Source organism: Trichomycterus rosablanca, chromosome 22 (genome assembly GCF_030014385.1).
Source record: "Trichomycterus rosablanca isolate fTriRos1 chromosome 22, fTriRos1.hap1, whole genome shotgun sequence".
Classification (NCBI taxonomy): Eukaryota; Metazoa; Chordata; class Actinopteri; order Siluriformes; family Trichomycteridae; genus Trichomycterus; species Trichomycterus rosablanca.
The window spans coordinates 3,386,741-3,458,829 of record NC_086009.1 but is presented as its reverse complement, the minus strand read 5'-3'; the positions used below and the strand labels follow the sequence as shown (position 1 = coordinate 3,458,829).

General features: G+C 40.6%; 4 protein-coding genes across 5 annotated transcripts in view; 2 read left to right on the top strand and 2 right to left on the bottom strand.

Moving 5' to 3' along the window:
• gpatch8 (G patch domain containing 8) overlaps positions 1-5,391 on the top strand; it is a 34,785-nt gene extending 29,394 nt beyond the window's left edge. For both annotated transcript variants that reach the window (XM_063018574.1, XM_063018575.1), the window contains one exon: positions 338-5,391. In XM_063018574.1, the coding sequence (XP_062874644.1) occupies positions 338-4,223 (3,886 nt within the window). In that variant the 3' untranslated portion in view covers positions 4,224-5,391. The remainder of the gene's footprint in view (positions 1-337) is intronic.
• A 2,821-nt stretch (positions 5,392-8,212) lies between these two features.
• Positions 8,213-18,931, bottom strand: gosr2 (golgi SNAP receptor complex member 2). Its single transcript, XM_063019033.1, has 6 exons — positions 18,822-18,931; positions 15,835-15,899; positions 13,802-13,910; positions 12,152-12,284; positions 11,375-11,515; positions 8,213-10,908 (listed from the first exon to the last, which is right to left on the bottom strand). The coding sequence occupies exons 1-6, from the start codon at positions 18,848-18,850 to the stop codon at positions 10,747-10,749; spliced, it is 639 nt and encodes a 212-aa protein (XP_062875103.1). The 5' UTR covers positions 18,851-18,931; the 3' UTR covers positions 8,213-10,746.
• A 15,011-nt stretch (positions 18,932-33,942) lies between these two features.
• wnt9b (wingless-type MMTV integration site family, member 9B) lies at positions 33,943-42,813 on the bottom strand. Its single transcript, XM_063019076.1, has 4 exons — positions 42,731-42,813; positions 40,993-41,246; positions 38,825-39,090; positions 33,943-35,059 (listed from the first exon to the last, which is right to left on the bottom strand). The coding sequence occupies exons 1-4, from the start codon at positions 42,811-42,813 to the stop codon at positions 34,589-34,591; spliced, it is 1,074 nt and encodes a 357-aa protein (XP_062875146.1). The 3' UTR covers positions 33,943-34,588.
• Positions 42,814-46,177: 3,364 nt separating this feature from the next.
• On the top strand, positions 46,178-54,644 carry arf2a (ADP-ribosylation factor 2a). The gene is made up of 5 exons (XM_062985103.1): positions 46,178-46,239; positions 51,858-52,015; positions 52,525-52,635; positions 52,733-52,857; positions 53,941-54,644. Exons 2-5 carry the CDS (start codon positions 51,868-51,870, stop codon positions 54,100-54,102), a joined length of 546 nt encoding a protein of 181 aa, XP_062841173.1. The 5' UTR covers positions 46,178-46,239; positions 51,858-51,867; the 3' UTR covers positions 54,103-54,644.
• Positions 54,645-72,089: the final 17,445 nt, after the last annotated feature.

Below are 72,089 nucleotides of genomic sequence, written 5' to 3'. Positions count from 1 at the left end.
TCTTTAACAAGTATCTCCACTGGCTGTCCATCAAAACCGCTTATCTCCTCCTCCTTCCCCTCCGGTACTGTTGGAGAAATGTGTAATGTTTGATCTATACAGTTTATTCAGGTTATTCAATTGCATGGTTGTAAACATGATTTATATTTGTACACGTAAGTCCATTTACATATGAAACCGACGGACTGACTACCTGATAAAGAAATACTTTTATTTCTGTACTGAATTGTATCTAAATGTCACCATCTGTGGTTTGTTTGTGGTTTGAAAAGTTGAGTTCTTGGAGATACGTGTTTTTCAAGGTTTTCTGATTTTTCTTTTTATCCGACCTATCCAGCGTTCCTGGTAGTGGCCCAATGTTCAAGCAGACCACAGTAGCAGTTGATGGAGAAGAAGGCGGTTTCTCAAGCATTGATGGTGTTCCTATGAGCATGGACAGTATGAATGAGGAATCGTCCGGGGAAGAGAAAAGTAGCTGTGCTAGTGTTGGTCAAAGCTCCCCAAAACCCGGACCTACCATCAGCTTCTCCCTTCGCAAAAACACGGCCTCTCCGACACCTAGTGCTGGATCCCAGACTCCCAAAGTAAGTGTTTCCTTTTCCTTTGCCAAGAAAGCACCTGCTAAACTGGAGACGGCTGCTGCCGTATTCGCTGACCCCGGTGAGGAAGTGGTCGATGAGGAGGAAGGGGAGGAAGAGACAATGGAAGAGAAAGCTGCTGGAGAAGGAGGTACAACGTCCAGCACAGAAAGCCCACGGAGTGTCACAGGGGGCGCATCTGGAGGGGAAGAGCAACCGCAGGCTGATGACGGGGGAACTTTGGCCAACACCCTTAACAAATTAAAGATGATGATGAAGGAGGAAGGTTACTCTGGGCAGGAACCACAATATTATCACTACATGCCTCCGGCACACTGCAGGGTCAAGCCTCATTTCCAGTTTCTTCTGTTCATGAAGGCCTCTGACCAGTGTGGCAGCCAGGAGGAGGATGAGAACGGGGAGGAAGAACAGAAGGCCGAGGAGAAAGATGAAGGCCAAAAAGAGTCCAAAGACGATACCTGCAAATCAGATAAGGACACAGTCAACGAGTCTGTGAAGGAACAGGGTACAAATTCAGCCTCCTCACCTGAGGTAAAGACAGACGACGTATTAGAAAGCACATCAGCGGTAGTGGAGAATGCTGTAGCAGATTCCTTAGGTACCACTTCTCAACCCAGTGAAGCTAAGCAAGCAGAATCTGAACCTCTGGACACTGGGCCACACCTGCCGACAGGGCCTTTCTTCCCTGTTCTGAGTAAAGATGAAAGCACTACGTTACAGTGGCCCTCCGAGCTTCTCGATTTCACCAAGGCTCGACCTTCTCTGTCCTACAGTTGCAATCCTCTTTACTTCGACTTTAAGTCGTCCCGGAATAAAAGCAACCGTGGAGGAAAAGCCAACAAACCCGCCAAGCCAGCCGACGCAGAGGGTTCCAAGACGAAAGACACGAGTGGAGAGGCTAGTACATCACTACCACCTGTTGTTAACACTGACAAAAAAGAAGACTTGTCCCTAAAAGAAAAAAAAGCAGAAGATGAGAAGGATAAGAAGATAGAAAATGCTGAAGATGGAGCAACAGGATCCAAGAAAAAGAAAAAGAAGAAAAAACACAAGAAGTCGAGCAAGAGGTCCAAAAAGAAAGAAAAAGAGAAAGCAGCCGTGGAGGGGGAGGCCGAGGCCGAGGCAGAGATGCCGGGGGAGAAGACCAAAAAGAAAAAGAAACACAAGAGAAAGAAAAACAAAAATAAAGTTCATACTGAGGAAGATAAAAAGGCAGGAGAGAATAAAGAACAGAAGGACAAGGATGACAAAAGTGGAGCCAGTGCCCCTGCAGAAGGGACGTTGGCTTCAGAGGGAGGAAGGCGCAAACGTGTTTATAATGAAGTTTCACAAAAGACCGACGAGGGGAGCGCCGGCAAGTCCAAAACTTTGGAAGAGCACAATGGTACGAAACGTGTCAAATCTGACCCCGGCACATCTGCCACATCCTGCTCTGCCTCTGCCCAGAAGAGCCCTGGAGGAGGTCGACGCCCCAGCAGTGAAAGTGAGGAGGACGGTGGCTCTTCCTCTCAGCGATCACGGCGTCCCCACCGCCGCTCTACATCACCACGTGAACGACGCCACCACAGCAAGGACTCCAGACAGTCAGGACGCTCACATAGTCGTTCCTCTCGCAGAGGAGATCGGAACCATAGGCGGAACAGGGGTCAGGCGTCTCGTAGTCAGTCGTACTCCAGTAGTTCTGAGCGTTCCTCGGCGGGCAGCAGCGCTTACAGTCGGCGCAGCCGCAGCTACTCCGACAGCTACAGCGACTACAGCGATGGAGAACATCGCAGCTCAAAAAGACGGTCTTCAGACTCGGAGTATGAAAGGAGAAGCGGCGGGCGGTCACGCAGAAGGCACTACTCCTCCTCGTCTTCAGAAGAAGACTCTCGTTCGCGTTCACGCTCACACAGTCGCAGGAAGCACCGTAGACGAAGACATAATCGCAGCAGTAGCCGTAGTTACAGCCGAAGCAGTAGGAGTAGCAGCGAGCGCTCGTACAGACGAAGCAGCTACAGCCGCAGTCGCAGCTCAGGTAGTCGCTCCTCCAGATCAACCAAAGCCTCAGCGCGTCACAGTCACAACCGACGTGCTGACAGCTCTGCGCGGCGAGGCAACTTTAACCGCGGTCGCATCTACCGTTCGCAGTCCCCGAGGTCCTCCTCGTCCCGGGCACAGCCACGACACAACTCCACACAAGCATCTAAAGGAAGTGCGGCAGGTACTTCAGACTATCGTAACGCCGTTACAGCACGACAGCTGCTTGAAAAAATCCAGTCCCGCAAGAGCGGAGCGGATTCTGGGACGGGAAGTAAAGCTGGCAACAAAGTCAAGGACCCTCCACAAGGCTACTTTGGGCCGAAGCTACCCCCTATTCTTGGGAGCAAGGGCATATTGCCTCTTTTTGGTAAGATGCAAGCAGGGAAGAAACCAGCGTTACATTCCCTATTGCGGCTGGATGATAGGGAAAGGTTGGGGCAGGGGAAAGACTCTGATTCGAGCAATGAGGTAATCCTCGTGGAGCCTATTCGTGAGTTTCCTCCCCCACCTCCTCCGCCTCCTCCGCCAGCTCATAAGCAGCAACAAAAGGTGGAGGAACCCGTTTCAAACGCTGCAGTTTCAGAGGAGACCACAAACCAGGCTTTAGAACAAGAAGGGCTTAATGAGTCATGTCCAGCGTTTGAACATGATTCAACAAACGTCGTGGTTCCCTACCAAGGAGAGCCTGGACAGGACCCCAACAACCCAATCATGGACGGTTGTTTAATGGGGACTGAAATGGCCCAGCAACCAACCATGCATGCATATCCTGGGTACCCCATGGCTGGTATGGAGGAGGAGGACATGGGCATGGGGTGTGAGGAGGATGGCCTGGCACCATTAGAGAGCCAGCCAATCACGTTCACCCCAGAGGAGATGGAGAAGTACAGCAAGTTACAGCAGGCAGCACAGCAGCACATCCAGCAGCAGCTTTTGGCGAAACAGGTCAAGGCGTTCCCCTCAGCTGCTGCGGCCGCTGCAGCAGTCAACTTGGCTGCTGCTGCCAACCTTGCACCCGCGCCCCCTCCCCCACCCACCGCTTTGCAACAAATCCACATCCAGCAGCCCGCCATATCTGCTGCTTCAGCCACTTCTATTACGACAGTGCAGCACGCCATCCTGCAGCACCATGCGGCTGCCACGGCAATGGGCATCCACGCTCACAACCCACATCATCCTCACCCTGCCCATGCTCAGCTAGCCCAGGTACACCATATACCCCAACACCACCTTACACCTATCTCCTTGTCACCTCTGGGCCACACCTTAGGTCACTCTCTAGGTCACTCTCTAGGTCACTCTCTAGGTCACACTCTAGGCCACTCTCTAGGCCACTCTCTATGCCACTCTTTAGGCCACACAGGCCTGATCCCTGCCCACCCTTCAGCCTTTCTTTCTGGCCAGCCTATTCATATTATCCCCGCCTCTGCCCTTCACCATGCCCCATTAGCTTTGCATCACATCCCACACGCAGCTCTTTACCCTACCCTCTTTGCGCCGCGACCAGCAGCCGCTGCCGCTGCGGCTCTGCAGCTGCACCCTCTCCTTCACCCGATCTTCTCAGGGCAGGATCTTCAACACCCACCCAACCACGGCTCCTGAGATATAGCCTGGCGTTTCTCAATAGAGAACAAACCAGCAGTTTGAAAAGAGGACGGGAGGCAGCTCTGGGTCATGATCTTTTTCCATCAAGCGTTTCTTCCTAGAGAGAACATCAGTTGGACAGGTGAATTAATACAATGCAGAAATGCTAACAAAGAAAGTTTGGCTTACTTGAAGGCTGTGAAGAATCCTGGCAGGACGTTGATGTTTCAGCTGGTGGTAAAAGCAGGGATGATGTATGAGGAATAGTTTCCAAAACAGGATAGGATTATGAGTTCAAAATGTGTTTATATGCAAGTTTTACAGATGAAAAACACCAATGGAATATGTTTCCTGTAGTAAATTATAAAAGATTAGTCTTATTTCACCCCCTGCAGCCAGAGACTCACTGGCTGAAGCCATATTTTGAGTGTGATCAGTGTTGACAGTATAAACAAGAAGTCTTTTGTTGTCCTTTTATTATACTTAGTAATTAAATAGAAGTTACAGTTACTTGACTGTTGCTGTATCAAAATGTGGACAACAGTGCAAACCAATAATCAATAGTTAAAATAAACATACTTTCTACTCTAAGAGAATAACTTAACAGGAACAAGGATTATGTGAAATGGATTGAAGCCATATTTGTCATACTTGATACAATATGAATTGAGAAGAACTGCTTCACACAACAGAACAAACGAAAACATCCAAGTTACATTGCTTTGGGTTTCCCTGACCTCCTGATGGACCTGACTTGCACTGAAAATGGACAAGATGATGCAGTTTGTGCATCGTGTAAGAACTGTATGATTGTAGAATTCTGCAATAGTTTTATTTTGTATTTGATTTTTATTTATTTTGCAGTATTTGTTTTCCCCCCTTGTAAAATTAGTTCATTGTAAATAAGTATGAGATTGTAAAATATGACACATTTGTAACTGTTAAGTGAATACAAAAAATACGAAATAACAAAGATGAGCTAAAGAGTAATAACCAGTTTGTTGTGGATTGGTACTAGAGAGGGCTATCCTGCTGTAACTGGGGTGGCCATTGAGTAGGTCTACAACAAAGAGAGGCCTAAGTGTTGCATAATTCTTTTGGAAATAAATTGAACTATAAACGGAGGCAACAATATCTACTTTTTTATTCTTTATTGATGGAAAATAAAGTTTTGAGATCTCAGTGACTGGACTCTGGATTCTTATTTCCATGTCTGCAGGTTTGTAGATTTCATTTGTAAACTATAATTTTGTTTTCTCTCATTTAATACAACTGTACAACATGGACATATTACAATCTAGGTTTTAATCACGCTCACTGTACCTTTTTTTTAATATTTATGCCAATTTGGTTAAGAAGCCACAGAAAACACATTATATTGTACAATGTCCAAATGAAAATGAATATATTACCACACAAATTGTTCTGTCACTGATGCATACCTTACTAATATAAATATACTATAGTGAAATGTCAATGATTTGATTAAATGTGTAGCGGTCACAAAAACTGTACTGTACTAAATAATGTCAGCCTGTCCAAATGTGGATGGTACAGTGGTGTTCAAAATAATAGCAGTCCAACACCATTAACCTGATAAATCACTGTTTTTAGTAGAAATGCTATTTCTACATAGCAAATAATTTACTTGAAAGTGTAGTAGAGTAATGAAAACAAAACAAACCCAACAATTAGAACATGCATGCCACTCATTCTGAGTAATTGAAGCATTGATTGAAAGGGGCTTGTTCAAAATAATAGCAGTGAGGAGTTCAATTGGTGAAATCATTCATTCTGCAGAAGAATGTGTGTCAAATTTGGCCCTTATTTAATTTAGGAGGGTGGCAAATGTTGCACAGCTTGGTCATAGCGTGTTTTCTTCTGAAATACTGGGTAAAATGGGTTGTTCCAGACATTGTTCTGATGAACAGCATACTTTGATTAAAAAGTTGATGGTAGAGGGAAAAACATACAGAGAAGTGCAGCAAATTATTGGCTGCTCAGCTAAAATGATCTCAAATGCCTTGAAGTGAAAACCAAAACCTGAAAGACACAGAAGGAAGCGTGGAACTACTGTTCAAATGGATCGAAGAATAGCCAAAATGGCAAATACTCAGCCAATGATCACCTCCAGAAAGAATTAGGAACATCTGAAGTTACCAGTGAGTACAGAAGATGATTAAGTGAAGCCAGTTTACCAGCAAGAACTCCTTGCAAAGTCCCGTTGTTAAGAAAAAGACGTGTCCTGAATGGGTTAACATTTGCCAAGAACACATTGACTGGTCCAAAGTGAAACGGCTCAACATTTTGTGGACTGGTGAAAGCAAAATTGTTCTTTTTGGGTCTAGTGGCTGTAGACAGTATGTCAGACGACCATCGAGCACTGAATTCAAGCCAAAGTTCACTGTGAAGACAGTAAAGCATGGTGGTACAAAATGATGATATGGGATGTTTCTCATACCATGGTGTTACGCCTATTTATCGCATACGAGGGATCATGGATCAGTTTAAATATATCAGAATACTTGAGATCATCATGTTGCCCTATGTCGAAGAAGAAATGTCCTTAAAATGGGTGTTTCAACATGATAATGACCCAAAACATCTTGGTTACAGACAAACAAGACTGAGGTAATAGACAATCCCCTGACTTCAATCTCATAGAGAACTTGTGTTCTGATAACTGAAGCGCGTTTTTTTGAGGCAAAACCCAAAATTGCAGAAGAACTGTGGAATGTAGTCTAATCATCCTGGACTGGAATACCTGTTCAGAGGTGCCAGAAGTTGATCGACTCCATGCAACACAGATCTCAGAAACAATTGTTTTGCCACTAAATATTAGTTCAGTAATTTAAAGTAAAGTAAAACCTCAAACATTTTTTCATGTTATAGATAATTTTTTTGAGTTTTTAATGAAAAATGCTGGCACTGCTATTTTTTTGAACAACCTAATATTCATTTTTCTTAACTTTCTGTAAAGGATGAACACAAACTGGCAAAATTTTGTTAATGTTTTGATTTAGAATTGAAAGTGTAGTATTTTCAGTACATTTGCATTTATGGAAATAAAAGTTATTATAATGATTTTGTGCTTTATTCACTTTTTTAAAATCACTGCTATTTTTTTGAACACTACTGTATGTTAGATGGGATCTCTAAACTTCATAGACTGTGTAGTTTGATGTCCAGGTGGGTCACTAGCTGCGAGTGTGAAGGCCTGGTGATTTGACATCTCTCCCACATTAACTTGTTAAATGTAAGCTAAATATGGGCTAATCAAAATCCACCTGATACTTATCAGATGTATTTATACTAACTGCTTCTTCCTTCAGGGTTGGGTGGGTGGATGTATGCAGCACCAGCCAGAAATGCTACAAGGCAGGAATATACTTTAGATAACAACAAGCACATTTTGTTACACCAAGGGGTCATTTGGAACATTTAGTCCATCTTCTGGATGTTTATGGAACTGCTAAACTAAGAGATGTAAAGGAAACTTAGACAGACGTGTGAACAGTGTGAAAATCCTCACAGTTAACAAAGGTGAGAATTAAACCCAATTCATAAGGCGTTCTTACCATCCTTATCACCAAACTCTGTACAGTTGGAGCCAGATACTTTAGGAATGCACTACCACTCTCAAGACCCAAATGTTTACTCAAGTGTTTCCTCCACCATACATGATCCCAGTACGCCACCTACCTGTGTGTGAGATGATGTACAGAGACCTTGAGTCTGTAAAAGTATTAATATTATACAGTACATCATCAGTGCTTGACATTAGACATGATAAGCATGAGATTGGGTTTTGCTGCTAATACACCTGCCTAAGTGAATTTGCCTGCCAAAGTACCACTTCTTGGTATAATCTACCCCTGGAGATCCATCTTGAGCTTCAATAGAATTCATCAACTCCAACTAGTCATTTAAGAACCAATGACTCCGAGACTCCATGTAGCTGTACAACATTAAATCACAAACCACAATGTAATGAAAATACCTTCATAGTCAATCTGTAGCCATTTTATTGATTAGGCCTGGTTTAGAAATCATAAATTAAACAGAATTGGTCTAACTATTAATATTAATAACAAATAATGTCACATTTAGTTCATAGTAGTCTATTTCTCCGATCTGTACCACGATATCTGACAGGAATTAATAAAGCAAACGTCTGTGGTGATCATCGCTGTGTTGTAAACTTTACAATGTAAAGTATTACAATAACCTATTTTTGCTTCAAAGAAACTAAATCTAATGCAACATAACAAAGTTAACTTGAATTTGACATCATGCTGTTGAAATTTGTTTATTCAGTATGTTTGCTAAAGCTAATCTACAAATTCTGCTTGGTGAAATAACCCTGGCTATATTTATTAAAGTGTTTTGAGTGGAAAGTAAAGACTGGAACGTTTTGTGTTACTGTGTTTTAAATAAATTAAGACTGGAACTATTTTAGTTATGCCGAACAAAGCAATGTTATGCTAGTTTCATCCACCAAGTGGCACGGTTTAACCGCCTGATAGCAAAAGCAGTTCTCATTTCTTTTCATTTTCTACCTATACTAAACAAAACTGTCCATATATTATTGGCTGCTTAGATCACCAACATGTAGGAGAATGAAATAGATCTTTGTTTAGATGAAAACATGATTTAAATATGTACGTGGAGATGTATACTCTTCAAACTCTTTAAAAGAGAGAGAATGGAGAGTTAGCTTGAGGTAAAATTTAAAACGTAAAAATTTTCTAAATACAGAAAATGTTCTCTGAACCTTCACATAAATTCCAACAAATAATAATGCATTATAAAACTGGTGACCATTTTCACTTCTGAATGACAAAGGTTCTGTTCAGTTTGGTCGTTTCTTCTGCTTCACGACAGCCGACTTACCCACTCAGACAAAACAGACAAAATAAGCTCTTACTAAAATAAAAAATCTAAAAAAGCAAACTTACTATTCTCTAGAACATTTCTAATTACATTGCAGTTCATATAAAGAAACAGTTTGCTGAAAAAAGGAATGTATGCTGCCCAAAGTATGTGGTCATCTGACCATGACCATTGGTTGGACATTAGGTGGACCTCAACTCTACTGACAACCTTTGGGATGAGTTGGAATTAAGGTCATGAGCCAGTATTTCCCATCCAAAATCAGTATCTAACCTTTAAATGCTCGTTTGATTGAAAAGCCATTGTTGAAAAGGCTGTGAAAGGGAATAGAGAGTGGTTTAGGGGCTTATTGTGTGGGTTTTAGTCATATAGTTATTACACATTTAATCAAGTACACCTTCTAGATAAAAGCACTTCATAGTATTGTAAATTGTAGAGAGCTAACAACAGCCGGAAACAAATTCCTTGTGTGTGTAAACATACTTGGCGAATAAAGCTGATTCTGATTCTGATTCAGGTATATCATTACTTTGCTAAGGGGAAGTTGTAGCTTAGTGGTTAAAGTCCTGGACTAGTAATTAAAAGGTAGCTGGTTCAAGACCCTTTACCCTCAATTGCTTAGACAGTATACTGTCACAACTGTACATCGCTTTGGATAAAAGCATCTGCTAAATCCCGAAAATGTAAATACTCCAAATAGCGCTTCATTGATGGCCTCTTTCCACTGATAGAGAGCAGGCTGACACATTTTACACAAAAAAGATACCATCAGTAACTGTTTACCTACTAGGTGTATCTCTTCTTTATTTATTAGTTGACACACCTAATCAAATGGTTTATGCATGTCAGTACATGCTAGTCTATTTAATCATTATTTATCGATTAAGTTCATGTTCTGTTTGTCTCAGACAGATCAGAGGTATAAACTGGGTTCATCACTGTGCCATTTACCCCCTAATATAATCAGCAGCACAGAGAGAACAATTTTTTTTTTGGGGGGCTCTGGTTATATGATGGAACTTTGTGGCAGGCATGTGTTTACATCATGTCTAGACCTCACATTTTATGTTTGCCCAGAACCTTGACTTACCCTTAAACAGAACTCACCGATATACACTTCATAAATCAATGCAAGTGGATATCCTACCACAAGCTTGCATTCTAATTTAAAACCATGGCTATTAGTATTGGAAAGCACCATCTTTGCATCTATAGCAGTCTCAACTTATTACCAAACCAAAATCATGTTGTTTTGAATCTGTGTTTGTGCACAAAGGCATGTTTAAAATGAAAGTTTTACACCTGTTTGTAATGGAGGGCGCTCTGGTTGTGCAGAGCGCTGTGCTAGTATTCAGTCAGGCATCTAAACAGACATGATAGACTATGTCTTATGGGGGGGGGGGTTAGTCCAGATACAAGGTGCTGGTCCAGATACAAGGCCAGATACAAATAAGGATCGAGTCAGGTAGGGCTTCTGATGATGAGAAAAAAGACAGCAGCATTAACAGTCTAATACTGTTAACATAAAATTACACCAGGTGTATATAGTACATTACATCAGGTATAAATATATATATGCACCTGGATGTAATATATATATATTGATATTGATGTAATACATAATGAGGTCCATTTATGGCAGAAGGGTTCAGCTTAAGTATTTGACAACCAGCAACATAACAATGCAGGTGACCAACATGCCGCCAATCATGATGAATTTATCTTGTGTTGCTCGTTTCTCGATCAGACGCATTACTGTGTTGGACAGCCCCAACATGTTTGCCACATCCAGCATCTTCTTATGAGTACCCTGAACAAAAGAAAAAAATATGTCAGTAGATGAAGCACTCTAGGGTATAGTTTGGGAAAGTGATCTGGACTAATCAGAGGCAAACTGTCATATAGTATAAATATTTGTTTTAGTTATTTGAGAATTATAAAATATATATAATCTTTTTCTCCATTATTTATGGCTAATGTGCTAGGTTTTTGGAATTAAACTGTTCAATTCGGGTCTTGCTACAGCATATCTCTTGGGTTAAAGTCAGGACTTTGACTGGGTCCCTTAAAACATTTTTGTAAATTACATTAATTTGCTTTGCATTTTTAATTGTTGCCCTGCTATAGAACTTTAGTACATCACAATCTTACAAAGCTTACATTCTTTTCTGTCCCTGTACGTTCTTGGACCCCTGAATGCCCAGTGACTGTATGTGAACGGATAAAACACAGGCTCAATGTACTGAATAGTTCTTTCTCGTCTTGGTCTAACATACCTTAAGTGTGCCTCTCTGGTCGCGGAGGCCATTGAGGACGCTGGAGCCGGAGCCAAGCAGGTCGTCCATGCCTCTGTGTGCATTGTGCAGGCTGGAGTTGAACTGAAGCGTGTCGTCGATTGGAATCGAGGTGTCTGCTTCCTGATTATAAATTAACAAACCATGCAGGACAATAAAGAAGAAAAGAATATTAACATTTAATGAACACTTGTAAGGGTTTCGCTGAACTTTCTGTGTGTACGTGGATCTTCCTGAGGTTAGTCTGGTGTCCTACTACCAATAAAAAACCTTGCAAAGGGGGGATTGGCTGCTCCAAGTTGCCCCTGAGTATTGAGTAACTGAGTGATACTTTGTGATGGATCCAGTGTTCGCAGATACTGATCCACCCAGAGCCTGATTATGGTAAAGTGATTACTAAAATTAAATGGGTGAGTGAGACTAAATCAAAACCCTTTAAAAAACCAATATGTTTTACCATTCATTTGGCCTTAAAACATTTCAAATCAGCTTTTTTTCATTATCTTAGTTCGGTTTTACAGGAATTGCCGGTCCACTGAGGTAGCAGTTTTGATAGCTTCCCTGATCATCATGCTTTTGTCTCTGCCTAGATCAGTCTTTCGCTCCAAACAGACTGAATTACACAGTGCTTGTGGTGCCATACACGCCTATATACTGAGTGCAAAATTTCTGACTGTGGACTTTAAAACCTTCTGAGAAAAATCCGGACACCTGACGCAGGTTACTGTGGTATTTGTGTGTGTGTATTTGTGTACTGACGTTGGTGGTGAAAGTGCGGCTCAGCAGCTCCTCCCTCTCTCTCTCTTGAGCCTCACGTGCGTAGCGCCTGTGCTGGAAGTTCCTCAGGGCCGACTGCAAATGCTGCACGTCATACTTCAGCTGGTCCACGCGCCTGCGGCGACACCCAGCAAAAACAACAGAGTTATGCGCATCGTCCGAGAAATCTGGCAACCTGTCTCACATTCTCACAGCTATTTGTACAGAGGTTATCTAGCCTTCTCAGTTTAGACTGCACTGTGATGTGCATGAGTGGAACTATGACTTGTTTCAGGTGTGTATGTTGCCACATATTATGCCTGGGGTCTGTTTCTGGAGTGTTGTAATCCTGCAATAGCAATAACATGACTACATGCAACATGCTTCAGGGCACAGATGTGCATTTCTTTTTGTGTCACATGCAGGCACTGAAGCAGCGTTGCATGTATCTACAATGAGGTGTTTCTATAATAAAATACTGCACAACAAGCTCTGTTTGATGATCCACAGGATGACTCGATAAACTGATTCCTTACACATGAACAATATGCAGCATTTATATACAGATAAAAATTTATATTACACTACATAATTAGTGTTCCATAAATACATCACGGTACATACGGTTGTTACTACAGTGGATTTAAAGTAGAGTAGATCGGTGTGTGACTCGGTACAAGATACTGATCCTTGTATGAAGCCACCTCGTGCAGATGAAAAGAAGTGGTTGGCTACTTCTACTAACTAATATTACACTATGTAATTAGTCTTTCAAATAAACGCATCACTACGGTTGTTACTACAGTGGATTTATTCAGTATTCAGTGTTATTATTCATCAATTATTTTCTCTTTCGGTACCAGGATGTATGTCGCCACAGCGGATCTGTCCTGGTCTGCATACCTGACTTGGCACAGTTTTAATGTTGGCTGTCTGTCATGAGGCAACCCTCTTATTTTTTTCTGGGATTGGGATCAGCACTGAGAGTGCACTGACAAGGCTGGGCTGGGCTCACAATTACAAAAGATGCTTGGTGGTACGTGAACCTGTTCCTTTTGGGATGGGGTGCCAGTTCCAAGCCTGGACTGATTAATTGCAGATAGGTAAGATAAATAGGAGGGTTGTGTCAGGAAGGTCATCCAGCATCAAAACTGTGCCAGATCCTGTGATGAAGGATCTGATGTTGCTACCTCTTACATTTACATTTTACATTTTCAGCATTTAGCAGACGCTTTTATTCAAAGCGACTTACACAATGAGCTGAACACAATGAGCAATTGAGGGTTAAGGGCCTTGCTCAGGGACCCAACAGTGGCAACTTGGTGGTGGCGGGGCTTGAACCGGCAACTTTGTGTTTACTAGTCCAGTACCTTAACCACTGAGCTATCACTGGCCCGTCTTACAGGAGAGGCTTAAAGAAAATATCATCATCATCATCATCATCATTACCACCTTCACTTTTATTTTATGATGGGCTAAGAACCGCCAACGATATGATGAACAATAATAGTTTCCACCTTTCAAATATTAATGTCAGGAAGCTCTGTGAAGGACAGATCAAACATATTGCAGCCTTTTGGACTAAAATATGTAATTCAGGATCAGGTCCGGCAGTATGGCTTGGGTGGTTAAGCATCAGAGAACACAACTTACATCTTGGCGTTCTGACGGCGGTTGGGCGGCTCTTTGCCTGACAGAATTTCCAGTCGTTCCAGCTGACTGAAGACCTGCTCGATTCTGGCCTGCAACTCATTTTCTACCACTGTAAAAGATATAAAAGATGTAGCAACATGATGTTATTTACAATACAAACATTCGTCTGAAACGCGCAGCCCGGTCATACAGTGTCTCCCTCCGATAGTCTGAGTCTGATTAGGCATCAGGATGTGTGCTGTTTCCTGGGAGAGGCTCTGAAGCTGGTGGGAAACATCATCGGGACTTACAGATAGCTCACTTCTACACGCATGCACTGAGCCTGTCCAGCGCCGTTCCCATTAAGAGACTCCTCACATGTCTACACATCATGCATCCTTCTAGCCTATGACATCATCACATGATGTCACTAGCATGTGCAGGCGACGGCCTGGCTGAGACGTTTATCTGCCCAAACCCAAACCAATACAGCCCTCTTATCCTTTTCCTAGCCTTTCGTTACCCACACCCCCCGAAACATCCTCTTTACTTCTCCGTTCAGCCTCTCCCTGTCCTTCCTGCCAGGGCAACAAGCTGGCTCTGGACACACGGCTCCACCTCCACGCCCCACTCAGATCAAGTCCTAAGCTGAGCTGAATATAACCGCTCAAGGTTGCACAGTATGGACACGTTTCTAATAGGGATGTCCCGATCACGTTTTTTTGTTCCCGATACCGATCCCGATTATTAATTTTGATCCCGATCCGATACCGAGTCTCAAACTGATACTTGTATTTTCTAGATATTGTCTAGATAAGAACTGGATAATACTGTTCACACAGTGCACACTTCAAGTTCATAACAGTTATTCAAATTAATCCAGTGTATATGTTTAACAACTAAATAGCTCTGCAGTGCTGATGGGAAAAATGCTGCATCCAAGCTATTGGCTTAATGTTTTGTATTTTCAAAATCAATCAAAATGGGTGAGATAATTACAGTTTTACTTTAAACTTTACATTCGAAGGAAAAAAATCTGTTTAATGCAGTGATACACTAAAAATCAACAGAAATCTGTGTAGCAGCTTAACTTGAATATAAGAAAAAAAGTTACTTAAAAGCATTACAGTAAAACCTGAATACCAAAATAAAATGGAAACGCTCTTTTGTTATGAAGGAAAGCCAGTTTTTAAAGTGCTTGTATTGTGACAGTGGTTTGATGGACGTTTCTATGCGAAGTGAGTGTTTTGACCCTTTGGGGCTTCCATAGTGCATGGAATAGCGTGCTTGACTCTTTAATAAAGTGTTATGCTCCCAATGTGAATATACTGTGTATTTATTTCTTTATTAAGCGAGCGCATCACTACGTTGTTTTGTAAACCGGTGTGATCCTTGACTCACACACCATATAAACAGTAAAATTCTACAGTAATGAACGCAGCTCTGCTCCCACCGCCTCGTGAAACGCTCGCAGTGCAGACATTACACTTCACTGTTGGACTTGTTTCACTTTCCAATTTAAACTATTTCCACACAGCGGACATGCTGACGTAAAACAAAAGATCGGGATTAGGATCGGGTTTAGTAAAGCCGATTCCGATCAGTTAAAAAATGCCTTGATCGGCCCCGATCCCGATCTTTGAGATCGGATCGGGACATCCCTAGTTTCTAATATACTCATATATTATATAATGATAATACAATATACTGAGAGACTGAGAGAGAGAGCTTATAGTCCGGATTTAGCGCCATCTCCTTTAGACCCCTTCTGAGTTCTGAGACTTCATTTAACACACGCCACAATAAACAGTTTATTATAAACAGTCCATCAGTATAAAGTGAAGTTACAGTATATTTGCAGAATGTACAAAAATACGTAATTCAGCCAAACGTCTGCATAAAACAGTAAAGAACATTTTGTTCATCCTACACTGCCCAACCCAAGCATGACTAAAAACAGAAACTACACTCACCACACACCATCCTCACTCTCCTCATGGAAACTGGATTTGTTTAAAGGGCTCATATGCATACGAGCATCAGAAAGTACTTACAATGTACTGATTGTGGCTCAGTTTTTTCCAATCTGCCCATCTGGGACTGGATCTCCTGAATCTGCCTGATAACAACAAAGAGACAAAATAAGTGAATACAGAATATAATTAGCACATTTTTTCAGCACTATACATGTCAGATAGCTAACAGTTGTCTGATTATAGCGGATAGCTAACTGGAGTCTGAATATTGCTAAAATGTGTCTGATCATAGCTAACAGAAGTCTGATTAAAGCTAATAGAAGTCTAATTAAAGCTAACAAGTCTGATTATAGCTAATAGCTGTCTGATCATAGCTAACAAGAGTCTGGTTAAAGCTAATAGAAGAATCAGAATCACTTTATTTCGCCAGGTATGTTACACATACGAGGAATTTGCTTTGGTGATACACACAGTAATACACACAATAGTACAAACAATACACATAATAGTACAGATAATTACACGTGTATGACATGTAACATAAAACATATTTAACAGACCCGACAGCACACGGACTGTTAACCAGTATTTACCAACATTTACCCAACAGAACAACTGTGGTTAAGAAGTGTTACAGCTCTGGGGAAAAAGCTGTTAGCGTGTCTGAAGGATGGGCCCTGCTCTGAGTCTGGTTCCTCTCAAGGTTTCTTCCTGTAATTTTCAGGGAGTTTTTCCTTGCCACAGTCGCCCTTGGCTTGCTCAACAGGGGTTTTTGTATCTGTTGGTCCTGGATTTTGTAAAGTTGCTTTGAGACAACGTCTATTGTAAAAAGCGCTATATAAATAAAGTTGACTTGACTTGAGTCTGAATGTGTTTGTTTTAATTGCCCTGAGTCTTCTGCCAGATGGAAGTGTTTGAAAAAGGTGATGTCCAGGATGAGAGGGGTCTGCTGTAATTTTGCCGGCACGCTTCAGCACTCTGCTGTTGTAGATGTCCTGAAGCGTTGGCAGACTACATCCAATGATCCTCTCCGCTGTCCTGATTATACGCTGGAGTTTGGCTCGTTCATGTGACGTGGAGGAACCAAACCAGATGGTGATGGATGATGTGAGGATGGACTCTATTACTGCTGTGTAGAACTGGATTAGCAGACTCTGGGGCAGGTTGAATTTCCTCAGCTGTTTTAGGAAGAACATTCTCTGCTGAGCCCTCTTGGCGATGGAGAGCGTGTTCTTTTCCCCACTTTAGGTTCCTGGATAAGGTGGTGCCCAGGAACCTAAGTGACTCCACCACTAAGACCATAGAGCCATTAATTGTGAGGGGAGGTAAGGAGGGGGGGGTTGCGCCTGAAATCCACCACCATCTCTACAGTCTTTTGTGTGTTGATCAGCAGGTGGTTGTCGCTGCACCAGGAGACCAACTGCTCGACTTCCTTTCTGTAGGCAGACTCGTCACCATCGGTTATGAGGCCAACCTAATAAGTGTCTGATCATAGCTAAAGGGTGATTATAGCTAAAAGGTGTCTGATTATAGCTAAAAGATGTTTGATAATAGCTAACAGGAGTCTGATTATAGCTAAAAGGTGTCTGAGCATAGCTAAATGTTGTCTGATCATAGCTAAAAGGTGTCTGAGCATAGCTAAATGTCTAATTATAGCTAAAAGGTGTCTGATAATAGCTAACAGGAGTCTGATTATAGCTAAAAGGTGTCTGAGCATAGCTAAATGTTGTCTGATCATAGCTAAAAGGTGTCTGAGCATAGCTAAATGTTGTCTGATCATAGCTAAAAGGTGTCTGAGCATAGCTAAATGTTGTCTGATCATAGCTAAAAGGTGTCTGAGCATAGCTAAATGTTGTCTGATCATAGCTAATGTGAGTTTAATTAAAGCTAATATGTGTAATCATAGCTAAAACGAGTCTGATAATAGTTGGGTGTCTAAACATCGCTAATAAATGTGTGATTATTATTAACAGGTGTCTGATTATATCTAATGTGTCCAAATATCACTTAAACAGAAGAGTCTGATTATAGCTAAATGGTGTCAAAACATTGCTAATAACTGTGTGATTATTGCTAACAGTTGTCTGATTATCACTAACAGTTGTCTGATTATAGCTAAAGGGATTATAGTTAATTATAGTTAACAGGTGTCTAAACATTGCTAATAAGTGTGTGATTATTACTAATAGTTGTTTGGTTGTAGCAAATGTGTCCAAATATGGCTAATAGGTGTCTCATCACAGGCAACACAAAACTGATCATAGCTAATGTGTGTCTGATTAAACGGAGGTGTCTGATTATTGCTAGGTGTCGAAACATCGCTAATAAGTGTGTGATTATTACTAACAGTTGTCTGATTATAGATAACATGAGTTGAATTAAAACTAATGGAAGTCTAATCATAGCTAAAGAGTGATTATTGCTAAAAGGGGTGACCATAGGTAACAAGTCTGATTGTAGCTAATATGTGTCTGATTAAACGTAAGTGTCTGATTATAGCTGGGTGTAAACATCGCTAACAAATGTGTGATTGTTATTAATAGTTGTCTGGTCGTAGCTAATGTGTCCAAATATCGCTAATACGTGTCTCATCATAGACAACACAAGTCTGATTATAGCCAAGACGAGTCTAATTAAAACTAATAGGTGTCTGATCATAGCTAATATGAGTTTAATTAAAGCTAATAAATGTGTGATTATTGCTAATAGGTGACTGATCGTAGCTAATGAGTCCAAACATCGATAATACGTGTCTCATCTCAAGTCTGATCATAGCTAATGTGTGTCTGATAAAACGGAAGAGTCTGATTATAGCTAGCAGGTGTCTAAACATCGCCAATACGTGTGTGATTATTACTAATAGTTGTTTGGTCGTACAAGGTGATATCATAGGCAACACAAATCTGATTATAGCTAATATGTGTCTGATTAAACGGAAGTGTCTGATTATGCTTAATCAGAGTCGCTAGAAGCTGATAGTAAATTAAGAATACTCGGTTATAACCAGCTAACCAGCTGTTACTAACCACTGAAACAATCAATCCCGAATCTGTTCTTGTACTTACTTATTAGTCTGGTGATAAATCGTATCCATCTTCTGTTATGATGTAAGATGATTTATGATTTAAGACACTAAACTAACAGCAGCGGCGCTGTAACGACACAGTAAATAAAACTGATGTTTTTCTTTCACTTTAACTCGAACACGTCACCACTTCCTGTACACAAACACAACACCCGGAAGTCGCTTCGCCCCTAATAAACGATATTTATTTAACTTTCTACATATAACGATGTCTTTATAATACACACATTTAAAACAGTAAAACAAACATGATTGCTGAATATCTGAAACTAAAATTGTATATGTGTGTATATTTATACTGCGTGCTGCCTCATTCGCATTATTTGGTTCGACTTACTACTGAGTCATGTGACTGCCAGGATTTGAAATGCATTATGGGATATGTAGTTTGTTTGCTTGTATAATGCACCATTTGTAGTTTATTGTACAAATATATATACAGTATACACCGAACCACAAGTTAATCCAGTTTCTTCAAAGTTACTCACGCCTCTTAATGTTTGCAGTGCAGTGGTCATTTTAAGTAGTTACTTTAAAAGTCTTTAGAATAAACAAACATCTTTAAATGAAAATGTTTGATGTAGTGTATATTTATATATTTATTTATTTATTAGGATTTTAACGTGATGTTTTACATTTGACGTTCAGTGTCAAACACCATCACAGGCAATTTTCTATCTTTAATTCACCTTCCTTACACGTCTTTTGGAAACCCACACAGACACAAGGAGAACTGGTGTTGAATAAATACAGCAATGTGCATAACCAGTTTGCTCCCAGATGGCTTAGAACTAACAAGCTTTATTAAAATAGAATGATTATACGTCTCTTGGCCCTAGAGCTAGCTGGGGACACTTAATGAACAAGCTAATGGTAATAATTGAGTTCTTTTTTTGTTTTATTAGGATTTTAACGTCATGTTTTACACTTTTGGTTACATTCATGACAGGAACAGCAGCTGCTCATTACACAAGGTTCATCAGTTCACAAGGTTATATCGAACACAGTCATGGACAATTTAGTGTCTCCAATTTCCCTCACTTGCATGTCTTTGGACTGTGGGAGGAAACCCACACAGGCACAGGGAGAACATGCAAACTGGACACAGAAAGGACCCGGACCACCCCACCTGGGGATCGAACCCAGGACCTTCTTGCTGTGAGGCGACAGTGATACCCACTTAGCCACCGTGCCGCCTCATAATAGAGTTCTGGTCAGTGATAGACTCTTGACTTGTGATTCTCTGGGCATCCAAAAGAGGTGAAGTCAAACAGCAGTTGGAGAGGTGACAATGATTAGCATGTAGATCTGGACTCCTGAAGGAACAAATACAATGCATGTTTGCAAAAGCAAATTTGATTCTCTTTGTTAATCACTTTGTGCAGCATGCTGGTGCAATTGGATGTGTAGGTGCTGTAAAGGACCATTGAACTAAGGCTTTGGTTTGAACCTTTCTTCCAGTCACCTTCCGCATGTCTGTTTTACCACTGCTTTATTCTATTCATGGTCACAGTGGGTCCGATTCACTGGGCAAAAGGCAGGAAACGACAGGGCAAACACACATACACACACATATACCTAGGGAGACTTCGGTATCTCCAGTTGCCTCCATGAATGCATTTCTTTGGTCTGTGGGAGGTACCAGAGCACCCAGACACAGGGAGAACATGCAAACTTCACACAGAAAGGACCCTGACCACTCTACCTGGGAATCAAACCCAGGACCTTCTTGCTGTGAGGCGACAGTGCTACCCACCGAGCAAATGTGCCGCCACTTCTTTTTTTTAGAACTGGCTTCAACTCTTGATTTTGGTTAAATTATCATAAGTATGTTGCTAAACTGGGAAATTACCTTTCATCCAGGATGGCAGTATTCCATCTGGCTGATCTGATGTAACATTATCGCAGAGACTGTATAATCTCTGTAATTCCCCAGATATCTGATGGCTTTATTAATGATGCTCTTGTTTTTCCCTGTAAGGTGAATCACCCATCAATCGTACTCTTTATAAACCCAAACGTTATTTTCCTCCGAGGATGAAACTAGCACCTGGAGTGGGAAGTGCCGACTCCCCTTAATGGAAGAATAACTGACAGGAAAGACTAATGACAATCTCCAGGCTAGATTTTGTCAACTCTTACACTCGTCTTGTCTTAGACTAATTACACACGTTTCCGCAACAGCATATCGAAGCACAGAGGAGCCTCCTTCGCCTGGAGTTACAGACCTAAGTGCTGATATCTGACATCAGACAGACAGTCCAGTGAAAGAAAGAGAGACGGAGAGCCAGAACACAGGTGAAAACACTAGGTGACAGATTTGTTTGTTGACCTGCTTGTCTCAGTCTTGACGTGACTGGATGGATATAAAATACATTAATTTTTTGGGTCAGTTTTTCGAGACTAAAGGCTGGAAACACCCTGGACACCCTACTTTGTCTCTGGTCCTGGACACTGTAAGCTGTGGACGTGTATAACTGATGATGCCGGGTTTGTGTGTATGTGTGTATTTGTTGAGAGGTTGTTGATGATGTTCCTCAGAGTCCCTGTGCAACAGTTCAGACCGTCAGTTTTATACGTTGGCTCCTTGAAAATGATAGCTGCTGGTTGACGTTTGTCTCTCCAGGCTATCTTTCCAACACTGTTGCCTCTCTGCCCCTTTCCATCACCACCACAGAACCAAATCCATTCATGCTGCATCTTGCTTTCTCTCACTCTCTCTATCTCCGTCTGTCTTTCTCTCTCCATCCCTTCTGTCATACGCTCCCTGAGGGAAAAAGGAATACCTCATGACTGAGATGAAGTGTACTTATCAAAAATAATTTAGTGTACAGGTGTAAAACGAACCTTAGACAAATATTAAAAGAGGATTGTTGACAAGTGGTGCTTTCATTCAAGCTGGCGAATAAAAGTCACCCTAGGTCAGACATGTATCTGCTGAAGGCTGCGTAATCCTGACTGATGTGTGTTATGTTGGCGTCGTTTTTTTGGGGGTCTGAGGTTACACGGGTCGAGCTTGCCTTTCCTCCAGCGACAAGGCATCATTCAGTCCCATCCTGTGATACACATATACACAAACACCTGAGGACCAGAGGCAGGGGATGTTGTCCAGGTGTGTTATGAGTGAGTAGGATGCCCCTGTTGACCGAAAATTCCTGTTTGAAAATATTGATATGCAATAAATAAAAGAGACAGACTATAACTTAGACAAAAGGCCAAAAGACGGATAAATTATATGTTAATAATCACCAGGAAAACCTACAATAAAGAAATCTCTGGTGCAAAAGATGATACAGTAAGCAAAAACAAGTATTCAGACACCTTTGGTCACTTAACTAAAGTACCACCAGTGCATATATCTACTTTAAATTTACATGCATAATGATATTTCAGGTGGTTCAATTCACGGCTGGGTGGCCAGGGTCCTTTCTGTATAGAGTTTGCATGTTCTCTCTGTGTCTGAATGGGTTTCTTTTGGGTGCTCCGGTTTCCTCTCACAAATCCAGACATGCAGTCAGGCCAATTTGAGCTACTAAAATTGCTCAAATGTAGGTGTCTGTTTTGTGAGGGACTGGCAACTTGTCTGTGGGGTTTCCCCAATTAATCAGACCCAGCGACCCTGACCAGGATAAGACTGTGGTAAAACAGAATATGAATAAACTGATGAATTATTGTATTCATAAACATTAACACAAACGTGTGTATTAATTAGCTCAAGGATATGTTTAAAAACCTAATTCATAGGTAAATAGTATTTAGTATATTAAAATTCCTTAAATTACATGAAAAACAAAAGCAAGTTCTAGGTAAAAATGCTGCAAAAAAGTAGCAATAATAATATTCCTAAAGCTCAAAGGGAAAAAAAAGAAATTTTTGATTAGATAAAGTTGTGGCTGAAATACATTAATTTAATCATTAGAAGGAGTGTTCCAATAATTTTGTCCATAAGTATATTAAATAATATTCTTATATAAGGAAGTACACCACACAAATAACAGGCCAAAATAACAACAAATAACCATCTCCACTACTTATAGGATATATCATAAGATATTTACCAAAAGTGGACACTTCTTGTAGAACAAGTAGCAGAGCAATAATGACCCCCCAGGTAGCATGAACATGTCTGTGAACATGTGTTTGTGTGCTACGTGTGTGAGATGTGTTTCTTACTCCACCTCTCATTTTTCCTTTTATCGTTCTTGCATTATGCAGCTGCCACTAACATGCACACAAACACACGTCGCCCCATGGCTATACCACCTGCGAGAGGGGACACCTTTACCCCTCCAGCATCACCATTCTGAAGAGATGAGCGATCACGTCTCCCGTCGCCCTCTCTCATAAACAACACTTCAGGCTTCTTGCTTTACCCTGATGCTCTGATTGACGGTGAGTGATATCGGCTCGTTGACACTGAGGTCGTGCAGTCAGTCCAGTAAACTGGTGCTCTTAATTCCTGTGGTTAAGAACGTAGAGAAATTAGGATGCTGATTAGATCTTTGTCATCACCAGCTCATCAAGAATAAAACAACCAAACAGTGTATCATGTGGTTAAAAATATGTCACAGTCTGCTGGGTCATAAATATACATACAGCAGCTTGGCTTGACCTTCCTTATTAGTAATTATGACAGGCTTCAAGTGGTGATTTCTCTGTGCCCATATAATTTGGGCTAGTTTGACGCACTCATTAAGAAAAACACACAGAAAACTGATTTCCCGCTAAAACCAGATAAAGTGTCACATTGTACTGCTGGAACACAGGTGACTGTTCAGCTCCGTGCCCATATTATTGACCATAGTTTTGGAATCTGCTGTTCAATGATGCCAGATGAGGTTTCCACTTATTTTTGGTTCCTTTGACTGTATGTAGTGTGAGGAAGCTCTAAAAACATAGACTGGGATGTAAAAAGAGTGTGTTCAGCGTGTAAAAGCAGGTGTAAAACAGGGAGTAGATTGTGTGTGTATGAATGTGTGTGTGTGTGTGTGTGTGTGAAGGGAACAGTGTGCTCTGCTTACTATCTTTCCTTATCGTTTATGCAGCTTGCTGATCAGTCTGGGAAAGTCTTGTTTTCACTGCCAATGGAGGTCACGATGAAAGTGGAAGACTTCTCGTGTGTGTGTGTGTGTGTGTGTGTGTGTGTGTGTGGTTTTTCATAGTCAGTAGAGGGAGCTGCACTGGTCTGTTATACAGTATGTGTATATTATATTATGTGATGTGAGTGTGTTTTGCTGTGTGTTTGAGCTTCAGACCTCCAGGTGTTTCTGTAGCGGTAAGATGCACTGGCTGATGGGAAATCCTCCCTCACCACTTTCCCAGCACTAAGCTGGGAATGCTGGGAGATCTTACAACAGACTGTACACTTTATGAGCAAAAGTATTGGGACACCACTTCTAATTATTGAATTCATGTGTTTCCGCCACAACAGTTGCTAACAGGTGTAATAAATCAATCATATAAAGGAATTTAGATGCTTTCAACTGCAGCAACAGTTTAGGGAAGGCCTTTCCTGTGCAGAAAGACATGAAGAAAAGCTGCTTGGTGCTCTGACCTTGATCTTACAAGTGTTTCTTTACTCATCTGGCACAAATTCACACTCATCTGGGAAAAATGGGCATAGCTTTGGAATGGCATATCCCAGCGCTCCCCAACCTTTTTTGCACCACGGACCGGTTTCATATAAGATATAATTTCACGGACCAGTGGGGTGGGGGCGGGGGGATTTAAAATAGAATAACTATATCATGGAAAATCAGTGTGAATCCTGAGCTTTTTTCGCTGCAACGAGACGCTGCTCCCACCTAGTGGTGATTGGGGTCAATAACACCCGAAGAGTTTATATCTGTCTGGATAAGAGCGTCTGCTAAATGCCGAAAATGCCGAACACACACACACACACACACACACACACAAGAAGTCTTCCACTAATGTAAGAGTATTAGAAATTTAATTGCTCTTGTAGCGATCTGTAATTATTTATTCTTTCTGTGCGGCCCGGTAATAAATGACTACTGGTCCGTGGCCAGGTGGTTGGGGACCACTGGTATATCCAACAAGCCAATGGTCAGGTGTCTACATACTTTTGGCTACGTTACTGCAGTTGGTTCGTCTCTCACAGGGACGTAGATGCACGAGAGAATGAATGACCAGAGGTCTGGGCAGACCGGACAAGCCCAGGCTTAGATGAAAGTAGTTATGAAAAGCTAAAAGGATGAAAGGATGAAGACTGGTATGAGGGGTGAAATGAAAAGACCCAGAAACGGAAGAGCGCCGGTGTTAAAGGATGAACAGACATAAGGACAGAGGAATGAAGAATGAATGAGGAAATCAGTGTAGGGATGTGTATGAAATGTAAAGAACAAAGAAACAGGGCAGCTGAGGAATGAAGGGATGAAGTGATGGAGGGGCAGAGGTATGGAGGCACAAACCTACTGTAGCTTCAGGCACTGTGTGTTCTTCAGCTAAAACATTAGTCATTCACATTCCAAATTACCACCCCTCTCAACCTTATTCTCTTTCCTTCTTCTCTCTTTCTCACCCTCTTATGTCCTTTTGTCCTCTTGACCATGCAACTGAATCGAACTTTATTAGAGTTTGATTTGACAGGAGTTTGATGTAAAGTTGCTAAAGCTGAAAAGGCACAACACAATAAATCCTGAAAACGGCGTTATACATTAAAACACTGATTTGTAGAAAAGGTTTTAGGAACTTAGGTGGATTAAAGTCGGCAAAGAGGGAAAATTTAATAAGGAATCAAGAATCTACATTGACCGAGCTGATGATGATGATGGATCTTTTGTCCTTTTTTTTGACCTTTCTAATAAACCATGAAAATGAACAAATTACCCCACTCGCTTATGGTAATGGTGTTTCCTGGTGGCAGGTAAAGAACCAGGTGAGATGCCAGTCCCTACCTAAACAGTCAATCTGGGACACTTTTTTCGTTCCCTTGACGAAATTTCATAATTTGCTCATGAAACCATGTTTCAGGATGACAATGCATCCTGGCACAGAGCAAAAAAGGATCATATCAATAAAATGACATGGCCAGCAACTGCTCCCCTATACAGGGGTTGCCACAGAGGATCTGGTCCTGCACAGTTTTTATTAATTACATGTTTACTATTTTTGAGAAATGTATGCCTATAACAACATATTGTTCATAACACAAAGACTACGCTGTATTAGAATAGAATAAAAATAGAACATAGGTTACATTAGACATGGGGTGGCACGGTGGCTAAGTGGGTAGCACTGTCACCTCACAGCAAGAAGCTCCTGGGTTCGATTCCCAGGTGGAGCAGTCCAGGTCCTTTCTGTGTGGAGTTTGCATGTTCTCCCTGTGTCCGCGTGGGTTTCCTCCGGGTCCAAAGATGAGTAAGTGAGGTGAATTGGAGACACTAAATTGTCCAAGACTGTATTCGATATAACCTTGTGAACTGATGAATCTTGTGTAATGAGTAACTACCGATCCTGTCATAAATGTAACCAAGTGTAAAACATGATGTTAAAATCCTAATAAACAAACAAACACTTATTTCAGTGGGGAAAAACACAAGATACCTCAGAACTTAAAGGCATTAGTAGAAAATTGGAGATGTGAAGAGCTTGAATAGAGCATGTAAATATCAAAATGAATAGTCACATCCCTTCCAACTGAAAATGATCAATCTGGGCTTGGGACCAGCATTAAAAGCGCACTGACAATTAAGAGTGCAGCTGCTAATGGCTTGGCTGTTGAACGTTAGGCAGTCATGTCCATGCTGACGCCCAACAGGCCGATAGCACCACTGAGGTTTAACAATCCGGTTCTCAATACAATTGAAATTCTGATTTCATACATCATATGTCAAAGAAGGCTGACAAAAGCTAGAAGAGTAGCAACAAATTACTAATTGTGCTTTTTATGGTCAATGATTCCACAAATTGTCGATTTTCATATCTTTTACTTGGTCAAATGTCATTAATTAAAGCCTTTTAAAAATGTTTAAGGTTTGTTTCACAAAGCAGAATGTTCGGCTATTAACCAAAATAGTTTTCTGTCAAATCAGGGGTTTGTTTAGAGGCTGTGAAGTAAAAAAATGATGAACATGGTCCAAGTGTGGTGATTCCATCGTTTAAAAATGGAAGAAAACCTCAGCAAATCCAAAACCAAACAAAGAACACAATAAAATCACAGTACTAAACAACCTACATCCTCCTAATCTCTCTAAATCTCTTTTTAGGAAGTTATTAATTAAGTTTAAATGTTTGTAGATTATAAAACCCCAGGTCTGAATCACCCTGTTCAAACTAAATGTACTCTGGTGCCCCCAGACTTTGCCATCCGGTTCAGGGTTCATATTAACGCAGCCTCGCTCCAGGCAGCATGAGCTTATACCCGCTATGCTACACTAAACATCGGTGTGTACCAATCAGTGATGTATAAACCTGCAATCTACCTAAAAATATGTAACTCGCTATGTATTAAGGACGTTTGCTAAGCAACCGAGAATAATATTTATGAAAACGTCTAGAGTCAACGGGCCGCTGACCTCAGCCCTCGGCTCTCGTTAAAGAAAGCGGACGAATCCTGAGTGACTCGTACACGGTCGTCCGTTTGCTTTATAGTGCTTTAATCTCAGCTGGTCTGCCACTGGAGTTTAAAAAAGTGTTATTGGCATTATGCGTGCCGTGTGTGTGTTTCTGTTAATGTGTGTGTGTGTTTCCGTTCCATCAGAGTAAAGATGGCAGATAAAGTGTCCCGTCCAGAGGGAGTGGCAGTTTTATCTTCTTTACTCCGCTGAGAAAACATGCTGTTGTTGTCACCACACACACACACACACACACACACACACACACACACACGCATGAACAGCCCCCCTGGTGAGGGCCTCAGTTTTTGGGATGTGTGCGTGAGAAGTGGACTGCGCTCCCTCTGGATGCTGGGCTTCGGGGAAATGAAGGCTTTATGATTCATTATTAAACTTTAGCTGCTGCAGCCTCCATGGACCCCTTGCAGGTCAACACACTGACCACAGCACACACACAAACACACACAAGTTCCCCCCTGAGACATCAAATTGCTCTTTTTCATGCCTGGTCCTTTGATCTGCTATCTGCTGTATTACTGTATATGATGGAACATTTCTATCTTAATTGAGGTGTTCTCTTGGAGGATGACAATGCATTGTCCACATGACCTTCACAGAGATCTCCAGATATGAACCCAGTTGAACATCTATGGGAAATTTTGGACTGTGCTCTTCACCGCTGTTGAATGAATATAACCGTAGATGCTGGCAATAAATCTAAATATTACCACTTCTATTACCACTCATACCATCATTACTAATACTACTACTACTAATATTTCTACTACTACTACTACTACTATCACCACTACTACTCTTGCTAAGACCCATTAGCTTTATAATAAAAGATGTGAGGAGTAGAATTTTGCCTCTAGTGTTTGAGGTGAACTTTACCAGCAGATCATGCTATTCCTTTCAATTACAATTTGTAATGTGTGTGTATGTGTGTATGTGTGTATATGTGTGTGTATATGTGTGTGAATATGTGTGTATGTATGTGTGTATGTGTGTGTGTATGTGTGTATATGTGTGTGTGTATGTGTGTGTATATACTGTATATATGAGTGTATATGTGTGCATGTATGTGTGTGTGTGCGTATATGTGTTTATGTGTGTATGCGTGTGTGTGTGTGTTTATGTGTGTGTGTGTATATGTGTGTGTATATATGAGTGTATACGTGTTCATGTGTGTGTATGTGTGTATATGTGTGCTTATGTGTGTATACGTGTTTGTATATGTGTTTACGTATATGTGTGTATGTGTGTGTATATATATGTGTGTGTGTGTGTGTGTGTAGCTTCAGAATGAGGAAGCAAGAACATTTTAATGTTCCCCTCCAGGTTACTTTTATCCATGAAGCAGGTATGTAATCGCTTGTTTGTCTCCGAGATATTAAATCTGTTCCACTTCACCTCCCGCGTCCCAGCCCAGCTCTCCTGTTCATTTTTAATAAAAATGAGTGACGGTCAACAGTGATTACTGCTGTGTGCGGCCATCTTACCGGTAAACCTGGTTAATAGTGAAGGGTCAATTACAGTGATTATATTTTCACCACAGAATGAGGGGTTATCATGTTATTACACACATCAAACAGCTCCGCTGGCTTCTTATATCTATAATACTGTACCAACAGTGTGTTTATATTAATATCATTTCAATAGGGGCAGGACGGTAGTTTAGGGGGTCTCGCTGTCGCCTAACAGAAGATGGGCCTGGGTTTGATTCCCTGACCGGACAATCAGGGTCCTTTCTGTGTAGAGTTTGCATGTTCTCCCTGTGTCCAAATGGGTTTCCTTCAGGTGCTCCGGTTTTCTCCAAGTCCAAACACTGCTGTGAGGCAATGGCACTACCCACAGCACCACCGTGCCACCCCAGATTAAGAGATTAGTAAAAAAAAAAAAAAAATTTATTTATTTTGGGAAATGACAATGAAAGGTTTTGCAGTTTGTTTGGATTCACTGCGTGTCGTCACTCATATACAGATATTCCAAATGATCTAATTTAAATTGCTGAGGCTTTGTTTTGTTTTGTTGGGCACTGGCACAACTCATTTTAAACAATGAGAGCAAATTAAGTGCGTCATGTGGAGGAAAGACCTTCAGTGTTTTATATTAAGCACCCTGGTGAAAGAAAGCATTATTTATACATTATTTGTACCTAATTCACGGCTGTAAAAATCACGTCACGGACCGTAAAACAAGCCTGTTCCCGTGTAATATGCAATTTGCTGTGAAATTCAAACTTTGAGGTTTGTGTTTACCTATTTAACTGTTTTAATCAGTGTAGCATTCAAGTGTCTCACATTTACTGGTTAATTTGCACTATGAGGCATCCTAGCAATCCTACGGCAATTCAGTTAGCAATCGCTTAGTCAAAATGTCCAAGACACGACTTGGGTAACTGAGTTTGGAAAACTAACAACCAATTCTGTGGATGCAGGAAGGGGGTCAAAACACGGACGAGAATTTTCATATTTAAGACAGAACTTGAAGCCTCACACCATCACTGGATGTTCTAGGTTTACATTCAATTATTAAGGTAGCTGTGCTGTGTATTGTAGCTTCAATTTATTCTTTCTTTCAGTTCCTGAGTGTCATTTAATGACTGACGTAAAATCTGTGAATCTAAGCACATTTTCTAGTTATATAAATCATGTTTGTCATTTGCCATGATGAGACTGTGTCGGAAAGCACCAGCCAACCACTGGATTTGATATTGCTTTACATAATAGACATGCCAAGCTGACTGGGTTGCCAGATTTCTAATTTATGTTCTAAAATCAATTCTGATTGCTCCTTCGTTTGGAATAAGAAGTAACTTGACTTACATCAAGCGTTATCGTTAATGTTGTCACACTTTGTTTGAATTTATATCTCTGAACTGTATTTGCAGTTGAGAAAAACACAGTAGCCTGCCATCCCTGAGCAGGTTGTATAATGATTAGAGCTTATTTAACTATGACCACACACACGTGAGGAGCTTCAGACAGGTGTTCAACCACAGACAGGCTAAAGTTCAGGTTTATTTGGAATCTGATAGTTTCAGTTTCAGTAGAAATGATCGATCCAGTTCATATATACACAGGTTAACATCAGTTCAGGTGGGTTTCATATCGTAACTTAAATACAGTTCAACAGGTAAAATACATTAGAATAAAGCAGATTAGAGACATTACAGATCAAGATAAACATCACTAGTTCTTAATCTAAGATATAAATAGATTTTTTATATTTAATTTCCCTAAAAGCCACGTGAGGTAGAAAAAGTCCCCGAAAAGAAAGTGTGTCATGTACATAGTAATATATACTGTTAAACCACATTAGTACAAGCCTATTATTAGTTTGGTTTGCACTCTTTGATCACTGATTTAATCAGTGAATAAAAATGATAAACACTGTATATATTTTAGATGATACAGTTTTAAACACACACATACAGATGAACACGAGTGATTAATTCTTTTTGGCTGTTCTCGGACGTCCCTGTGGTCAGACAGCAGGATTTACATGTTAGATGTGCTCGGCGAATGGAAGTATCCCTACTGTCCACACAAATACAGTCTCACAGAAACAGCGGGGTCCATGAAAAACCTGGTTTGAAGAGGTTGTCGCAGTGGAACTCCAGTGGCCGGCACGGAGCCCTGACCTCAACCCTATCGAACACCTTTGAGGTGAATTAGAAGGTCAAAAGCAACCCAAAAAGCATCCAAGATGTCACTGACATCACAATTTCTCTGGTGACTGGCACAAACTCCAACATTCAAAATCTTGTAGTAGGTCTTTCCAAAAGAGGTTTTGCCCAATTTATTGCCCATGTTTTTGGAACAGCGTGTCTAACAAGTAGCAACAATGTTAATGCAAAAGCTGGTGTTTTAATTGCGCCCTGAAATGTCCAATGCAAAGTCAACATGATACGTCGATTGTTTATGATATTTCATCAGCTTTTACTGCACATGTTCACTTAAAATTGGTAAACACAATGTCATTTGGGTTAGTATCTTAGATACAAATAAACAAAATGTATTTTTAAGTATAAGGAAATATTTAACAAGATGACATTGATAGAGAAAGTGTTAAAAAAGTCTGTAGAGAAACAGATGCACTACAGTCAGTAATTGTAGAACTACAAAGTGCTTCTATATGGTAAGTGGAGCTGATAAAATGGACAGTGAGTGTAGAAACAAGGAGGTGGTTTTAATGTTATGGCTGATCGGTGTATTTCCTACTGTAACTTCACAAAGCTGTAACTGCTAACAAATGTAAAGGTCCGTTAACATTTTGCCACTTTTTACGTTCCAGCTGCTGTTGTGCACTTGCAGCTCAGAATTTTCTGACGTTGATTGATGTGGCCAATTTTACTGGAATCTGAGTTTTCTTCCCCTCCACACAGTCACAGACATCAGGGCACATGTTGCACAAGTGGGCACATATTCTCTCCTTTTAGCTTTCAGCTCGGTAATATTTAACTCCAGAAATGGTTGCATATTACATTTCATGTTTGCCACACAGTACCACTGGTCTGCGGCTCATAGCAGTACGTCAGCATCGCGTCCAGACGACAAAACTGCAAAGCAAAAACAGGCGTCTGGCTCGATGGGCGGTCTGCGGGTGACCTTTAGATTTTGGGGGCCGTGGAGAAAAGATTAAGAGCCGTTATTTTCGCTGATTGGTACGAGAGAAAATACTGAGGGGTGAAACGAGATTTTCAAAGAGTTTGAAAACATTAAAGAAGTTCAGATGAGACTGAATTGGGAGGAACATAATAGCGGGCAAAATTTTACACAGCTGTTGGGAATCTACACGTACACATACACTTTTAACACACCAGTGCTCTGCTAGCGAAACTCTCATCATAAGGTTCCTGGATACGTTAGCATGCATTGCAATTTCATCCACCTGCTACACTTTCTTTAAATATTAACCATTTAATGGCTGTTTAAAATATGAAACATTAATGTTTCCAAGGACCTCATGTGCTCATTATGTGAAATGCTTTCAGTTCTTTTCAACCTTATCTTTGTCATACCACGTCTGCAGCTGTATGCTATATCTTGCCAAAAAAAAAAACTCATTTCAACATGTTTCCATGTACTGAGAAACAAACTTATAATGTATTTGTAAACTGAGCATTAAGAATGTGAATTTATTTAATAGAATTGCCTTACTGTATGAAAGTTGAAAGCTATACAATATAAGAACAGCCGTATTCTACAACCCTTCTTGTTATAGTATATAACAAGTGTAGTTTTGAATTTATGTTATATTATTATGTGTTTCTGAATTTTTAGGAGTGCACTGGCCAGGCTGTAATGTCCTCATGTTAATTTAATACTTAACATGAGAATAATCACTGCTGGACAGTCTGATTGTTAGAACCTGGGATTACATTTTTCACTGTTCCATTTATTATTAGTTTAGTTTATTTACACAAACTAAAGACAGGTCAGTTGTTTCGTAATATATCCAGTGTTGTTTGTTTGTTTATTAAGATTTTAAGGTTTGGTTCAATTCATGACAGGACAGGTAGCTACAGATTACCCATAAGTCATCAGTTCAAGTTTAATGTCAACAGTCATGGACAATTTTGTATCTCCATTTCACCTCACTTGTGTGAGGAAACAAACGCAGACACGGGGAGAACATGCAAACTCCACACAGAAAGGACCCGGACCGCCCCACCTGGGAATCAAACCCAGGACCTTCTTGCTATGAGGTGCCACCCCCTAATATATCTATGGCATAGAAAGTCTAGATTATTTGTTATTATAGATTGCATTAAAATGGCCAGTAGTGCCTGCAGAGGGTCCAACAAGGCTGGGGTTCAAACCCTGCTCACCACAGTGATGGATTAGTGCATTAGACTGTAACTCTTCCTACGGGTTGCTTTTGTCAATGTGAGCTTAAATCTTAAATGTGAGAAACACTTTATGATTTAAGGTTCCAACAGTGGCAGTTTGGCACAACTGGAATGTGATGCAAAAGTTTTGACACCTGTGATCAAATATCATGTTGATTTTCTTGATCTGCTGAATGTTGGAAACTATTAAATGTTGTATTTTATATTTTAGTATGTTCAATTTAGCAAATCAGCAGTACGTTCATTCACTGTAGAGAATGTGTTAATGGATTTTCATTTAGAAACTCAACAGTGCTTGTTAATGGTGGTACTGTAGACTATATGCAAAAAAATAAAGTTTATTATCCATGAAATGCCAAACAGCAGATAAACATAAAGGATGTGTTACTGTAGGATTGCAATTTAAGTAGCTTGTTTAAACCCATGTCATACAAAACCAAGAAACTAGAGAGAACAAAGTAAGCAGTCAAAGTATAAAAACACTGATAATGTCTTGATGAGCGATTAGGAAACCCACCAGATATCTAATTCCACAGACGTACAGCAGGTTTTCTGCTCAATCCTAGAAAATATGTCCAAATTATAATCTGTTATAATTACAACATATTTATAACTGTGATTAATAGAGATGAGGTTGGAAATTGAGTTTTCCTTTAATATTCTGGACACAACCACAGGACGTTTTAACCACCACGACTTAGTACTCACAGGATAATGAATATAAGTGCTTTATAAGATTAGCATACGACTTGATCCTCACTTTGATCCTTGCATACAAGGCAATTAGGCAGACAGACCGGAGGGTTAAAAGGTGGATCACTGGAACACGGCCAGCTCCCCTTTACAAATTGCTTTTGGGTTGCACAATGTTCGACCTTCTGACCTTCTCACCAACCCCTTTACCTACTATAGGTGTCCTGCAAAATAAGGCACATGTAGAAAGACAGTTAGATTCAAAGAAGCTGAAGATCAGTCCTGCTGAGACATCAATAAGCAGCTCTTGTGCGCTTGAAGCAACTTCAGTGGGCAACAAGATGGAATTCATGACGTGTTTTGGTTTTCCATGACAGGACTGCATCTCCTCTTGTGGACAGCCTCGCCCTGGGGCTCCATCTCCGTCCAGACTTGTTCAAGAGGCCAGAGTTTTGAGAGAGTGAACTATCCATCTATCCATCTACAGGATCTTCAATCATTGAGATTTACTGTCTCTTACCCAGATCTCCTTGTATTTAATCTCTTTTGTTTAGTTTTTATTTACTCCCTCATCCAAACACCTCTCATTGTTTCTCTTTAATGTCTTTGTCCACCTCTCTCTTAGTGCTTCTTGCAGGTGTAGACCTCCTCCTCTCTGAGGCAGGTCTGGCACTCCACGTGGCAGCACCAGCGTACCTGGCAGTTGCAGGAGAACGTAACGAGCCGCAGCGCAGTGTTATATCCCCGGCCGCAGCACAGGCTCCCACAGCTTGTGTCCTTCGCGCACGAGCGTCCAGCAGTCCCGGGCGAGTACCGTGACGGCCGACAGAAGCTGGGCGACTCCTCCAGGAAGACCAGCTCGGTCGGGTTAGGCCTGGGAGCCGCGTCACCTCGCCGTGCTGGCCCGGCCAGTTCGGTGTCTCCTGTGGCAGCGTTAGTGACGCTGAGGACTCGCACAGCTGTATCATAGCGGTGTTTCAGCAGCTGGCCTGTGACGTAAAAGGGCGAGAGCTGCTTCCAGCACGTCCGTACTGCACACGAGCCCGAGACTCCGTGACACTTGCAGGTCGTCACCAGTCCATTCTTTACAGCCTGTGGTAAGACGATAAAGATAAATAAACAAAGCTGACAGCTTTCATGTTGGTCATTTTCTCCTACAGGGGGTCAGTTAACCAAACTACATCAGTTTAGTCCAATTTAGCACCATGACGTCAAATTAGCACCAATAAAAGACCAATATATGGTCAAGAGTTCACCCATTAGGCTCTGAAAGTATGAGATACAAGGGCACTAAAAGGTCAAGTCATCAGTTAGGCCGGGGTGAGGGAAGGCCCAAGGCAATAGATAGACCGAGAGAAAGCTATGCCAGTTATTCCACCCTACACAGGTATGACGTCCCCTAAGGGTCATCTTCTCTCCTCTCTTACCTCCTCTGAGTGATACACAGAGATGGACAGATAATGAGTTATAGACGGGACTGTAGCGAGCATTTAAACAACTCGCTTGTTTTCGGCCCTGGGTGAGAGAGCAGAACCTGACACCGATAGAGATTATCCTTTCTCTTTTAGCCCGGAACTGATTGTCTTTCTGAGCCAGGTCTGATTTAAAGACGTTGAAGGATTTTTGATGCAGATCTTGAAGGAAAAATATTGTATAGTAGCTTCCTAGTGTCGTCGTGTAATTGTCCAGAAGAAATTACTTTTTTACAGGGCCCAAACAGTAACGTGTCCCTTCCTGGGCCCTATGAATGGACACATGACTTTAGAACGTGAACCAGTGCCTAAAAATCTGCCTCACCCGCTCTGAAAATTGTGCCTCGGGCTGCTGTCATCGAGGGTCAAACCCTTCCATTAGGAAGGAGAATGAACCACGTGAACAGAGCAGGAACGAGACCTACAGAACGTTCGACCTGTGCAAGGCTTTACAAGCCATCAATCTGCAATGCACTTATTAGTGTGATTGCAGAATGCAAGCACACTATTGTTATTGTTATTTTCGTTTTCAATATATTATTGCCATTCCGCCCGTTTTTTGTCTCCCTTTCTTCGTCCGCAATTTTCGAGATATCGACCCCGTTCCAGTGCCAAATCGTCCGGCCCATACGGGAATGGACTGCTTGTATACAGCTTTTGGATCGAACCAACACTGTGGGCACAGTGCCCGTTTTAAGGTGCCCGTTTTGCCCCATTGACTCCCATTCATTTTGAAAAAAATTTCGAGCTATCAACGCCGTTCCAACCCTTGATCGACCGGGTCATTAATTAGCGCCCAAATCCAAAAAATCATCCGGATACGCCCATCCGTGTGGCATTTATGCCCGTATTTGCCCGAATTTTTGGACTAAAATCTTGACACCTTTGGCTTTCCACAGAACGTCAACGTGATGACGTAGGCGGCATCTTCAGTCCGTTCTGAGAACAGAAAATGGCCGCCACCAAAAAATCTGACTTATTTTGGTCTGTAACTAAAGTATTAGTGATTTTTAAGGTGAAAACGCTGCACAGAATGAAATTATAAGCCAGTAACACTTAGCAGTGAGCGTCAAATCGTTCGCGTTGCAACAGAAAAGAAGATATTTATATCCGTTAGCTTCAAGGCTAACAAATGCATTCAAATCAATGCCAATGGCTACATGCTAAAGGAGGGACCGAAGTGTGAGCACTGTGTAAGTGCACTATGAATGAAAGCTGTAAATAAGACACAGCCGATCATAGATTGCGCAATACCATTGACTTCCATTCATTTTTTTTTAATGGTTATTTAATGGTTATTTCTATAACCTTTATTTAACCTATAAGAGCCCCATTTACTTCCATTCAGTTTTTTGAAAGTTCGAGATATCAACGCCGTTCCAACTCTAAATTGTACAGCCCACTGATGTAACCCCGACTCAGATACAGCATGGGGACTCGAACCCAAACCCACCTGCCACGCCCGGTTTTCAGCCCCATTCACTTCCATTCATTTTTTGGAAATTTCAAGATATCAACGCCGTTCCAACTGTAAATCATCCGGGCAGTTAATGACACCCCAACCTGGATACAGCATGGTCATACGCAGCCCCGCCCGCCTGCCACGCCCACTTTTTTTATATTTCGAGATATTAACGCCGTTCAAACTCTAATTTGTTTAGCCCACTGATGGCACCCCGACTTGGATACAGCATGGTCATACGCAGCCCCGCCCACCTGCCACGCCCATTTTTTAATATTTCGAGATATCAACACCGTTCCAACTGTAAATCATCTGGCCAGTTAATGACACCCCAACTTGGATACAGCATGGTCATACGCAGCCCCGCCCACCTGCCACGCCCACTTTTTTAATATTTCGAGATATCAACGCCGTTCCAACTCTAATTTGTTTAGCCCACTGCTGACACCCCGACTTGGATACAGCATGGTCATACGCAGCCCCGCCCGTCTGCCACGCCCGTTTCTGAGACGTCCGGACGTCGACGCTGTTCTCAGCTTAGATACGGCGTTCGGATAAGCGCGCACGCACGCCGACCAGCACACGGCAATCACACTCGCATTTTCTCCGGAAATGCACTCTCTAGTTCTATCTGTGCACATTAATTGGAAATTAACTGGATAACTTCAAAATAGATTTTGGCAATGATTTAAATAACATTTACATTTGCTTTAGTAATCAGAAAACATGTACATTTTAAGTTTATTCACATAAATAAATAGATTGATTTGACATATTTAGCTTTATCCCAAACCCCTATTCTTTAAAATTCTGTAATCTCTTTACTTTGAGTTGATATATAGCAGTGTATTGCTTAAATGACTACATAAATAATCTAGTTATTGTCAAAATCTGATTTTTTTTGTATTGGTTTATACATATTTAGTGCCTGTTTTATCCTAATTAATGTTGTGGCGAGTCCAGGGTGCAAGGAAAGAATACTATTTATTTATTAGGACTTAAACGTCATGTTTTACACACTTTGGTTACATTCATGACAGGACAGGTAGTTACTGGTCTTACAAGATTCATCAGTTCAAGTCTTAAATGGACAATTTAGTATCTCTAATTCACCTCACTTGTACATCTTTGGACTGTGGGAGGAAACCGGAGCTCCGCAGACACGCAGACACGGGGGAGAACATGCAAACTCCACACAGAAAGGACCCGGACCGCTCCACCTGGGGACCAAACCCAGGACCTTCTTGCTGTGAGGCGCCAGCCTGGGTGCTACACCACTAAACAGAGCTACTGACTTAGCCAGGCATAAATACAAAGCCAATTGGCCGTGCTTGAGGGAGGTAGGGTCAGACAGAAAGTACATAGTCATAGAAAGTAATTAATTTTATTAGCCTTATTAATATTATTATTATTATTATTATTATTATTATTATTATTATTATGGGCTGTATATGCTGAGTACGTCCCTTATCATACAATGAAAGCATTTATGTGTTTTAATACAAAAAACTTTGTTAAAGCTCTGTTTTAAGTAAAATAAATGCATGATGTAGATGTACTGTATATATGTATGACAGAGATAAATATAACTTAATAGAAAACTTAACTATATAATAAATCCTTTTTTATTGTGATGGTAGTGGTCTTTTTTAGAATGACACTGTTCTCCTCAGTAGACCAAAGGTCACTGAATGGGTTGATGAGACTAAAAGTGTAAATCATACACTAACATTCACAGTTACAGTACCTGATACCTGGTTGGTTACCTATGGATAACATGTAAGCACCCCTCACTATTACTGTACTTGGACACATTATTAGGTTTTCCTTACATGTGTCACTTGTCTGTGTGTGTGTGTTAGCTACACCCCCCGGTAACAGTCAGTAATACCTGTAAACTTTTCTCACTCTTGTGTCACTCACCCGGATGCCAGCGTTTATATTGTGCGTATCGACCTGAGCCCGCAGGTCCTTGCTGGCTTGTTTCTGGCCCAGGAACTTCTTAAGGAACCTGGTGCTGTACTTCAGGTTGTCCCCACACACTCCCCACTGCCACGCTTCTCGCTGCTGCAGGCCCGGCGAGTCGTCACACGTGCAGCGCTCCATGCGTCCTGAGCTGCAGGCTTTGGCCAGCGCGTGCGACAAAGCCGCTGAGGACACGGCCAGAAGGAAGGCCGTTTCCTTGAAAGCTGCAAAGATGCACGTATAAGTCTTTAGGATTATTCAACATGCAAAATATTAGCAACATTTGGATGAAAGTAATGTTTTAGATGCCTAGCAAGCTTAACATCAACATGAGCTTAGAGGCAAAATAATAATGTTTTATCTGCTTTAACACAGGGCGGTACGGTGGCACGGTTGGTAGCACTGTCGCCTCACAGCAAGAAGGTCCTGAGTTTGATCCCCAGGGTCCTTTCTGTGCGGAGTTTGCATGTTCTCCCCGTGTCTGCGTGGATTTCCTCCGGGAGCTTCGGTTTCCTCCCACAGTCCAAAAACATGCAGTCAGGTTAATTGGAGACACTGAATTGCCCTATAAGAGAATGGGTGTGTGTATGTGTGTGTGTGTGTGTGCCTTGCGCCCATTGGGTAGCTGGGATGGGCTCCAGCACCCCCCTTCCCGCGACCCTGATTGGATAAGCGGTTAAGACAGTGAGTGAGTGAACATCTTTATGATGCATTTGAATGCCAACTAGGAGTCAGGCCTTTAACATCCAGCATCAGAGCCTAACCTTACAAATGCTTTTTGACACAATAGGCACAAATTCCTCACAGACACACTTTAAAATCTAGTGATCTAGTGAAGGGAAGGAGTGGAGGCTGTTACCGCTGCAAAGTGGTGGTGGCAGCTTTATTTTAATTCTCATGATTTTGAAATGGGAGGTCTAATAAGCTCACAGACAGGCGTCCACATACTTTTGGCCACAGTGTACATGTCCAAACTACCCATCCATCTATTGACAATTTAATCTCTGCCACACAGCATCATTTTTAACCCTGTTGATTGGTGTGCCCTGACCTCATGGGTGTGTTTTGGTCAAATTAATTGCTGTTTTGACTACAATTTATTTTTTCCTCAGATGAAAGTCAGCTGCCCTTTTCCTTGCGGAACTGGGTGCTCTAGCGGGGGATAAAAATAGCCCATGAGGCCCCGTGTGGCCCTGCCACATTTCCCATCGAGCCCATAATTACCATGCAGACCTGCGGATGGACCTCGAAATTCCCATCCCCGTGACAAGCGCTTTACGCACACGTCCACATTGAAACAACTCGCTTTTAAGATGGGGTTTTAATGTTAATGCTTTAAAATATTCCCCATAGAAATGGCAGGATTTTGAGGCCAGTGAGAGTTCAAGCAGCTGCTGAGTGCAGAAGTCTGCATTAAAGTCTAAACTTTAAGAGTATGGATACAAACTACATGACTGTTTAAATAATACTGAAATCACAACATGCACACTGTAGGTTTACAGTAATGTGAGTGATCAGAAAGCCCATTATTTATCCAGGAGGAGCAATTTGTCCGAGAAAAACACACAAGTATACACTAAAAAGTATTGGGACACCCCTTCTAATGATTGAATTAATGTGTTTCAGCCACAACAATCACTAACAGGTGTAGTAAAGCAATTATATAAATAAAATTAGACACTTCTAACTTTGCAACAACAGTTTAGGGAAGGCCTTTTCCTGTTCAAGCATGACCTTGCCCCTGTGGACAGAGCAAGGTCTCTAAAAGCTTGATTTAAAAAGCCCAGACCTCAGCCCCACAGCACCAAACAGCTCTGAAATTAACTGGGAGATCATCATTGCCCGGCCATACAACTGCTCTTTTGACTGAATGGGCACAAATTCCCACAGACATACTTCAAAGCCTCGTGAGAAACCTTTTCAGATGATCACAGATCACAGATTTTCTCCCACTTTCCAAAGACACACCAGTAAATACAGTCCCTAATTAATATCCCACAAAGTGTGTTAATTAATTAATAAATAAGTGATGGATGTTTATGTTGCATAGGTCCAGAATCCATAAATGTGTTGAAATTTAATAGAAGATCAAGGGAATCGTAGTCATATCCCTTTCTCAGGCTTACCTCTCTTCAGGAGGCTTCCCTGGCCGTCCAGGGTGCAGTTCCAGCGCTCGTTGCGGAACTGGTATTTACACTCGAGCAGGCTGAGGCGCACAGATTCCCGCAGCGTGTCCGCCAGTCCCGGTTCCCTCCGACATGCGCGCTTCTGCTTTCGAGTCAACTGCATCTGCTCACACTGCTTTATGTGCGCTTTTCCTCCTGCAGACTCACTGCTGTACGGACTCGGTAACAGTGCCAGCGGCTCCCGACCTGTGAGCCTGTAAATAAAATAATTACATCTTTTAATTCTGCTTACAGTTACATGGATGCGTAATAGCTTGGTGAACATAAACATAATCATAAACATTCGGGTGCATAATGCGTGCGTAATCGGAGCACAATCCTGATTTAGGACCTAATTACATGACTGAAATATTGTTTCAATTTAGTCTTAAAGTAAGCAAGGCATATAAGGTAGTTTGTAAACTATTTGCATTCTTTACCTTCACCTTTCTGGTTGTTTTGAATGCATTTGAATAGGCACTATAGAGATTCTCTGTGTTTATAAACCCAACAAACCTGCGCTTTTGCAGATAAATAATAATAACTTATTACAGATCTGTATTTTTATATCAGTTCCAGACTTTATCACCTAGCAATAGGAAAATAGAGAGAAATACAGCAGCAGTATCACCACAGTAAAATACACTAACTACTATTACTATTACATCAAGACTTAAAATAAACAGTCACGTTCACATTTTGATTTTGTAAAAGTTTTATGTAAAATATTTCTCCAGTTAATAAAAGAATAGATAATTTGAGAAATGGCAAAACTGTGTCTTTATTCATGCAGACAGATAAACACGTCAATTAATTCTGGAGAGGTGAATTCTTTTCTAGAATGATGCAAATATGATGATGTCAGTGGTCCAGATTTCTAGCTTACAATAGCAATAAAAGCAATAATAATAATAATAATAATAATAATAATAATAATAATAATAATAAGCATTGATGAAATATAAAAAAATCAAAACAACCGTGCGTAATTGCGCACAACCATCATAACTGAAACAAAATGTACTTTCCAAAACCTTTTACAGGACCCAACTAAATAATATTATAAAATAGTACTCCATTAGATGCCTCCATACCTTTAAACTTTTTAAAGTTCTTAAAATAATTGTTCGCTTGATAAAAGAACAGAACATTTGACCAATGGTACAACTGTGTTTTCAAGAAGGAAAAGAGCTATATGTCCCCAGACTTTTACAGATAAAACATTAATGTCTATTAATTCTGGAGAGGTGAATTCGATGCAAATATGATGATGTCAGTGGTCCAGATTTCTAGCTTACAATAGTAATAAAAGCAATAATAATAATAATAATAATAATAATAATAATAATAATAATAATAATAATAATAATAATAATAATAATAATAATAATAATAATAATAATAATAATACAAGACAACCGCGCGTAAATGCGCGCAACCACAACATCATAATTTAAACAAAACTGACTTTCCAAAACCTTCTACACGACCATACTAAATAATATTATAAAATAGTACTCAAATAGATGCTTCCATACTTTAAAACTTGTCATACATACAACCAAACAATACTACACAGTCTTTACTAATACATAATACCTAACACAGGTGCTGGTCATAATTTATCTCGCACACTAAATATATAAATAAACCCCCAGTCTAATTCCACAGAGAACAGATAAAATAATGAGGATCTCACCCAAAGTAAGCTGCTGCAGTGTGGGAGTGCAGGATGAGGCAGAGCGCGCTGAGGCGGAGCAGACAGGCGGTCCCGGCGCGCATGGTTTCGGCTCGGTGCTGCTCCTCATCGCGCTGCGTACCCGCCGAGTAAAGAGAAATCCCCCGTCGCTTCGGACATGCCATCTCTTAAAGGGGCAGATGCGTTCTACGCTCACCTCCCTTCGCGAGAGAGACCAGGGGTGGCTTAGTTTCCAGGGTTGCCAGATTGGGTTGCCAAATGGCTTTCCCCAAACTGTTTCCACAAAGCTGGAATAATTTCATTGATTTTATACAGTATAGTTGATTTTACGCACCTGTTAGCAATGGGTGTGGCTGAAACACCTACAATCTGTAATTAGGCGAGGTGTCCATTTACCAGTGTACAAACTGCTATGCTGTTTTAACTTGAACACAGTGTTTACAGTCGGTGGCTCCATTCTCATTTCCTCAGCATCATTAACACGCAGCACACTTTTCACTCCAGTCATCACAACACACATAAACGGGTGGTGCAATCAGAGCTCTATCTTATAATCTCTCCTTATCTCGGTTCTTTGTCCATCTAAAACTGACCAGCTGGGCTCCACATTTCCAGGATTATGTCACTCTCTTTGTTCAGAGTTTTCGTTGCTGTATCTGGAGGTGTGTCAGCTGCCCTTCCTGCTGGTGCCATAACCAAAATATAACACAGAGGGAACCATCTGAACCATCTGACTTCTAAAGCAGGGTGAGGATTAAATGTTGACATTTATTTTGGCTCTAATACGGGTTGGGCTAAAGCATGGGAAAACTGTGTAATCTGTGTATAATGTGTTTTTTTTTTACCTGTGTTGCTGGGAATATTTGCATTTACATATTTGCATTATGTTGCTAGCCCTCTCCCTGCTGATCAAGCATGGTGTGGTGTAAAGCACACCACCTACCACATTAGTGACTGTGAAGGACAAACATTTTTACTTTAAGATTTTTAGAGCAGCAAATGATAAACAGTCTTATATAATTACTCAAAGTGAGTTTTAAAGTATTGAGTAGTTTTGTTTAACAAGCTCAGGCGTCCACTTGTGTTTTCTTGAATAGTTTAGATTTTAAATAAGTAACAGTTTCATTTACATTAACTAGCCTATAAACAAAAATACATTGGATTCTTTTTAACACATGGTCTCTGCCCATCTCTAATAAAGTATTCTGCAATTTATCCTTTGATAAAGGAAAATATTACTGAATTCTCATCCTGCTCATTCTGATGTCTACATTTGATGTAGTGTCTTTAGTAAGCACTTCAGCCTTGCTGGAACCATTTCAGGCCAGGAAAATCAACTGGGGTTAAAATTTCTTCAGCTCACTGATAGGGGGCGCTGTGACATGATGCCAATGTTGAGTTCTGATGCCATCTACTGGTACCAACAATAAACTGTGAGAACAACAGCATTACACAAGGTGAAATTGCTTGTATTGACTTCAACCACTATTGTAACAGAATTTATTACTATTATTACTATTATTTACAGAATGGACACCAGCTGTGGTCAGATATTATTTACTAACAAAGAAGGAGTTATAAAACGTATAAAACTGGGGATGTTTAAGATTTAATCTGTAGTAATCTGACTTTTTGTACAAAAGAATTGACACAACTGACATCACAAGAGTTTTCTTGCTTTTCAGTGACAAATACTAATATATTCTGAAATGATTGTATTTTTAATTATTTATCTTTTTGTTAATGCATTTTCTCCTCTTTTTCCAATTACCCAATTGCATTACGCTTCCTCTTTACTGATGCCGATCCCTGCTCGTGTGCAGTATCTGATTGCATCTTTTCACCTGCACCAGGCGACTTCATTTGTGTACGGAGAGACACACCATGATCAACGCATTATTCCTTGACTCTGTGCAGGCGCCATTAATCAGCCAGCAGAGGTCATAATTGCCTCAGTTATGAGGTCCCTATTCGGCTCCCCACCCTTTATGAACAACAGCCAATCATTGTTTATGTAGGCGCCCAGCCCAGCCGGATGGCAGAGCTGAGTTTTGAACCGACGAGTTCGAAATGTCAGCTCTGGTGTGCTAGTGTGTTTTAGTGCTGCTCCACCTGAGCGTCCTTGCTTTAATTTTTATGCTGATTACTTGTAAAATAAAAAAAGAAACGTTTTGGGTCCCATGGTGTGTGTTTCAGTCATTCAGTTACAGAAATCTTTGTAATCCCAGAACAGCCATGACATACAGGTCCATCAGAAGTGTATGTCAAATCCAGCCTCTGCTATGCAGCCACTGTTGGGCCCTTGAGCAAGGCCCTTAACCCTGTCTGCTCCAGGGGCGCCGTACAATAGCTGACCCTATTTAGGTGATGGATCATTCTCAGCACTGCAGTGACACTGACATGGTGGTGGTGTGTTAGTGTGTGTTGTGCTGGTATGAGTGAATCATCACAGCAGCACTGCTGGAGTTTTTAAATACCGTGTCCACTCACTGTCCACTCTATTAGACACTCCTACCTAGTTGGTCCACCTTGTAGATGTAAAGTCAGAGACGATCGCTCATCTATTGCTGGTGTTTGAGTCGGTCATCTTTTAGACCTTCATCAGTGGTCACAGGACGCTGCCCACGGGGCGCTGTTGGCTGTATATTTTTGATTGGTGGACTATTCTCAGTCCAGCAGAGACAGTGAGGTGTTTAAAAACTCCAGCAGCGCTGCTGTGTCTGATCCACTCATACCAGCACAACACACACTAACACACCACCACCATGTCAGTGTCACTGCAGTGCTGAGAATGATCCACCACCTAAATAATAACTGCTCTGTGGTGGACCTGTGACCGTTGAAGAGGATAAAGGGGGGCTAACAAAGCATGCAGAGAAACAGATGGACTACAGTCAGTAATTGTAGAACTACAAAGTGCTCCTATATGGTAAGTGGAGCTGATAAAATGGACAGTGAGTGTAGATTTAAATGAGGTGCTTTAAATGTTATGGCTGATCGGTGTATATGACAAATAAAGGCTTTATTCTTCTTGTCCTAACCCTTCACTTACTTAATAGTATGCAGTATACACACTAGCAATACTACTATACTAGCAAACAACACAACTGCCAACACAACCAGTTTCGAGCAGGCAGGAATTAGTTCATCACTTATTGCCGTGTTAAACAGATCAAAACTTTACTAGATAGGGTAACTAAATAGGGGGCGAGTGTAATAAGCTGTAATGTGTCATGGCTGCCTAGTTTGCACACTCGCTGATTCGCGGTTTAGGATGTGTCCTTTGCAAACCGGCTGTAGACTGTCCAAGAAAAAACACGTCTTTCGAATTTGATTGGGTGAAACGGGTTGTAGGCGGGATTAGAAGGCGGCTTTGTATGAGATGATTGGATAAAATCTTACTTTGGACAACGCCCATGACGCGGCTGCTTTTTGGCCTGTAACAGACGCCATTTTGTCGTTAGCGGTGAAGAGGAGACTGATTTTGTCGGGAAGCCGGACTGAAAACGGTAATTAAAAATAGAATAAACTCAACGTATTTTTTTATATTCGGGGAGTTTTATGTAACATTAGCTCTTAATTAACATTATTTCTGATTGAAGTTATGCTGGGGACGATAAATAATCATAAAGCGGATATTTTTTGGTGAGCCTTGTAGCAAGTTAGCTTTTACGTTAGCAGGAAAGCTAGTTTGCTAGCCCGGTAGCAGAGCTAATAGAGCTAATGGTCGATGATTCAGCTAACCAGTCATTCAAATGTATGAATGATTTATTTACTATGCGCCCGTAGTTTTTACCTATTCACACTAATTAATTGCATTTGGTTGTTAATGTTATAATGAACGTTTTAGTCCGAGCTGATTCAGGTTTTGTAATTAGCCGCAGATGCTAAGCTTATCGTGGGTTGTTAAGTGTCTGTAAAACGCGAGCCTTAGGATGAGTTAATCGTCCAAAAAACGAACGTAATCTAAATAAGTCTGCTTTTATACACGTAACAATATTAATAAGCTCATATTTGTAGTATAAAAGGTAAATTTGCTAGTGTGGTTTAGGCCTGATGTTTTCGATCAGCGGTTTGAATGATGGAAACGACACAGAATCGAATTAGGTTCATTAACTCCAGCACATTTAACAGATTATGTTTTTATTAATACACACGATTAATATTTTATTATTACCCACAAATATTTACAGAAAAGGCTGATTGTATTGTATTGTGTAAAATGCGTATTACTGTCATCGAGAAAGAAAACGACTTCATGCGCTTTGTCACTGATCTTTCAAATAAATCAGCTATTATTATTATTTAATTATATTTCCCACTGACATTAAATAGACCTGATATATTATTGTAATAATGCATATGAATATTAAGAACAGCTATGATCGTGTTAATTCCTTCCCATTGACATTGAACAATTAAGTGGTTTGTACTGTTATAAAATATATTTGTTTTATTTATTATAATAGAAGTCCTAGAAAACAACACTTCAGTAATGCAAAGATAAAGTAATGTTTAGTAAAGTAATGCAAATATAATGTTCAGTAAAGTAATGCAAAGATAAAGTAATGTTCAGTAAAGTAATGCAAAGATAATGTTCAGTAAAGTAATGCAAAGATAAAGTAATGTTCAGTAAAGTAATGCAAATATATCTGTACTATTGTGTGTATCACCAAAGCAAATTCCTCGTAGGTGTAACATACCTGGCGAAATAAAGTGATTCTGATTCTGATAATTAGGTTCCCAATTGATAAAATCTTTGAAAACAAACACCCACAGATTACGTTTACTTGTAAAATCATTTGTTTTATTAACTTGGGTAAATTACAAGACCAACATTTAAAATCAAGATGTCACGTTTCTCTTAAATAATAGAAGGCCTGACATTATACACTGTCTATCAAGGTTACAAGTTATTAATAAGAGTGTATCACCTATACTATTTTACTAGTGATGTCCAGATCCAATGAGTACTGGCCTAAAAGACTTAAAAGGATTTTACTCAGTTTTCAGTGTGATCCACTGACATTTTGTCCATGTAACATGAACACAGGATCTCTGTTTTGAGTTGTCTTAAAACGCACCATCGTCAGTGGTAGCTTAGTGGGTAGAGCTTTGGGCTATCAGCTGAAAGGTTGAGAGTTTGAATCCCAGCTCTGCCATGCAGCCATTGTTGGGCCCTTGAGCAAGACCCTTAACCCTCTCTGCTCCAGGAGTACAATGACTGACCCTGCGATCTGACCCCGGCTTCCAAACAAGCTGGGATATGTAAAGAAAGAATTTTGTTGTACTGTACACGTGTATATGTATAAATGACAAATAATGGCATTCTATTCTATTATTATTGATGTACTAAGAGCTTTAATATTAGAATAAAAATAAAATAGAAGGGGGACTGGATGGAGATGTTCCTAATTTTGAGCTCACTAAAGCTTGTTCTATATACAGGAAGTAGTCTGTACAGTTGTGTCTGCCTTGGCTCTTTAAATTAACACTTGAATTGATGTTTGCCTACAGTTGGGCTTAAACCAACAAAGGTAATTAGACCGAACAGGTTTTACATCCATTTGTCCTGTGCGCCCACATTAACTGTTGTTTTGACTACCTAAAAAACCTTTATATATTATTATATATATTTTTATGGTTAAATAAAAAATGTTTAAAACATTTTTATATTTTTTGAATGATTAACAGATTAAGGTGGTAAATAAGCATGAACACTGAGGACGTTTGAATTTTAAACACTTTACTTCCCTTGTGTGTAAGAGATCTGTAACTGCCCTAAATTAATTGTCAGTTGTTGAAAACGAATTAAATTGACCTTTTTACTGACCGCTGTAATCAAACAATGACTAATTTTGGTAAGTTAATCATTAACATCCATAATATAACGACGACCATGCACTTGATGTGTTGGGTTTGGATCGGTCGTACTCCGTGTTGGTCTTCAAACCAAGTGTTGCAACCTTGAGGAGATCAGATAATGTCATGTGCTTAACTTTAGGCTCTTATATGCTTATAACTCAGGCTGTCAAAATGTGTTTGCTTATGATCTAGGTGCAGTATTTTAAATAGTGTGATTATTAGATACTCGTGATAGATACATACATCCAGTGCAGGTTTCTGTTAGTAGTTTAAGGTGTTTTTTTTATTTCCACTTTTATAAAAGCCTTTGTTGCAGTCTAAATCTCTGGCGAAGGTGATTTTCTGTGATTTCCAGCCTTATCTTGAGTCTGTTTTTCTTATCAAACATATCTCTTCTATTAACAAGTGTCTTATTCTCACTCTGACAATCTCACATTTCAGTTAAATGAAAAGAACAAGAGAATTGTTAAGCATAAAGTTCCTATGTTTGCTGTTTAGTTTGATTTTATATAAGGCATTTTATAAGGCCTGTTCTTTGGTGCACATGTGTGTTTATCTGGGTGTTAAACTGCAATTTGCCGTTTTAGGCACAATGTGTGAAAAGCACCCCAGAGCTAATCTGACTCACAATTTTAACAGTCCATGGCCTGGTCCAGGTTTTGTTTGTAAAACAATGGTACAAAAAATACTACCTGTATTTCTGTGCCTTTAAAAACCCTCCAAACTTCCATGAAACATTTTAAAATTGTGTTTGGTAATGGTAATCTGGTATTTACTGTTGTCTTAAGTATACAAGGGGTATACAAGGGTACAAGGGTATTTCCTTATCCTAGCTACAGAATAGATAACGCTGAGATGAACTATAGCAATATGACAGTAGGATTGTCTGTTAGGTGTGTCATCGTGTTAAAGCCAGGGTGTTGCTTTTTTGTGCTGTGGTCATGAAGGGAGAAGGTCCGTGTTGTCTTTACAGACCAGAGACCATTGCTGAGGTCTTATTATCCAGTCCTCCTCCCTTCTCTTGTCTTTCTCAGTCAATAATTAATCCTGTGTTGAGCTTTTGAATTACTTATGAGGCTCAAGTCGTGGTTGTTGACAGTGGATGGAAACTGGCCAGTGTGATGTCTCGTGTATCTTAATGTGTAATTTTTCTTCAGTAACTCAGTCCACACACACCCACTTCTCTTAGCATTTTTCGTAGGTGGTTAAACAAATCGACCAGTTGTAAGCTCCTCCTGTTCCACTGTGTTTGTTCCCAGTATGAGTCAGTTTTACAGCACACTTCCTTCTAGCCTTGCTGAGTCTGTGCTCCTTAAGAATTGCAAATGTCGAAGCAGAAGTTTTGAGAAGTGAGATTTAGGAATTAAGAAAAGCCCTTTTTGATGGGCTAAATAATTACATTTCCATTTATTTATTACTTTGATCATAAAATGGCTTTTTAAATACTAAATTAATGGTTTAAAAGCTATTTTTATATTGATGGACTTGCAGACCAAACTGGCATTTAAAATTCTACCATAGCCATTTTTAAAACATCAGAACATTCGGATGAAAACCCGGAGCTCCTGGAGTAAACCCCACACAGACACGGGGAGAACATGCAAACTTCGCACAGAAAGGACCTGGAACGCTCCACCTGGGGATCGAACCCAGGACCTTCTTGCTGTGAGGCGACAGTGCTACCCAAATAAATATTTGACCAAATCGTTGCCACATTTGACGAGTATTAAGTGCAGTTTCTTAAGAATAGTTAAAGGTGAGGGTCAAGTTCTCTAAAAGCAATCATTTTTGTTTAGGGCACAGCAAATCTGTGATTATAAAAGTAGACAAGTGGCTGTTAAATGTGCTGAGAGGCAGAAAGGAGAATTTGCAGAGCAGGAAATTGACATCTGTGTGATGATTCAATTTTTTTTATTACATAATGCTTTATTATCCACCTCCCCCTCCCCAAAGTAATTAGTCCTGCTAAGTGCTTAACATTTAACACTGTAATTTGAATACTATACAAAATGAATTATTAGTAACATGGTTCAGTTAGCAGTAAATATAAATGGTTACACGCCAGGCTTACGCACACTTCTCTTTTCATTGGTTGTCATTCTTAACAGATTACAGTGACTGCCGGCTTGCTCTGATTTGTTTTAGGCTGAGAGAGAGAGAGAGAATATAAAATACGTCACAGTTTCATATCAACATCTCTGTATACTTTAACACATCTTAACCGTGAACATAAACACTGAGCAGAACCAGTTCAACATTCAGAATGTAGATTTAAATACTTGCAGGTAACAAACAGTTCATTACAGTGCAATTACAACTTAACGCTATAGAGAGAAAAAACCCCAGACTTTAGTCCTTTTAGTGTTTCTTGGTCACTATGGGATATGCTGTCCTCTCTTGATTAATTCAGAGCTCAGGTGACTTCCTTTACAGGCCGCTCATGTCTCTGGTTACCTGCAGTGGCCTACATTCACCACATCACTGACCTCATTGTGTCGCTTTGCTTCCTTTTTTTAAAACCTGTACTTTGGTTTCCTAACCACAGTCTGTATTAATCTCGAGTTCTGTAGTCTCGAAACAACTACAGCCTCAAACTGATTACTGCTACAGACGTAATAACTTCAAACTTAGTCATAATTAGGAAAAGGATGTGCTGATGTGCTGCTTTTCCATTGTCTTTGCTTATGTGGGTACCGAGGTATTTCATTTTCTTTAAGCTTCAACTGATTAAAAAGACTGATTAGTTTTGCACAGACATCAGTAATGTAGAGGTGGGTTATATTGCCAAAAAAGCAACTTAAGATGTGGTATATGTAACAATATGCAGTATGATAATTTTTCACAAGCCATAAAGCTTGTAAATAATGTGAGAAAACACATTAGTGCAAAGTTGTTATTGCATGCTGAGGTGCTTTCTTGCCGTTGAAGAATTTTAACTTGATATGTCCCTTGCTGCAGCATTTACACATCCTCTTTCTGCTTTTTGCATGAATATCACTGTATATGATTATAAACCTGTGAAAGGTGGCCGTGGGGCGTCTTTCTGGCTTTGTGTCACAGATGACCGGCTGTATTCTCACAAGGCCAAATACAACTGAATTGTCTTGCTTTTAACAGACTTTTATGTCTATTTGCCGAAGAAAAGATACCACACACTGTTTAACTAAAGTAAAAACAGATGACTTAATTAATGTATGAACAATATCCTCAAGCTTCAGTCATGGATCTGTGATGTTCTGATCTTCCTTTTATCCTTCCTCAGATCTGCCACCATGGGGAACATGTTTGCAGGCCTCTTTAAGAATCTCTTCGGGAAGAAAGAGATGCGAATCCTGATGGTGGGTTTGGATGCTGCTGGAAAAACTACCATACTGTACAAACTTAAACTGGGCGAGATCGTCACCACCATCCCCACTATCGGTCAGTTGCTTTGCTAATTTGTTTCACTGTGTTTATCTTGTAGTTACTGTAATCCCCCCCCCCCCCCCCATTTAATGCTTACATTCTTAAAATGTATTCCTACATACATAAATAAAACTACATCCTCTCAGTTACTTAAACACCCGAATCCATATTAAGTCTTTTAATGAATTCCTGTACAGAAACACATCGACCCCCACGTTTGACTTTTTAAAGATAGAAACTTTTATTTAGCCTTAGCATCTGGCATGGCGTTAGGAATCGAACAAATAAACAAGCTATGTATTTCTGTGTACAGATAAACTACTTTAGGCAGCATTAGTCTCAATTCCATTGAGTTATATATACTGACAGATTGCCATGCATGTGTGTTGTTAGTAAGGTAAAGAATATGTAAAGATTAAACTGATGTCTGTTTTAAACTTAAGGTTGCCCTTGATGATCCCACGAATGTTGCACCTAAGGGCTTTCACGTTGTCCACTCTGACATGCTCCCTTTCCCTTTGCAGGTTTTAACGTAGAGACTGTAGAATATAAAAACATTAGTTTCACGGTTTGGGATGTCGGCGGTCAGGATAAGATCCGACCCCTGTGGAGGCACTACTTCCAGAACACACAAGGTAAGTCTCTCTAACTACTCATACGTTTCAATACAAATTCTGCACGGTTGCACTTTTAACCAATATTTCTCCTCCTCTCTGCCTGTCTGTGTCTCAGGTCTGATTTTTGTGGTGGACAGTAACGACAGGGAACGAGTAAATGAGGCGAGAGAGGAGCTGACAAGGATGCTGGCTGAAGACGAGCTCAGAGATGCCGTGCTGTTGGTCTTTGCCAACAAACAGGTGAGAACAGCAGCTTGGCTGGCTAAATCAGACTGGTGATTTAACAGGAACACTCAGGCTGTGATATTTTAATGTTTGTTTAAAATGTTTGTTTTTAGATTAATCGCGATTAAAATTTGACAGCCCTAATATACATACATAAATATATATAGACATACAGTCCCTGACAGAAGTTCTGTCGCTTATCCATGTTGTGGAAACAAAAGCTTATAACCTGACTTTAAATTCATCCATTGGTTTTAGAAATGACTCATATGAAAGCTGAAACCCTCCCAAATGAGGTTTTAAATTAGCTTCGAAATTAAATTAGCTTCACTGCAGAAATATTGATCATTTAATGAACATAGTAAGGTCAGATTTTGGCAAGACAGATATTAAAAAAGCTTATTATCATGCGTGTGATCTGCGTATCACGTTACCACTGTACGTCACGGAGTTGATATGTGTATCAGGTGACCAGCGGGTAACGGCGTGTTATGTTTAAGTGTGATGCTCCAAGTTGGGGATTAAGCAATAAAGACAACACGTTCTTTGTCATTTGTATTTCGTGGTTAAGTACAAAACATAACAATGCGGGTCTTCGTGATGTAATTCTACATGGCACTCACTGCCTGTATAGGTAAATTCTTCCTGTACAGAATTTGCGTTAACGGCACATTTTTTATATATACACGCACACGTACACGTGTATATGTATAGGGGTGACACAGTGGCTCGGTCTGTACCACTGTTGCCTCATGCAAGAAGGTCCTAGGTTCGTTTCCCAGGTGGGGCGGCCCGGTTTCTTTCTGTGTGGAGTTTGCATGTTCTCCCTGTGACTGTGTGGGTTTCCTCCGGGAGCTCCGGTTTCCTCCCACAGTCCAAAGACGTGCAAGTGAGGTGAATTGAAGATACTAAATTGTCCATGACTGTATTTGATATTAAACTTAAACTGATAAATCTACCAGTAACCAGTGTAACCAGTAACTTCCTGTCCTGTCATGACTGTAACCAGTGTGTGAAACATGATGTTAATAAATATAATAAATGTATTGCCTTGTATCACCTTGCTTTGTCTTATCGGTGCAATGTGTTTCCCTGCAGGATCTTCCCAACGCTATGAATGCAGCAGAGATCACAGATAAACTGGGTCTGCACTCACTGCGGCACCGTAACTGGTATATCCAGGCCACATGCGCCACCAGCGGAGACGGCCTGTACGAAGGTCTCGACTGGCTCTCCAACCAGCTGAAAAACGCTAAATGATCCATTCCACCTGCCCTTTGCTCTGTGTATGGGTGTGTGTGTATGTGAGTGTGTGTGGTAACAGCAGCACTGGATTTAGTCTCTTGGTCGCCCACCTTATCCATCTCTCTCTTTTTTTTCCATTAGTTTGTTTTGTTTTGACTTTGGAGACTCTGACCAGTGTTGGCATGTGTACACACACCAGAATGGAAGTGTGTGTGTGTGTGTGTGAGGAGTGGGAGCAGCCCTGCTGTGCCTTTAAACACGTGCTTATCGTGCAGCTCGGTTCTCTATCGCTATGTTTATTCCTATACATTGTCTCCCTCTCTGGCAAAGAACGACCCAGGATGCTAAATGTTTTGTTACGTGTAGATTAAATGATATTAAAAGTCTTGATTTTTCATCTTAAAGTAGTCACGCATGTCTAAGATGTTACAAGGTTTGTCAATACCCTTTTTAACACCCCCCCCACCCCACACCCCCCACCCCCCTACATGATGAAACACTTTGTAACCTGCATCAGGTTGGGAGAAAAAGACAATAAAGTGACATTTTCCATCCTAGATCCTTCTTTGCATTATTTAAAATACAAAAGCCTGTCTGCTTATTATTGGTCTTGTTGCCCACCTTTATAGAAACGCATGGCTGTAGATTCCCCGGTTGAATGGCAGATATGTGGACCCATGATTTAAATACCTATTCGAAAGGTTCCTGTCCAGGATAATATGAGCTAAGAAACATCGCATGCGTTCTAGCTTTTTTACTTGAAGCTATATTTTAAAGTAAAACCATGATCAGGCATTTAAACCTGCTTACTGTTAGTAGAAGATAATTGCAGGATTTCCTTTGCATGATGCTTTTAGACCTACAGTTTGTACAAATTTGGTTAAAATTGATCTAGTAGTAGCTCAAAGTTGAAGCCGTCTTGATGGATTTGGCATGACGTATCACAGAATAAGTAAATAATAAGATCTTAAGTGTTTGTGTGCTGTCCCTACAGATAACATCTTTACATACTACAGCTATAATAATAAGCAACACAAGCATCAGTGGCTGAACATCTTCATTAAAGATCCGAAAGTTTTTTTGTCCTGTTTGATTATATGTGAGATTATTTGGAGACCGAGAGTTAAATGAAGTTGTTGGGCCCTTTAAGAGCTGCTCCCACTCGTCGTTCTGATTGTTTTCTTTTCTTTTTTTGAGGTTTATTTTTATTAAATGTTATTCCCAATCATCGGCATTCAGATCTTCAGGTCTGAATCAGTTGTGCAGTTAGATGGTCCGGTTGTCCATTCATCGCTGCTGCAGGAATTCCTCTTACAGACTGTAACCTCCTACGAGTGTGAGCCTAGTTAAGATCTACCGATCTGACAGAGCAACCTTTATTAGCGCCCTTATTTTTGAAAGAAGAGCTACTTCTATTCAGTCGCGCCTTTAGGTTTACAATGTCTGACTATGTATTTGATTTTGCTCCTGTCTTTGTTTCTGGCTCAACTATAAGCCACTTTCAGTAAAAAAAAAAAAGCGTCTTTAGACTTTTGAACCTTTCTAATTAACTGACATGTTTTTCCTCTATATCTGTATTTCAAACTACTCCAAATGTTTCATACTGTATAAGGTCCCGACCCTGTACTGACCCCTTAGAAAAAAAGTGTATTTATAGATCTACACTTGGACGACGGTTTTAAATGATCTGCTTTCTTTTACAATACACCAAAAACCAGCTCTGATTTCTATTTCAGGCCTTTCATTGTGTCATGATGAACTCGCAGGCCGACTGTAATGAACCGGTTTATTTTATTGAATGACGAACATCTTCTGTATGACAAGTGATTAAATGTGTAAGGCCATGTACTCTAGATAGCCACATCGTTTAGCAGTTATGTTTAGTTGTGAAGCTTTAACTTTGAAATTGTTGAAGAAAAACAGAAAAGGCAAAAAAATAAAACATGTGCAGGTGTGCATGCTTTCTTTTCTTAGGTTTTTCTTTTTTATTATAATTTTTCTTGCTTTTTTTTAACCCATCTTGTAACATCTGAGAAATGCACTATAATAAAAGAGATCTCTATTACACAAACAGCCACTTTCTTTGGTTTATATACGTATAGTATACACCGATAAGGCATAACAATATGACCGTTTCCTTGTTTCTACACACACTATTTTATCAGCTCCACTTACCAAATAGAAGCACTTTGTAGTTCTACAATTACTGACTGTAGTCCATCTATTTCTCTACATACTTATTTTGGCCTGCTTTCACCCTGTTCTTCAATGGTCAGGACCACCACAGAGCAGGTATTATTTAGGTGGTGGATCATTCTCAGCACTGCAGTGACACTGACATGGTGGTGGTGTGTTAGTGTGTGTTGTGCTGGTATGAGTGGATCAGACACAGCAGCACTGATGGAGTTTTTAAACACCTCACTGTCACTGCTAGACTGAGAGTAGTCCACCAACCAAAAATATCCAGCCAACAGCGCCCCGTGGGCAGCGTCCTGTGACCACTGATGAAGGTCTAGAAGGTGACCGACTCGAACAGCAGCAATAGATGAGCGATCGTCTCTGACTTTACATCTGCAAGGTGGACCAACTAGGTAGGAGTGTGTAATAGAGTGGACAGTGAGTGGACACGGTATCTAAAAACTCCAGCAGAGCTGCTGTGTCTGATCCACTCATACCAGCACAACACACTAACACACCACCACCATGTCAGTGTCACTGCAGTGCTGAGAATGATCCACCGCCTAAATAATACCAGGGATCATTAAAGAACGGTGAAAGCAGGTTAAAAAAGTATGTAGAGAAACCGATGGACTACAGTCAGTAATTGTAGAACTACAAAGTGCTTCTATATGGTAAGTGGAGCTGATAAAATGGACAGTGAGTGTAGAAACCAGGAGGTGGTTCTAATGTTATGGCTGATCAGTGTGGTAGTTATTCTAAAGGATAATATTACAACATGTTTGGTTGGTACACTTTCATTTAAACAAATATCTTGCACTAGTTTTAAATCTTACATTCTAATGACAATAATTTCACATCAGTTTGAATTACTCGATATATTTGATATCTTAATGCATTCACATTATGGAAACTACTGCACCAAACAGTGTGATCTCTGTCTCATAAAAGCAGATTTCAGAATTGTGGCTGTGTTCCAAAAAGCACTGTAGGAAAAAAGGACTGCACTAAATATTATGTCTAATTTACATGGACTTTATATGGTTTAGTTAAATATACACAGATGAGGCATAACATTATGACCACTGACAGGTGAAGTTAATAACACTGATTATCTCTTCATCACGGCACCTGTTAGTGGGGGGGATATATTACACAGCAAGTGAACATTTTATCCTCAAAGTTGAAGTTAGAAGCAGGAAAAATGATCAAGCGTGAGGATTTGAGCGAGTTTGACGAGGGCCAGATTGTGATGGCTAGACGACTGGGTCAGAGCATCTCCAAAACTGCAGCTCTCGTGGGATGTTCCCGGTCTGCAGTGGTCAGCATCTATCAAAAGTGCTCCAAGGGAAGGAACAGTGGTAAACCGGCGACAGGGTCATGGGCGGCCAAGGCTCATTGATGCACGTGGGGAGTGAAGGCTGACCAACAGACGAGCTACTGTAGCTCAAATTGCTGAAGAAGTTAATGCTGGTTCTGATAGAAAGGTGTCAGAATGCACAGAGCATCACAGTTTCTGGGCTGTTTTGGCAGCAAAAGGGGGACCAACACAATTTAATGAAGTCATAGGTGGTCATAGTGTTATGCCTCATTGGTATATATATATAATATAATATAATCTCTCTCCTGCACTCATCCCAAATCCCCACAGCTGAGATCTGTGATGGATCTGAGATGATGCTTTCTTACAGATTGACTGATATAACATAATTAGTTGCTTCCACATCCCCTGGGCTCTTCACTCAACACGTTTATTAATTACCAGTCAGAAGATGTACCAGGCAGGAGGTCTTCACACTGGATTCTTCCCTGCTCGTACCGAGACCTGTTCATGGTTTAATTAAGCAATGCCCAGTGTTGGCATTTGATGTCATTTAATGTGAGGATTATTTAAGGACATTATGTTTGTACATTGACGGAAACATGTACAGTAGATTCATGTTACACCAACCATCATTTAGCTGATGATATAAAAATGACCACTAGATGGGGCTCTGCTGCGTTTTTTGTATTCCATTGTGGTCGATCAGATGCGATGACTGCAGCCTCTCCTGGAGTAACATTTTAGGCTGGGTTAGTCTTTTTATACCAATAAAATGCCGATTCATACAACACTTTAGCTCTCAGGCTTTGTTATCTGGCAACCAGCGTTTAGCATTCAGCTCTGCTGTACCAGTGCACCTAAACACTATTTAAACACAACTATAAGGAGTTTTAACACTGGCAACTTTGTGTTAATGCCTTCTGGTCTCCAAGGGCTGCTTTTATTGTATTAGGAAGCAACATTAAGCGTGAACATCTTTACAGTTAACCACTAGTAAAATATAAGGGATCTTCAAAAAGATCACTTTTATATGTTGGGTGGAAGCGCTGAGGGTGGGAGGAGTAGTATTCGGTCGTGTCTGAAAGACTGAGAGACGCTTATAATCTGGACTTAGCTCCATCTGATTTCCACCTTTTTGGACGCTCAAAGAAGCTTTAAGGGGAAGAAGATTTTCATGTGATGATGTGAAAGCAGCGCTGCATCAGTGGCTACACACTCAACCTAAAACATACCTTGCTGATGGCATAAAAAAATTGGTACGACGCCCACCGTCACCAAGTCCAGTCACACTGATGTACTACTGCTCTACATTCACAATTACTCAGATGACTAAAAACCTGTACAGATTCTAAGCTGCAGACTATTTCTACCAAACAAACCCCGTGTCTGTGTTTTTAAACTATAATAAAACACGGATACAGTACAAAGTGATACATTTTCTTGTCGTTGCCAGCACAGTGTCTGTTATTTTTATGTTTATGGACGATCTGTGGAGGATTTATCGCTCTTTTAAGAAGCGCTTACACAGGGTTTAGCCATACCCTGTGATTTAATGAGGGCCAGCGATAGGGATCGGCACTCTGACTGCCATGAGAGCGGCGCCAAACAAGATGATGAAAAGAGCAGGGCACATCAGTGTCTGTATGACTAAGATTTATGTAGTTACGCTGTATAAAATCCTTTCTCTGTGTGTGTGTTTGTGTTAATATTTATATTATTGGGTACTTAATTTTAAAAAGGTATTTAATTACTTTTACATGTTAAATCTGCTGCCTGTATAAAAGTATGGTTTTTAATTTGACAGCACCAGTTTTATGACAAATATTTGTACTTTTTAGGCCAAGTGATCATTACTGAGTGGCTGAGCGACAGTATTTATGCGACATGTATTCATTCACCCTCAGTATTGTTTTCATGTCATTAATTATAGTCCACACGGTGGCTAAGTGGGTGGCCACACAGCAAGAAGGTTTGATGCCCAGGTGGGGCGGTCCAGCTCCTTTCTGTGTGGAGTTTGCATGTTCTCCCCTAGGATGACTCTCCCCAACAGTGACTCGAGTGCATGATAAAGATCAGTCCTGCCAGTTGGTTGCTATTGTCTAATAGGAGAGAAAATGGTGTAAAATAAAAGCAGGAGGTAATGTTTTGCCACACAGCTCCAATAACTCAGGTTTGATCCATGGTTTGAATGCCAAGCTTGTGAATTTTGCCAAGCTTTGTGATTTAAGGTACCCCTAGTTTAACGGGGTGGTTAAGGGCAAATGTAGATCCAAGTACACTGAGCAGACAGAATCAAAACAAAAGAGGACTCTCTCTCTCTCACACACACACTCAGACACACACACACACACACACACACACACACACAATGCCTTTTCTTTAAAAGTAATGTTTTTTCATTTATTAAAGGAAAGAAATCAATACACTGACTGTGTGCACTAAAAGCAGAGTGGTTACATCCGACAAACAAAAGACATCAGAAGCCTGAATCAAATACAATAAAAGACCAGTATAACAAAAACTATGAGATAAGGATGCTTGGTGGAAATGCAACCAGGTTCAGTACGTCAGCTACTCAGTCCACCACACATAATCACAGCCCCAATGCTTCTCCCTCAACCCTAACTAGAAGAAAGTCTTTAAAAGCGGCTGAGAAACGATGAGTGTACAAATGAGAATGTGGATTACCGGTCTGATGATAAATTTGTAATAAAGAGAACTCTCCAGTCCTGTTTGTTTGTTTATTAGGATTTTAACGTCATGTTTTACACTTTGGTTACATTCATGACAGGAACGGTAGTTACTCATTACACAAGATTCATCAGGTTTCACAAGGTTATATTGAACACAGTCATGGACAATTTTGTATCTCCAATTCACCCACTTGCTCGTCTTTGGACTGTGGGAGGAAACCGGAGCACCCGAAGGAAACCCACATAGACACAGGAAGAACATGCAAACTTTACACAGAAAGGACCCAGACCGCCCCACCTGGGGATCGAACCCAGGACCTTCTTGCTGTGAGGCGACAGTGCTACCCACTGAGCCACCATGCCGCCCTCTCCGGTCATGTGAATAAGGTAACACGACAGCGTCCTTCTACCTTATCAGCTGGGTGTAGCGCAAGGCAACAACTAAGCGTCAAACTGACCTCTGTGCTTCGCTTAAATAATGCAGAGTCAGCTGTGAATGCTGTGAATGCTGTGAATGCTGATGAGCGCTTTGGATCTTGGGGTTTGTAGTCCTACTAGAACTACTACAACTACTACTAGTCATTCCTGCGCACCCCTCAAATAGTGCTAGAGGGGTTCGCAGGCTGATTCGTTACACCTAGATGTCTGTAGATGTGAATAATCACATTTTGCTAATCAGTTGGTGGTTACTTAACAAAAACTCAATAAATAATGATCAATTTTTTGCACATGAAATAAATTTCATTTTAACCATGTTACACATTTGATGCTCAACAATAAATTCAGGTGCCCAATATCCAAGGAGATGTTACCGTGGAAACAGCACATTACATATTTATAGAGACGAGCAAGAGAGTCGGAGAGGAAAATAAACGGCTCTAAAATAATAAATATCATCATCGGCATCTATTGCTCATTTAGATTAGGGGGAATTAAACGCGAGTTATCCTGACTGCAAGATATTCACTTAGTCATCACAGTAATGAAGGATTCTGTTTTCACAAGACACACACACACACACACACACACACACACACAGACACACACACACACACACACACATTACAAAAACTAATATTAAAATTATTGAAATGAAATGAAACCCAGACTGTGATGGATTCCAGCCTGTCAGGACTGGATTTAGCAACCTGTGCTGGTTTTGACCTTGCTGGAGTCGGCGTGACCTTGAAGTCCTCAGAGCTTGTCAGGGATTCGCACGCCACTTTAATGCTACATTAACCTCCTGAACCTTTTCACACCCCTTTACACTCCAGTGGAGACACAACACACTCACGGCCATGTTGCCACAATCCCCCAGTGAGAGAAGGACTTTAAGATGTCGGTGCGGTTTCCATTAGACATCCAGTTTTACCTGTAGGTACGTCCATCAACTCATATTTCGAACAAGATAAAAGCTTAGTATCAAAAACTTGTATTTAACTGTAGAACAAAATCACAACCACACTGGCTGATGTGCACATCTGCATCTGTATGTTCAGCCTTGACCCTAGCTAGCAAACGACTTCATATAGGTGACATAGTGCATCAAATAATGTGTAATAATTAAACAAACAATTAAATGTCACGATAGATTCAAACACCTGATTGTGGCTGGAAACTAAAAATAGAAAGAAATTCTAATGATTCTTTGAACAAACACAAAACCAGCATTTTTAAATCTATTGCTGGTAACATGGGTGGGGTATGTTGTGTACAAGCATTGTTTCTGTGTGTGTGTGTGTGTGTGTGTGAGTGTTTTTTTTTAAATATCGTAATAATCTTAACACTGATTTTTTTTCTTATTCTCATGGTACCACGTTGTCGCTTTAAATCATTTGAGCAGGACAAGGTGTCTCTCAAACAACTATGTCAACACCCTGGTGTCCCTATGGACACAATATAACAATTATTAGAGGCTACTAGGGCTGCAACTATCGATTATTTTTGTAATCGATTATTCCAGCGATTATTCCAGCGATTAATCGAGTAATTGGATAAGAAATTGTGAAAATTGTCAAAAGTGAAAGTTGTCTGTGCAAAACACCGTGAGCTGTATATTGTTGTATGGAAAAATTTGCATCTATGATTTTTTATAACTGAATTACTCGAGTTTCTCGAGGAATCGTTTCAGCCCTAGAGGCTAATGCTAACCACTTCCTCTAGTCTGCTCAAGTGGTTCGAGTGGAAAGTCAACACGTGTCATGACAAAGATCTACAGTGACTTATGGGTTTGAACAGCTACATTTACTGCATCCAGCAGACGCTTCTATCTAAAGCGACTCACAATTATGACTGAATATGATTTGAAGGTTAAAGGCCTTGCTCAGGGGCCCAACAGTGACAGCTTGAGGGTGGTGGGGCTTGAACAAGCAAGCTTCTGATTACTAGTCCAGCACCTTAACCACTAAGCTACCAACTCTGATCTGACAGCTATATTTTACAGAGTTACCTGAATCAGTGTAAGTTTACCATGTTTTTAAGTATTTAGTCATATTGCTTGAAGATTCAACACAAATATTGATTTTATTGTAGTTTTATTTTACCAGTGACTGTCTGGACCAAATATTATGAACCTAATATGATTTTAAAGTCACCCTACAGAACTTTTCACTCATCTGACTGTTGCTTAAAGTGCCATGATGAGGGCAGACCTGAGACCTGGGAGTGATTATTCACCTGTTGAGTTCTTGTCTGGAGTTGGTGTTCATTATATTACTCATGACTGCCCTCTGCTGTGGTGGAGGAGGTAGCACTTCCCCTTTCCACTCCTATTGTTGAAATAAGAAGTGAAGTCAGTGTATGTTTTTATTAGTTTATTTGATGATGTTTTCTCCTGAGGTGGACGTGCTGGATGATGAGGTGTTTTAATCATTGAGGAATCATCAGCTCAGCAGTTGAGGCATGTTTGATAAAAGAATAGTATTATTTTACACTGGGATCAGTTTTATCATCATGAATCTGGTTACCGGTTCCAGTTTGTGGATTATTTCTTCATGTTCTTCTACTGTAAGATCTTCCAAAAGGTGAGACTCATTTTCACTTAATTTTCATGTCCTGTATGGTTACAGCAGTGATTAAACACAGAGGAACTATTTACCATTGTTGTTGCCATCCTTAAGCTTCAAACTGACACAAGGAGTCTGAACTGTGGGAATTTGTCTGGATGTAATTTATGGTGGGATAATTTGGACATTTTTGGTCATGTTTGGTTAAGGAAATATTAAAGGCAAATTAAAGGAAAACAAACATGATGTTAATTAGTAAATTTGTAGAGTTGGGCCACTACAAACCACCAGGTCAACCCTGGATGTCTTGGACTGACCGTGAATAAATACAGTTGACAGCAAAACTCTCACTTGTGTTCACGTGTGATTCTACAGCTCTCAGCCTCCTTAAACACATCCGTTCAGGCAACACCCATCCGACCGTCCGACCGTGCCGCATCCCTCGCCACATCCCCGTCACCATGGCAACCAGGCTCCAGGCTCTCCTGCTGAGATCTCTTCTGTGCTGAGAGATGTGCTAGATAGAACTGCTCTAATATTTACACACACACACACACACACCACTAAACCACATGAATGACTGATCATTATCATTTATTCTAGTATATTCTATAAACTTTTCACTTTATTTTGCTCTGTCCCAACTTTTTTAAGTGTTGCCGGCATCCAGTTTAATTTTTTTTATGTACAAAAGACGATGAAGTTGAAAGTTAAAGGTTATTTCTTTGTACTATTGACATTTATGTCCAGGATAAAGTTGATTCTAAATGAACAAATGACAGATTCTTGTTTTATTACATTTGACAAAACAGCCCCTCTAGAGAGAGGCAGGCTCATGTAGATCCATAGATTTAATGCAAATAACTGAAAGCATCATTAGTCCAGTCATGTGAGAAATATGATTAGTAATCCACACCCAGCATAATTACCAGTGGATATCCTATAGATTAGAACATTATAATAATGTCTGCATTGATAGGATGAAGAAATAAAGCTGATTAAACATTAATTTACGTGTGATATGAGGTACCATTTTGTCATATTTTAAGAGCTATGACATTTAAAAATGTTATAAATAATAGAAACAAGAAAACTGCACTTATTTCTTACTCCGGGAGCTCCGGTTTCCTCCCACAGTCCAAAAACATGCAGTCAGGTTAATTGGAGACACTGAATTGCCCTATAGGTGAATGGGTGTGTGTGTGTGTCTGCCCTGCGATGGACTGGCGCCCCGTCCAGGGTGTTACTGTGTGCCTTGCGCCCATTGAAAAGCTGGGATAGGCTCCAGCAAAGCGACTCTGATTGGATAAGCGGTTAAGAACGTGAGTGAGTGTTGGCACCTGATTCCAAGTCAAAAGTCTGGACTGTAACATCTGTAACATTTCCTATTTATAATCTTTTGGTCTGAATTATACTAGAGTTTGGTATCAGTCATTAAGTAGTTAAAATAAAGCAAAGCGCTATAACCTGTCATGAACCCAAAAATGTCAATAAAGATTCGAACTGTCACGAGACGCAAATGCAAATAAATTATGTTACCGCTCAGTCATAATGGTTTATTTCAATCACAATCAAAGTGTGTTCACTTTATCAGATTATAGTTCATCTTATTACTAATCTGTATTATATTGCACTGCTGTTGGCTGCATAAATACATCTCATACAGTGGATCATTTATCATTCGGTAGGATTTGCATACTGCATTGTTTGTGTAGGACATGAACATACATCTAGTATTTGCTGCTGCAGTGATTTTAATTTTGTTGGTGCAGAGATGTATGAATAAAAATAGATGGAGAACTGTGCATCCATACAGACAAGAATACGTACAGTAAAGTCTGAGCTTGGAAGCTGAAAGTAAACATGGATAGACATGGATGGCTGATGGATTATTATGAACAGACTGCTGTGGATATACAGATACATTAATACATAAAGAAACAGACATCAAGTGATGGATTCCTATATAAGGATAGATTGTTACATACTTGGGTACATGGGTATAGATGGTTGGATAAATGGAGAGGATGTTTAGGTGCATAGATTGATGTAGTTTATTGATCCACAATAAGAAATTTAGCTGAAGGGAGGGATGGATGATAAATGGCAACACTCATCGAGTCACTGAATGGATGTGTGGTTAATTCCTTTTCAATTACATGATTTGTGGTGGTAGACTTAAACTCCAAAATAGGACAATATATCCATGCGTCTAGTTTGCTTTCTGGTTTTTGGACTCTTTAGTACACTGTGAAACATTGGGCAATGTAAAAATTTTAGAATTACTCTAGGATATTGTATTACTGAAGGGATTAGATGTTAGAGAACATCAGTTTTGCTACCAGCTAATATATATTACTCTGTGCCTCCACTGCTGGGTAGACTCTGTTCCCTCATTTACAAGTTCAAGCTGAATATGCTAAAATCAGCTCCACAGCCATCATCTGAATATGCTAAACCCTTCTAGAGCACCTGTATTTATACATTCATTTTAATATTTATTCATCTTAGTTCTTTATTCATGAGTGACCACTTGATTCTAGTCAAGGTCAAGGTAGATCTGGTTCCTATCATGGAAACTCTCGGTGCTTGAAATAAACCACACATGAGCGGCACACTTGCTTAATCGTTTGGTTGCTTCCTAACATCTAATATCACCAAAAAAAACCAGTACTTTTATTGGCTACATTAAATTACATCTATAATTTAGAGTAGCCAAAGAACCTACTGGGAAGAACAGTGGGAAGAACTTAAAGTACTCAGACAGTAACTAGAATTGAGGATTGAACCCACGTTATAGGAGCTGTCTGAGCTCAACACTACCTGCTGCCCAGTGTTCATTTGGCCGAACAGTAATAGTATAATTTTGTACTATTTGTAGAACACTTATTTGTGGTTTATGGGACCATTTAAGCAGTGAGAAATATGTGTTTAACATATTTATTCCTGTTTCAGTCATTTTACCAAAGGCGTTACTGGGTACCAGGCAGGATTACACCCTGGACTTACACATTTATTATTGGCTTGACTAGACTTGGGGACAATTGGGTAGCCTATCCACCTTCTGCATATTTTGGGAAAAGGAAAGAAACCTAAACAACCTGCCATGCCAAACCCCTTACAATCACACATTATTAAAGAGGCGATGCAAAATTCCAGGTCCTCCTGTACCCATCATGCTGTGCAGGCACCACTGTGCTGCCCCAGTCACATCTGCAATGTTTATGATAATAGACATTATTGTTACCAGTTGGGTTCAATAACCAAGTAGCAACACTATGGTAGTGGTCAGTGTACAATCTTAGCCTGGAGGGTAAAACTGGGTGGGCACCAAAAACACAGACTGTATTTCTGATTCATGTGTTTCATCATCCTGTCAGAGTTTCAACAGATTGTTATAAAATGTTAAGAGTCAAACACTCGCATTAGTTCACTGTGAGTCATCAGTCATGCAGAGTTTTTGAAAAGGTCAGTCCGAGCTGCTTGGTTTGATGTATGAGTTCATGAGAAACTCTTAATAAGAAATTTGGAATTATTGAACACTTGCTTCACATCTACAGCATGTTTAAGAAAGATAAAGCCAGTAGCGCTTGGGTGGCGCCACGGTCTGTTACACTAGCCCATCAGGGCGGGGGGCGCCTCACAGCAAGACGGTCCTGGGTTCGATTCTCAGGTGAAGCAATCCGGGTCCTTTCTGTGTGGAGTTTGCATGTTCTCCCCGTGTCTGCGTGTTTCCTCTGGGAGCTCCAGTTTCCTCCAACAGTCCAAAGATGTGCTAGTGAGGTGAACTGGAGATTCACTGGAGAATGAACTGATGAATCTTGTGTAACCAGTAACTACCTGTCCTGAATGTCATGAAGTGTGTAGAGAGATCTGGGTTAAAATCACATGGTGATATTGGCCAGTCGGGCGTACACAGATATGATCGTATATAGCCAAAGCCCTTTGATGGATTGCCGCCCTGTCCAGGGTATTCCTGCCTTGTGCCCAGGGTTCCCAGTGGAGCCAGGCCCGCCCTGACCTGAACCCTAACCTAAAGAGGTGCATCTTGAGTTGTGCATTTATAGTCTTCACTTTAAGATGGCAAAAGACTCTGACTGCGTTCATTAGGTGCTAGTGCTAGTACAGAGTAGAAGCTGTTCCTCAGGTTCTAATTGGTGGATCATGATGAGCTAAGCTTGTGGCTTAAAAGGTACATGGTACCAAACAGGGTTTAATCCTGGACCCTGGAATCTTTCTCCTGTAAGAAGTATAATGCCAGATTTACAGGTACAAATTGGTGCTCACTGCATGATTAATGATGATAGCCAATACCGCCCCCCATCTCTTACCTCCTCCTATACAACAACATACATAAAATAGCAGGTCATTGTTTTAATGACACCATTTGTAATTTATTATTCACAGTTTAGTCTTCAGGTCTGTAACGGCTATTAATTTCCCTTTTGACTCACACGTAGCTAAGTGCTTACAATGTCACAACAAATCCAAGCTGCTCATTTAAAGAGGTACAAGACGGAACCATGCTCGACTGGAGGCTGACGGTGCTCTCAAGGACACAAAGCTGGCAGAGACAAAAGACTAAACAGCTTCACTAAACAGCTGATAATAAACATTCATAAACAATGTGTCATATTTACAGTTATGACTGTCGGATCTATGACCTGATGTGTTCAAACACGGTGAGCTGATATAGACGGCCTGCTCTCTGCTGCTGATTGGCTGCCGATCAAGCCTGCTGGGTCGCTGTGTTGACATACTGAAGCTAAATATAATCTGTTTTCCTCTCTAAAAATTTCAGTTAAATACTTTTTACCCTGTCATACATTATTTTACTCCAGTAACACAGCGTCAGCCGCCGTCTCTCTCTTCTCCCATAATCATTATGACCTTGCAAATTACTCTGTGATTATAATCATAACTGCCGTCACTATGGTACCACTAGATTGCAGTGAAATTGGAAAGCCTGATTGGATGTGTGTGTGTGTGTGTTGCTCACTCATGCTTTTGTGACTGAATACAAGTCAGTGCAATGTATGATGTTACACATTTCTGTGTGTAGCTCGTTAGTCAGGGTTATGCACCAGTGTCTGGACTATAATGAATTTGGGATTTCATAGACAGACGTCCAGGTGTATCGAATAGGTCTGATATGTTTGTACCTCCAGTTTAAAAAAAATCCAAGCTGGTTTTGGAATAGTGTATAAAATTACTGTATCTGGGTCCTTCTCTGAGGACTCCTCCAACTGTTCCTTCGTTTGGCATCCAAAGTGCCACTACTGGCTCATGATTTGCTTTCTAACAGCCGTGGCCTGGCTTGGCACTTCACCTTTGCTCTTTTCCTATCGCAGAGACACTGAATCTATTAGTCACTGTTGAGTAAAATCCGTCTGAACAGCCCAGCTGGAGTTTGCTAAACGGCATGTAAAGGACTCAAGCAACTTGAGGAAGAAAATTCTGCAAGCACTGTTTGTACAGACACTGCATATCGCCTGCTCTTACCATCTTTAATGTGAAACATGGTGGTGGTGGCACCATGCTTTGTAATGCTTTTCAGCCAAAAGGACTGGAGAACTGGTAAGAATCGAAGGATGAATAAATGCACCCAAAAACAGGAACATCTTCGAAAAAAAAACCTTAGACTTGGCCAACAGTTCATCTTTTAACATGACAATGACCCGAAGCATAGAGCCAAAACAACACTGTAGGCAAGTCTCTGAATGTGTTTGAGTGAAACATCATCAAACCTTTATAAAGAGACCAGAATATGACAGTTCACACGAGGATCAACCATACGTCACAGTGGAAAGGTCCTGGGTGCGATTCTTTCTGTGTAGAGTTTGCATGTTTTGCATGACCACACGGGACAGCCTTCGCTCCCCACATGCATCAATGAGCCTTGGCTGCCCACGACCCTGTCGCCGGTTTACCACTGTTCCTTCCTTGGACCACTTTTGATAGATACTGACCACTGCAGACCGGAAACACCCCACAAGAGCTGCAGTTTTGGAGATGCTCTGACCCACATTGCTGTGTAATATATCCCACCCACTAACAGGTGCCGTGATGAAGAGATAATCAGTGTTATTCACTTCACCTGTCAGTGGTCATAATGTTATGTCTCGTCGGTGTAAAAGATACTGATAAATAATCATTTAGAATAATTATATTTATAATGGTGTATTATTCGAGATACAGTTTCATCCAGCTGCTGACACCGCTGGATTGCGATTTGTTAATGCATCGTATTTATCTTTAAACACAGAATCACTCACATCATCCATCCTGCGTACGAACAGATAGAAAGAACAAAGTAAAATTTCAGCCCCACTGAAGCAGCAGGTTAAGCAGCAGGTCGAGTGTCGCCTCGCGTTCGTTAGTGTTGTTTAACAGATAGGTGCAGACAGGTTCCCCTGTTTTCCTGAGTTTGATGCATTATTAATAACACAAGTCATTAAGTGCCCCCTCTGTCCCGGCCTTTATTCTGTCCACACAGCTACTCCCTGCTGATTCTTTCACTTCCTGTGAACCTTCAGTAATCTTCTGCTTTATTAACTCAAACTAAATAGCGTGTGTGACCTTCACATGTCCTTCAGTACACAAGGGACACATATGAAGTGTTATTCACTCAGTCAGTGACAAGACACGTCATGTTAAAAGACACGTCATGTGTTTTTCATCCATAATGAGTATACCAGCTCAGCGTTTTGCTGCAATATTCTTTCATTTCCCATAATCATTCATGCTAAAGTGAGTGTGTCAATGGATGAACACGTGAGTGTGTTGCCCTGAGGTGGGCAGTGGCAGCTCAGCAGTTAAGCTACTGGATTAGTAATCAGAAGGTTGCTGGTTTAAGCCCCTCCACTGCCAAGGTACCTCCATTTCTTAAACTGTATTCAGTCATTATTGTAGGTCACTTTGGATAAAGTGTATGATGCAAACGTTAATAAGATGGCTTGGCACCCAGTCCAGGGTGTATTCACATCTTGTGCCCATTTTTCTGGATGATTGACCCTCCATAATCCTGACCAAGATGAAGCAGTTAATTGAAAAATGGATTAAATGAAATAAAATACATAAACAAACCCAGATCTATTAATTCTATAAATCTATTAATTAATTCGTTCATTCATTCATTTAATGTCTGTGTTACCAGTGCTTTATCCTATTAAGGGTCACGTTGGGTCTGATTTACTGGGCAAAAGGGAGGAAACACCCCAGAAAGGTCACCAGTCCACCACAGGGCACACACACACACACCTAGGGGGAATTTAATATCTCCAGTTAATCTGACTGCATGTCTTTGTACATTGGGAGGAAACCGGAGCTTCCGGAGGAAACCCACACAGACACAGAGAGAACATGCAAACTCCACACTGAAAGGATCCAGACCGCTCCACCTGGGAATCGAACCCAGGACCTTCTTGCTTGCTTGGGACTTGTATTTCATGGGTTGCTTTGACTGGAAAGCCTGGAGATTTTTGTTTAGCGTTTTCAGTTGGAAAAAGTAAAAATCATTTGAAGAGTTTATTAGATTAAATTCCCAACATCTCAGAAACATCTCAGAAACGTGCTCCTTAGGTTTCAGATTAATCTTCCAACATTTTTCTCTGTGATCTAGCACGTGACCTTATTACGACCTTGCTGGTCTCCATGGCAACTGTTCACACCGATCCGGCCTGATTGTGTACCACGTTCTGCACTTTCTTTTCACCTGCTTTGAGGATTGAGAGGCGTAAGCGTTGTTTGCTCCTGGCCCGTCCTTTACCAGCTTTATTAAGCATTAATGATCCTCACATTCACACAGTTTCACCAGTGTTCAGTAATTAGCGAAGCCAGGGGGTCAACTCGAACGTAATTAAGCTACAAAACCGTAGCTCAGTGTCAAGAATGTACTGGAGATGCTACAATACGATTTATCTTGGAATAGCAGCTGGACTGCAAAGAATTTACATCCATGATTAACGTCACATGTCCTGGATATTACAATCAAAATAAGATTTCTGACAAACTCTATTAGACACTCCTACCTAGTCAGAGACGATCGCTCATCTATAGCTGCTGTTTGAGTCGGTCATCTTCTAGACCTTCATCAATGGTCACAGGACGCTGCCCACGGGACCCTGTTGGCTGGATATTTTTGATTGGTGGACTATTCTCAGTCCAGCAGTGACAGTGAGGTGTTTAAAAACTCCAGCAGCGCTGCTGTGTCTGATCCACTCATACCAGCACAACACACACTAACACACCACCACCATGTCAGTTTCACTGCAGTGCTGAGAATGATCCACCACCTAAATAATAACAGCATGAAAGGAGGTTAACAAAGCATGCAGAGAAACAGATGGACTACAGTCAGTAATTGTAGAACTACAAAGTGCTTCTATATGGTAAGTGGAGCTGATAACATGGACAGTGAGTGTAGAAACAAGGAGGTGGTTTTAATGTGATCAGTGTCTATGGGGCTCCTTGAAGACATAGAAAGTCAAGCGTTTATTAAGATCACAAGTTCACGTGAGCCATTTGGAATAATGTGAAATCATGCTGGGATAACATGGATGATAAAATTTTGCACAGACTTTTGAAATGTCATGCAGTTTTTGATGATAAAAGATATTACAGATGTAATTGATTTGTTAGTGTTTCACTCTGGAGCCTCTTGAATACTATTTTCCAGAGATATTTACTAATACGTTGGTGGTCTGTTTCTATCTCGCCCTCTATTGGATTGTTTCTTTTCCCCTAGTTAGATGGATTCATCTTAGAGTCGTAGCTCGATGACACCTGCACATCCATAGAGCT

Bases quoted from the DNA above. Each gene is read 5' to 3' on its own strand.
- gosr2 (XM_063019033.1), bottom strand. From the start codon at position 18,850: ATGGATACGATTTATCACCAGACTAATAA. The intron at 11,516-12,151 runs GTCAGTACACAA...ATTTATAATCAG, and splicing joins GCCGCACTTTCACCACCAAC to GAAGCAGACACCTCGATTCC. The intron at 10,909-11,374 runs GTATGTTAGACC...TCTTTTGTTCAG, and splicing joins ACCAGAGAGGCACACTTAAG to GGTACTCATAAGAAGATGCT.
- wnt9b (XM_063019076.1), bottom strand. From the start codon at position 42,813: ATGCGCGCCGGGACCGCCTGTCTGCTCCGCCTCAGCGCGCTCTGCCTC. The intron at 41,247-42,730 runs GTGAGATCCTCA...TTTTATTTACAG, and splicing joins ACTGCAGCAGCTTACTTTGG to GCTCACAGGTCGGGAGCCGC. The intron at 35,060-38,824 runs GTGAGTGACACA...GTCTTACCACAG, and splicing joins ATATAAACGCTGGCATCCGG to GCTGTAAAGAATGGACTGGT.
- arf2a (XM_062985103.1), top strand. From the start codon at position 51,868: ATGGGGAACATGTTTGCAGGCCTCTTTAAGAATCTCTTCGGGAAGAAA. The intron at 52,636-52,732 runs GTAAGTCTCTCT...TCTGTGTCTCAG, and splicing joins CTACTTCCAGAACACACAAG to GTCTGATTTTTGTGGTGGAC. The intron at 52,858-53,940 runs GTGAGAACAGCA...GTTTCCCTGCAG, and splicing joins TGGTCTTTGCCAACAAACAG to GATCTTCCCAACGCTATGAA.